This window comes from Saccopteryx leptura, chromosome 2 (genome assembly GCF_036850995.1).
Source record: "Saccopteryx leptura isolate mSacLep1 chromosome 2, mSacLep1_pri_phased_curated, whole genome shotgun sequence".
NCBI lineage: Eukaryota > Metazoa > Chordata > Mammalia > Chiroptera > Emballonuridae > Saccopteryx > Saccopteryx leptura.
In genome coordinates, this window is record NC_089504.1 from 20,249,249 (window position 1) to 20,301,103 (window position 51,855).

At 44.7% G+C, this 51,855-nt stretch overlaps 1 protein-coding gene and 1 pseudogene across 1 annotated transcript; one reads left to right on the plus strand and one right to left on the minus strand.

The window, feature by feature from the left end:
* LOC136391226 (large ribosomal subunit protein uL11-like) overlaps positions 1-2,005 on the minus strand; it is a 5,568-nt pseudogene extending 3,563 nt beyond the window's left edge.
* A 5,401-nt stretch (positions 2,006-7,406) lies between these two features.
* On the plus strand, positions 7,407-38,653 carry TEX48 (testis expressed 48). Its single transcript, XM_066362761.1, has 6 exons — positions 7,407-7,456; positions 7,508-7,540; positions 30,920-30,948; positions 34,362-34,472; positions 37,270-37,395; positions 38,577-38,653. Exons 1-6 carry the CDS (start codon positions 7,407-7,409, stop codon positions 38,651-38,653), a joined length of 426 nt encoding a protein of 141 aa, XP_066218858.1.
* Positions 38,654-51,855: the final 13,202 nt, after the last annotated feature.

Genomic DNA, 51,855 nt, shown 5'->3' on the forward strand with positions numbered 1-51,855 from the left:
TTCATCCTAGGCCACACAATGGGCCATTCTATTATACCTTACCTAAGATACTATTGTCTAGTCAAATATTACTTATTTATTATATTTAAACACTAGTTAAGTTCTACCTCTATTCTTCTCAGAGTGTATCACTATCTGCAGATCAAATAAGCAAGAAGAAAGGAATGTTTCTTTACTCTATTACATGAAAAGGCTAGGAGGAAAAATGTTGAATTAAGTGAAGGCCGAGAGGTGCTCTGTGCACAGCCACTGCCTCCTATCTAGTCACAAGTCACAATCTATTCTTTCTAACATGATTAAGAAGGAGTTCTCCTACAAACTTAACCCTTTATGAGGGATATCATAGCCAGCCTCTTATGTCTATGAGCCCAGTTCAAGGGGCTTACAGGCTTTTCTGTGGATCTTACACCCTCTGTCTCATTTCCAAAGAAATTACTATGAATCTACAGGGAAAGTACGGTACTATTATCCCTGTGCCACAAATAATAGCACACACCCAGAAAAAGGGGGGATATAAGGCCAGATTAATTCAAAAGATTAAAGGGGGAAGTATCGTGCCTTTCCTTGCGGTGACTTTGTCAACCCGCAGCTGTTGATCTTTACTGCGGTGACTCTATCTTCTTTTGCTGTGACTTTGTCAACCAGCAGTTGTGGATCTTCTTCTGCTGTGACCTAGTTAGCCAGCATTAGTGGATCGGCTCCCGACACTAATTTAAAATACAATACAATTCATTAATTTTTCACATTATGTTTTGTGTTTTGCGGGCAGGGGGAATATCACGAAGACTTCTTTACTCCTAGGTCATAAAAACCCTCCCTGACATTTATCAGCTGTATTGTTTAACCTTTGACACTCAGGTCTTTAATTTATCTTGGTCCACTTTCACATCCTGGGTTAAGTAAGGATCCGGTTATATTCTGATATATAATCAGCTACTTTTCCAAAGCCACTTGCAAGTCCGTGTGAGCTTTCCCATTGGTATGTGGTGCTGTATTTATCTTACATCAAGTTCCGATATATGCGTGGCCTGTCTCTGAGCTCTCTATTCACTATCGATTGGGCTATTTACCTGTCCTTCAGAACCACACAATTCTTCTCTTTCTATGACTTTGTAATATATTTTAATATCTAGGAGACGAGTCCCTCCTCTTTTTAAAAGTTGGCTCCACTATTTGCCAACCTTTATGCTTATGAATTTGAGAATTTCTCAATTTACTCAACATATCTATCTGCAATTCTAATTGCAACTGTACCAAATTTATAAATTAACTTGAAGAGAACTGACAATGCTATATCTACCTCCATTTATTCAAAACTTCCTCTCATGTCCTTTAATTGAATTTACATTTTTCTCCTGTAGAAGACTTATTTCTTGATAAACTAATTGCTAGGTAAATATTGTTTTTGTAGCTGTTGTGAATGGCATCATATTTTTTATTATATATTTTTATTGGTTGTCAAGTGATCTTTAATTGAAATATTTTCCTTTGTACTTCTTCACTAGCTGGGCATTTCACTGCACCACTACTGACGTCACCTATGATGACATGAGGGTGGTGGCCATCCACACTGCAGCCCACATACGGGGCAGTCCCCAGGATCTCTTTAATAGTCCCAGAGAGTTTTCTAGCTAAAGGTCAGTGTGGCAACTGTCAGGCAATATTGACAATCTCATCAAAAGTGATATTTCCACTATGCTAAATGGTTGGGTTTTGTTTGTTTGTTTGTTTGTTTTTTACTCCCTTCTCTTTCCTGGTGATTCTTTGAGGGATTTGATGATCAGGGCAGAGACAGAAGAAACTACCTCAATCTGGGCCTGTCTGTAAATGGCCAGTTTCACTATAATCCTCAGACCCTTCCAATCACCAATTGTTTTTGGCAATGTCATCATCAAACTTTTTGGAAACAGACTCAAGGGGCCAATTGTGGGAGCCAGGGCAGACATGGCACCAACTTCCCCAGGTATATGACTTTGATCTCACTGGGGTTGAATTTCAGCAGCATGCTGGAAGCAGCTGCTGTCAGAGGAACCCGGATTCAGGACAACAGAAGAAAGCTGCGCCTAAGCCTCCTCCGAGCTGAAAGCCCAAAGCTATTATACTTTATGGTTGGTATTTGCTGGTGAGGAGATGTGCTGTTGGTTTTCAGCAGTCATTCATCTTGTGTCTGCCAATCTTGCTGAATCCTCTCATTAGTTCCAAAACAGGAGCTGCTGATTCAGGTGGCTTTTTCTGTAGATGATCATAGCACTTGTGAATCGTGATAGCTTTATCTCTTTCCTCCCATCTTTACACCTCTGTATTATTTTGCTAGGGCAGCCATGACAAAGTGCCATAGGCTGGGTGGCTTTAACAGCAAAAGTGTATTTTCTTACAATTTTAGAGGCCAAAACTCCAAGATCAAGGTGTCAGTAAGGTTGATTCTGAGGTTCTCTGCTTGCCTGTGGATGACTCTTTTCCCTGTGTGTTCCCATGGTCTTTCCTCTGTGCATGTCTATGTCTTAATCTCCTCTTCTTGTAAGAACACCAGTCATGTTGTATTCGGAACCGCCCTAATAACCCCATTTAAACTTAATTGTCATTGTAATGACAGTCTCCAAATACAGTTGAAGGTTCTAGGGGCTAGGACTTGAAAATATATATTTGGGGAATACAGCCTCTCCTTGTTTGTTCTGGGCTTCAACTGCAGCAATAAGCAAAGTTTCCCCCATACTTTTCTGGCTCACCATTGTGTCAGGAAGGCACTGTTGGCCTGAGTCAAGGAGTGAAAAGGAGGAAAGAGCAGGAGTCAAACCTGCCCCTAGTGAGGCTCACTGTCCCCCTCCACCTGTGGCTCACACTCCCTCCACATGATGAGCAGGGTGCCCTCCCCAGAGTTTCTCCACCTGGATTTTATGCTAGTTCTTCGGCACCCCCATGCCTCCCTCTTCTTTCATAGTGTCTCCAGAGCTCAAGCTTAGGTGGCAGGAGTGGGGTAAGGGGGCAGGGAGGAGTGGAGTAAACCATTCAGCCAAAAATTCCCAGGTCAGATTGTGTTAGAAAGATCTCTTTGGCTACAGTGTGGAAATTGAATTAGAGTTGGGCAATATTGGAGATGGAGAAACTAGATAAGGGGCTATTGCAAATAAACGATTCCTAGAAAAAGGGAGTGGCAGTGGGAACAAAAAACTGATAGTGTTGACAGGACTTGGCAATTCTCTACATGTGGAAAAGAAGGCAAGGAAGACATCGAGGATGAATCTTAGATTGCTGGCTTTGGTGACTGGGTGGTTGGCAGTGGGATACAGGACACTGGAACAAGAGGTTTGGGGTTGCGGGAAGAACTCATGGAGAATGGCGTGCCCACAAGATGTGCCCACCATCCAAACTGAGATGTTCAACAGACAGATGGAAAATAGAGCTTGTATTCAGAGTGGAAATGTGGACTGGATGACTTTGGAAGTCATCTGCACATGAATAGATGAGCACAGGTGAGCTTCTCAGGATGGTGTGAGAAGGGAGAACAGAGGGCCTAGGACATATTCTCCAGGACCACAATATTTAAGGGCTGGTCTGAAAAAGAAGAAAGTGTAAAGGAGCCTGAGAAGGAGCTGCCAGTGGAATAGGAGGGAGCCCTGCCATGTCACAGGAACCCAGGGGAAAATGACCAGGTGAGAAATTAACACAGGTGAGGACTTAAAGGTGTTCCTGGATTTAGAGACATGGAGGGTATTGATGGCTTTTGCTCCCAGTAGGGGAGGCTGTCATTCTCACCACAGTGATGGCAATAAAATGTCATTAGCAATGATAATACCTTAGAACTACATTGGCATTTCACACTTTTGCAGTTTATATTTCACACCTTTCTTTTGTTTTATGGAAACTGCGGCCCAATATCATTTTTGAAGAAACTAGGGAAGGTTTTCTAGAAAATAAAAGACTTGGGGAAGAGGGTTGAAGGGGTAGAGGCTGACAATGCTGGGAGTGTTTGAATTCACAAAAGGCTGTCCAGAGTCTGCCACGGGGAAGCAGGACCTGACTTAGACCTTCGCAAAATCAGAGCTGTCCAACAATAGAATGTGCTGCCTACAAAGCTAGGGACACTCTCCCTGATCTGTTCCAGCTTCTTGAGTTCTTTCAAGTTCATTGTCTCATTTCATCCTCACAGCAGTTCTATGCAGAGAGAGATCTTCCCTGTGTTTACAGATGGGGAACCTGAGGTTCAAAAAGGTTAAGGGGTATGAAGAACATACAGCTAGAATGTGGAAGGAATGGCACCTAAGCCAGGTTTGGCCACGCCTCCCAACCCACAGCTCTGTCTGGCCACGCCTCCCATCACAGAGGCTCTGTCTGGCCACGCCTCCTCACAGGGGTTCTGTCTGGCCACGCCCCCTCACAGGGGTTCTGTCTGGCCATGCCTCACATCACAGGGGTCTGTCCAGGCTGAGAAGCTGCCTAACAGGGAAGCCCAGGCAAGAATTATTGCCTGTGGTAAGGAGGAGGGCTGGTAGGGGCTGATGACCCCTAACAGATGAAGTTGAATCCAGTTAAGCAATCAGTGACTATGATTTTCTTCAGCATGCAGGGATAACTCACTCTTTACACATAAGAAAACAAATGCGGAGGCTAAGAGACTGCTGTTGAAAAATGAAGGCATACTTTTGTTAATGCTAACTCACGAATGGCTAGGCTTCTAGAGGCCTCAGCAACAACATTCCAACCTACAGGGTGGCTACAGCCATGGTGATGACCAGTTTATTGGGAAAAGTATTTTCCTGGACTGGTGGGACCCTCTCAGGAAATCTTTGTCCCTATGCCCTGCTACAGGGACAGCCTTGATGACTAAGCCCGTGCATGGAATAAGCAATGGCTCAGCCTCACACTCCAAGTCACAATTCTAATTCACATTCACCACTTCAGCTTTTCTTATGGGGGTGCCACCAAATCAGGGAATAAGGACACAAAGGGCCACCTGGAACAAGTTTTGAGGAGCAACACCATGTAACTATCATAGAAGAAAGAGTAGCCACCAACTGACTCAACTCAAGCAGAACTCATCCCTTATAACTAAGAAAGTCACAATGATTCTTAGCCATTTCGGGGGGCAGCATAGAGCCTCCAGATGGGAAGAAGAGAACTTCCTGCTTCAGGTCCGGGAGAGCTCCTGCAATAAATTTGAAAGAAATTATAAACAACCCAATTATTCATCAATAAGAAAATGAGTAAATAAATTATGGTATAGCCCATACATTGCAATACTATACAGCAGTGAAAAATGGGTGAGAGCCTGACCAGGTGGTGGTGCAGTGGATAGAGCATCGAACTGTTATGTGAAGGACCCATGTTCAAGATCCCAAGGTCACCAGCTTGAGTGCAGGCTCATCTGGCTTGAGCAAAAAGCTCACCAGCTTGGACCCCAAGGTCACTGGCTCGAGCAAGGGGTTACTCAGTCTGCTAAAGGCCTGCGGTCAAGGCACGTTTGAGAAAGCAATCAATGAACAACTAAGGTGTTGCAATGCGCCACGAAAAACTAATGATTGATGCTTCTCAGCTCTCTCCATTCCTGTCTGTCTGTCCCTATCTATCCCTCTCTCTGACCCTGTAAAAAAAAAAAAAAAAATGGGTGAGCAAGGGTAATCACGTGTAAAATATGTTGGGTGGGGAAAAAAAAGCAAATTGCAGAATAATGCATGCAGTATGACATGATTTAACATAGTTGAAAAGCCTGTGAAGCAGTGGTATACATTGCTGAAGATACATACATACTGGTGTAGTAGAGTATAAGAGAAATTACTGGGACTGAGAAAGACCTCATTCCAGAGACTGGGTCCTTCTTGGACGAGGAGGCGGGAGGGAAGACGGAGACGCAACAGGGACCAGTTTCCACAGGACTGGAAATATTTTATTTCTTAGGGTATGTTGGGGACACCCAATCTCACATTATTATTTACTTAGGCTTTTTCTTTCTTTTAAAATATATTTCCTAGTAACTTTTTGGGACCACGTTTATACACAAAGCCGGTAACACGAATGATAGCTATCATATTTGTTGATGAATCTCTCTCCCCGGCTGAGGTGTGTGGATGTACACTCACGAGGCCAGAACCACCCAGCTAAGTGGCTCCCCAGTCTCTGGCCCGCCAGGTTTAGGGGTCGTTTGTTGTTATACAGAAACAGAAAAAAATTATGAGGAACCACTGAGTATGCTTGGGCAAAGCAGAGACACTATGAAAGTGGTATTTTACCAGGCTATCTTGTGGCCTCTGAAGACCAACTTGCAAGATTTATTTTTGATGTGCAAAGCCCGAGGTGGTTAGCACAAACCCGGAAGAGCCTGCAGCCCCAGACTTCGTGGGTGGGGCAGGCAACGTATTAGTAATTTCAGTGCAGCCTCAGCAGACCATTCTTGGTCAACTCTGCGCTTTTCCCAATCAGATCTACTTGCTCCAGGGGACACCTCCTGAGGACAGAAAGAAGACCTTCTGGCGGAAGAGCTGGAGAGTCAGCACGGGGAAGGGATAGCTGACTCACGATGCTTCAGAGGAGATGAGGAGAACAACCCCAGCCTGGCTGGGAGGGGCTGTGCAGCTAGGAGGGACAGAGTGACCGAGACTGGAGCCAGAGACCCCCACCCTCCAGCTCTCTTTGCAGCTTGGTAAGAATCCTCCCAGGTGTGATGTCCCATTCACCACGTTAGATTTCGGTGCCCAGGGAGCACAGGGAGGAGGGCAGGGGAGTGATGGGGAACGAGGTGCTCTCGCACTAAATAACCATAAAGAGAAAAGAGAATGCACTTGGCAAAGCAGAGGAAACTGTCTTTTTTTCCCTGGGCTGCAGTTTTCAAAGCTGATTCAAAAAGAAAGCACTGCTGTCATATGGAAAATGGGATTTTTCCTAAAACAAGTTCTTGAAGTTGTCCACAAATTGAGCGCTCACTAAGAGGAAGAGGGATGAGGCTGGTGACAGAAATAGATCGAGTCACCTGAATGGAAAAATGTGTGTATCTTCATTACAACGTGCTTTTAGGAGTTCAATTTGTGACCAAAGCAAGGGAGTCTTTGTGTTTGATTAGGGGTAGTTGCCTCAAAGCTAAATTTCTCTTCCTCATTTCTTGGGGATAGAGTAGAAGGAAATAATCAATTATATTGGGGCACAAGTTACACTATAAAAAAAAATTTCCTCCCCGCCCCCAACAAAAAGAATTTGAAAGAGTTGCTGTTTGGGGTGTTTCTGTAATATTAAATAAATAGGATTTTACCCAGAAGACAGAGGCCTCAGCTTTATTCCTTAGAAGCTTTCTAGGGATCTCCTTTGTTTGTAAATGGAAAAGCTGAAGTCCAGGAAGGGGAAGACACAAAGCCAAGGTCACACAGAAATGGTTCGCAGTGCGTCAAACTGGACCTGGACAGGAACCCACCTGGAAGAGGATGACATCCGTGAAGGACGTGAACCTCTCCAGTTCAAAGGAAGAGCAACTGTGAGTGGGAAGAGCTGTGCCTCTGACAGCTGTGCTCCCTGAATCCTCTAGGGCAGTGGTCCTCAACCCCCGGGCCGCGGACCGGTACCGGTCTGTAGAGAAAGAATAAATAACTCACATTATTTCCGTTTTATTTATATTTAAGTCTGAACAATGTTTCATTTTTTAAAAATGACCAGATTCCCTCTGTTACATCCGTCTAAGACTCACTCTTGACGCTTGTCTCGGTCACGTGATACATTTATCCGTCCCACCCTAAAGGCCAGTCTGTGAAAATATTTTCTGACATTAAACCGGTCCGTGGCCCAAAAAAGGTTGGGGACCACTGCTCTAGGGGATGGCCTGCTCAGGCCACACAAGTTGCTGATAAGGGAGTGAGACTGAAAGACAGGTGCTCACTGGCCCAACAGAGCACATGCACGGGAGCAGCGTCCGGGTGTCTGGGAGCCGAGTTTTCTCAGGTATGGGCCCAGCATGGACTGCCCCAGACACTGAGCCTGAGGACAAAGCTTATTAGAAATATGGCAGGAAATTATTTAAAAAAAAGAAAGGGTTCTGCACTGAGTGAAAAGGCTCCAGACCAGAGAGACCTGGGTGTGAACCCCAGCAGTGCCCCTTCCAGTGTGAATGAGTGAGAAGGCTCCAGACCAGAGAGACCTGGGTGTGAACCCCAGCAGTGCCCCTTCCAGTGTGAATGAGTGAGAAGGCTCCAGACCAGAGAGACCTGGGTGTGAACCCCAGCAGTGCCCCTTCCAGTGTGAATCTCAGGCAAATCTCAGCCTCCATTGCCTCCTCTCAAATGGAGATCATCAGTGCACATCTGCAATGAGCTCCAGGTATATAAGAAGGGCTTAATAAATATTATTAACCCCTGAATCCTGAGCTTAAAAAAGAGAAAGGGAGAAGACACCCATGCACAAACGTCCACATCACCTGCCCCAGCTGACAGGACTTGCTGCTGTTTTATCCATCCCTTTAGCTGCCATAATACCCAACTCACTGCCTGGCTCTCCAATGGGCCAGATAAAATCCCAGTGGGTTTTGGATACCCTGTACCTTCCCTTCTGCCTCATTTAAATCTTCCCTGGCTGTGCCAATGACAGCATAAAAGACAGTGGGCAAGAGGGTGTGTTCTAGAGCCAGGCAGAGCTGGGTTCAAATGCTGCCCTGCTTCTCATTTTCTGAGTACACTTGGGCAAAATGCCCCACTCTCTGAATCTCAGTCTGCTCATTTGTAAAACAGCAATGATAATAAATACCGTATTTCCCATGTATAAGATGCAACCATGTATAAGACACACCTTAATTTGGGGGCTCAAAATTTAGAAATAAAATGTATTACATAAAGTTATTGAACTCGTTTTATTCATCATAAAAGTCATAGAATTCCTTATCACTGTCAAAACTCCCATCCATTAGCTTGTCCTCATTTGTGTCTAATGACGAATCATTGTCTTCATATATTGCCTCGTCCTCGGTTCCATATATGGCATTTGAAATGCTACACTTCTTAAATGACTTGAAAACCACTGTATAAGACGCACTCAGTTTCTAGACTCCTGATTTTTCAAAAAAGGGTGTATTTTATACATGAGGGATTTTGGTACCTATCTTGTAGGGTTGTGGCAAAGTTTAAAAGAGCAGTGACTCTGTTCACAGTGGCCAAGACATGGAAACAACCAAAAAGCCCTTCAATAGAAGACTGGATAAAGAAGATGTGGCACATATACACTATGGAATACTACTCAGCCATAAGAAATGATGACATCAGATCATTTACAGCAAAATGGTGGGATCTTGATAACATTATAAGGAGTGAAATAAGTAAATCAGAAAAAAACAAGAACTACATGATTCCATACATTGGTGGAACATAAAAATGAGACTAAGAGACATGGACAAGTGTGTGGTGGTTACCAGGGGTGGGGGGAGGGAGGACAGGGGGAGAGTTAGGGGGAGGGGGAGGGGCACAGAGAACTAGATAGAGGGTGGCAAAGGACAATCTGACTTTGGGCGAGGGGTATGCAACATAATTTAATGACAAGGTAACCTAGACATGTTTTCTTTGAATATATGTACCCTGATTTATTAATGTCATCCCATTACCATTAATAAAAATTTATTTAAAAAAAAAAAAAAGAGCAGTGACTGCCCTGACCAGTTGGCTCAGTGGTAAATTGTCAGCCCAGGTTGTGGATGTCCCAGGTTTCATTCCCAGTCAGGGCATATCATCTTTATATGGAGTCATGCTCCAGTTTCCTGACCACCTCTTGGTCGCAAGAGAAGTGACCATCTGCTTATCCACCCCTCCCCCTTTTCTCTTTCTCTCCCCCCTCCCTGCAGCCATGGCTTGATTGGCTCGAGCAAGTTGGTCCCAGTCTTTCTCAGGTGCTAAAAATAGCTTGGTTGCCAAGCAACAGAACAGCAGCCCCAGATGGGCAGAGCATTGCCCATAGGGGGCTTGCCAGGTGGATCCCAGTCGAGGCACATGTGGGAATCTGTCTCTCTGCTTCCCCTGCTCTCTCACTTAATTAGAAAAACAAAAATTTTTAAAATAAAAATAAAAGAGCAGTGACTAAAGCTCAGCCAGGCAGTGTTTGTGGCGGTCACTGCTGTTAATATCATATCCTATGAAATCAGGATAGGCTGCATCCCCAAAATAAGTGGCTCAATGTGATGAGTCTTAGAAAATCTTCCTCCATGGTGTAGGAGGTGCTCCTAAGGAAGTCGCTTAACCCCCTGGACTTCCATTTCTTGTTAGGGACAATAAATACCATGCTTTCCCACATATAAGTCTTTAGTAGAATCCAACTACGGTATTGGTGAGAAAGGTGGTCAGGAAACTGGAGCATGGCTCCATATAAAGATGATTATTATTTAAACATAACTGGACATCTGGAATGCTTCTAAAATGCTTTCAAACTATAATTATCTAGAACGCAAGCAGAAAAGAGATGAAAACTAGCCATGGGGCAGGTAAATAAAGTCAAAGGATCTTGAAATGTCTCATGGCACAAAATTCACTCTAAGTCAAACATAACAATTTCAACCTAACTATTCTTTGTTGCGATTATTATTTTACTTGGGGTTGAGATTTTTACAAAGTTTATTTCCTGAGAACATTTGTCTTTTTTTCTCTTCTCTAATGTTACCGAACCATATAAATACTCCAGTTAAGAGTTTTAATGGAAACAACCATCCATGTGATTTGTCAGGAGCCCAAATGAAATTCTGTGAAACAACAAACATGAGGCCACTTGAAAGCCATACAGGTGTTCCCACAAACGCAGTGAGGATTCCTCAGAGCCACTTAAAAGCATCCATTTCAGAAGTGTATTGACTTCCTAAGTCTGCTCAAGTGGTTAAGCACAAGAAACTGCATCACACAGGTTCGAGTCCCAGTGCTGCAGTTTCAAATGTATGTGAACCAGAGTCACTTGATCCATAAGTGGGGAAAATAATACCCGTCTAGGAGAAGTATTGTGAGGGGCCTACCCGAGTGCCTGGAACCTCTGAGGCCTTGTGGTACTTTTCTGTTTGTCACTGGTTTTCCATGTCATAACCTCTCTTGCTCTCTCAACAACCTGAGAAGATCTACAGATTAGAATTCATTAGTGCCATTTTACTGTTGAGAAAACTGAGTCTGAGAGAAGTGAAGGGACTCACCTCCAGGCACAATGGGCATGACCAGAGGTGAAGACAGGTCCCTTACAAGCCCTGACAAAAGGGCTGGTTTTGTGGGCCCAGAAGGAGAGAAGCCAAGGGTGCCAGTCCTCACACAAAGTCCCCTAACCCAGGGCAAAATTCAAGACCTCAGTGTCTCATGGGAAAGCAAATGTAGCTAACTCAGTTCCCGCTGCCAGACTCGCCCACCTCCGAGCTCCCCCCTACACACACATACTCACACACACCGGAGCTAGGGCCGGTGTCAGAGCTGCCCAGCTGACCGCAATCGGATCTGCTGACACCTGTTCCGGATAGGCAGGCCCGACTGCGGCAGGAAAGCCAGCATGTTCTGCGCCACAGTTTCCAGGATCTGACGTGCACGCCGCTGCTCACCTGCTGAGAGAAATCTCCATGACCACGTCAGCGGGTTTAGTGCAGAGTCATCATCTTCCAGCCCCGGATTAGTCAGACAGGCCCCCTCCTGTTTCCCTTGTGACATGGGAATGGGGGGACCCCAGAAATGAGGGAAACCATTGTCTGTCATCATTTGACGTCCACAAGGCCCTGTACCTCTAGGCCACCAGGATCTCAGACTTCTAGACCCTGAGAATTGAGCCCTCAAAGGCCATCTAACCCAGGGATGAGAAACCCTGTTCTATAAAAGTCGAAGTAATACACATGTTTGGTTTGGTGGGTCATGTCCAGTCTCTGTTGCATCTTCTTTGTTTTTTGAAAAGTTCTTTAAGATTGTAAAAACTGTTCTTAGCCGAGGGGCCATACACAAACAGGCCTGTGGCAGAATTTGGCCCAAAGGCCCCAGCCTGGGAATCTGATTTATCCAACCCTCTCGTTGCACAGATGGACAAGCTGAGGTCCAAAGAGTGTCAGTACATTTGTCCAAGGTCACTCAGCAATCAGGACTGTCACTCATTTGCAGGTTTGAGTCTGGGCCATTCTGCCCCCAGAATTAAAAATACTTTATTCTATCTTTTTCAAAACTCTGTTAATCCCTGGTTCTTAACCAAATATTTAATTAATTGCATCTTTCAATATTCAGTGTGAAAATATTGCTGTCTATGAATGCAATAGAAGAAAAAAAAATGTTATCCAAAATCCAAACAAGCTATGGTTGGCTCTGCCCGCCAGAGACAGGTACAGTCATTTTTATTAGGGGGAAGACAGACCTCTCTTGCCTGGAGAGCTAGTGGGGAGAGAGAAAGGAAGAGACTTACATTTCAAAGCTTGTCCCTGGTTCTCTCACACTAGTGAAAAGGCAGGGGGTATTGAAGAGGACTGCCATGGCTTTGCAGAGTCTTTGAGAGTACAAAGGGGGACGCCCCAGCCCAAACGGTTCTACTTAGTAAGGGAAGGGAATTGGGGAGCTGAGCGAGTGGGGTGTCCTCACAATGGATATGAGGAGGTGGTTAGGAGAAACAGGATAGCAGAGAGACACGGCCACGTGGTACAGACAGGTGGTAAGATCAGGAACACCGGACATCAGCACTAAGGAGTTTGCAATAACAGGATCGAAGGCCCCTTTGGTGTTCTTCAGACCTCCCCCCCCTCCGAGTGTGCCACACACAAAAGCCTTGGGTGAGCATTTTTGTTGGGTTTTGTTTTGTTTCGTTTTGTTTTGTTTTTAGAGCAAATTGAAGAGGATCTGCTGGGAGGAGAGGGGTAGACAAGGCGAGCGCACACAGACACAACCCGAGGACTCAGTGAACCGGCTGAGCAGAGACACGCACCCACACACACACACACACACAGATTCACCTGCGTGAGGTCGTTTCCCTCTTCTTGCTGTGGGGACCCCAATCCTGTCAGGGTCACAAAGTAGCCCACCCTATTCAAGAACCTCAGTGTCCTAGGTTTCCCCACAGCGAGGAAGGACCACGTGACATAGTTCCAGACAGCAAGTCAGACAGTGGCAGAAGTCCTGGAGAAATTCTGGAAAAGTGTTTCTGGCTTGATAAAAAGGCACAAACATGGCCAGCACTGTCAGGTTCCCTTGTTCGTCTCTCCCTGACATACCCACTTACACCTAGACTTCAGGAGGCGTCTTGCCACTCCTGCCCAATGAAACATTCCAGAAGGATAGAAACACTCTGTTATCTGCACTGATGCAATGCAACAGCCAGTAGCCCCTTGAAATGCTGCTAGGGGTGGCTAAGGAACTGAGTTCTTTTTCATTTCTGTTTAATTATGATACATCCATATTTAAGTAGCCACATGGAGTAATGGCTACCTTATTGGGCAGCTGTGGTGAGAGAAACAGAATCTCTAGCCCTCCTGTTGAGACACCTACCTCCAAACTCAAGAGAGAAACTCAGGGAAGGGGGGCAGGTGTTTGTGGGAAATAGTTCTAGGCTGGAAGTATGCACAAAGTCATATACCCCCATCAACTCTTTCCCCCAGTTAGCTATATACTGTTAAAGGATAATTTCTATTTTTTTAAAAAAGGATATAATCATGACCTTTGTAAAATATAAAAGAAACATGTGTCAAGGAGTTTACTTAGCTCATTAATTTATGAGAGAACCAACAGAATATCACAATTGGTTCCAAGAATCTCACACACACACACACACACACACACACACACACACACACACAATGCTGAAATGAATTTACAAACAGCTGCCCAACAGATTTTTTTTCCACAGGGGGTGTGGTAAACCAACTATATTTCCACTGGGAAAAAAAATATTTCTCTATCTCTGGACAAGAACAATTTGCATTGCTCTGCTATCTATGGCTTCAAGTTCTGAAATAGCTCAAAGGCGGCCAAAGGCACAGAGTTCTCACAGAAACACCTTGTTTTCCATTGAAGATGCCCAGTCATCTTTCCAGTGTATTTCAAACTCCTTCACCCTCTTTTCTACAACATCGAGGTCGAACCTCTATCACCTCACCTACCTGATCCACAGGTGTCCGTGGGATCACCCCCTTGAAACGGATTCCCTCATTCTATTTCCAAGTCAGGCAGCCTGTTCCAGGGCTGGAGACAACTGGTGTCAGCACTGAGAGGGCATGGAATAGAGACCTCACAGCGAGGTTCTCGAACTCAGAGACCTCACAGCGAGGACTTTATTTTACAAGAGCAGAGGAAACCTAGGCTCCAGGAGGGAAAGGGATTTTCCTCCAGACACTGAGTAGAGAGTGGAAATGACACCTTCCCTTAGACGGCCCACATTGGTTAAGGCAGAGAGGCTGAAACAGGAGGGACCAGGCGAGGCCGCTCCTTCCCCCTGGTCTCGGCAGAGTGACCACTGGAGCCCTCCCCGCTGACATATGTGCTTTTCCTCCTTGAGCCACATCATCAGCTAAACGGGGTTAGAAATACCTCCCTCGCTGTGCGGTGTGTTGTGAAGTTCAAATGGGGCGATTTATTGTAGATAAAACGCTGCCTAGTCGGTGCTCTATAGAAACCGTTTCCCTCCACCCTCCTGAGTGGCTCTGTGACCCCAGGGCAGGGACAGGGGCCATTCCACTATCACTCCCCCAAGGGGTTGCAACTCTTGCCACGATGAATCATATACTTCATTCTGGCCCAGATTCAATTAGATTGGACCAGCCTCAGCTCACCGCCGCATTTCCTGTGCCGAGTCAGCCCCATCGTAACAAATTTTGAGGAAAACATAAAAAAAAAAAGAAGAGGAGGGTGCAAAAAAATTAAGTCTAAAAGTTGCTCCCAGCAAGAGGGGCTCTGCGGCAGGGGGGCAGAGTGTGGGTGGCAGAGACAGCCAGGCAGCAGTGGGAATAGGGGACCAGAGTCACAGTGAGTTGTACCCTCAGCACAGGGAACCCGCAAACAGAGACACCGAGTCCGTTTCCCAGCAGGGTGAGTTGGTGTGACCTTCAAACAGCCCGCAGGGCAGGGCTCAGCGCGTCTTCCGGGTCCCGATATGACTGAGCATCCGTCACATAACCGTACTGTGAGCCACTTGGTCTCAGTTTTCTGTCACATTCTCAATTTCGGGGCATCCCTGATTTCTCTCTTCAGAGAGATTCAGAAGAGGCCCCAGGCTAGAAAGTGGTGGGGTTTTGTTTTGTTTTTTTCCAACACGCGCACTCACACCAACATGCAATGAATGGGGCCTGTCCCCTTCTCTGGGAGGGAAGTTTTCAAAAGCACACGCCCCAAAAGTTTCAGGGATCCAGCCCTCTGCCTTCCACCATCTCAACTGGAAACCGCCCTGGGGGCAGAATCCTGGCTCTTCCCGGACTGATCAAAACACAGACCTTGGATGAAAGCCCTTCACGTTTCTCTGACACTTCAGAGTTTCCAGATCACTTCCTTGTCCCCGTCATTGGAGAAAATTTGACCCTATTTTACCAGTTAAGAAAAATGACGTTCTGAAGGCCCAGCCGAGTTGACTGGGCAGCCATAGCTGAGCCATGTCTTTCTTCATAGGTACCAGTGCTGGCAGTGGGGAAACTGAGGTCAAGGAAGGAAAAACAGCTTGCCTCGGGTCATGCAGTAGGCACACAGCAGGACCGGGATTGGAACCTACGTCCTTCCCAGGTCAAAACTCTTTTCATTCTACCACCTTGCCTCTCTGCTTGGAGATCTCCCAGGATGGAAACTCCATCTGTAGCCCCTTGGACATTTCCTTTTGGGGAAAGGTGTCAATGACTGCATGGAGCTCTTTGTTGAGAAGACCATGGGTGTGTGTAGCTCGGCTGGAGAGAGAGCTCCAGAGTAGCCGTGTCTGCCGCGAGTGTTGTAGGTAGACTGGCCACTCCCGATTTTCTGTCCTTGTGCGGATTCTAATCTCACCCTCTTTCCCCCTATGTCGAGGAGCATTACTGTAGGCAGAACACAAAGGTGACAGAAACAGTCAAATCTAGAGCTCAGCCTACTCCCTGAGAATGAAATCAAGATACATGGGACTATAACTCATGAGATCTGCCCTCGTTAGGAGAATCTTGATCTTTTACAGAAAAACCGAAGTTCACAGCCCGAGTGTTGAGTCACCTGGTACTCGCTGCTACCGGCCATAAGTGTAGTAGTAAATAGAGGCACCGTGTGGGGAACAGCTCCCCCAAAGGCCAATACCCACGTTCTGAAGGGTCTGTTACTGTGATTTTTCATCTGGAGCTCGTATTGGACACCACTGCTCGCGGCAGTGTGCGATGTACCCGTGAGCTGCAGGAGAACGTGGACCGCCACTGTCACTCGGTGTCACCTGCTCCAGAGGTGAACAGCCGTCTCTCTGGGCTGCTCCCCAGTGCTCCCTCTGAGTGAATTGAACATATGCCTCTGTAGTAGACTGGACTACTATTCTCAATTCTTCTCTGCCCTGTGATAATTTTTAGGGCTACATATCCTTTTTGCCTATGACTTGACACTCCCTCTGAGTGAAAGAGGTGAGGTGTATGTATTCACACGGGACTTGGCCATCAGACTTGTTCTAGCCAATGGAAAACGCATATAGGTAACAGAGTATCAGTTCTAAACAAGGGCCTTGAGAAGCATCACATTTCTGCTGACGTCTCGTTTGCCACGATAAGGGCTTCTGCCAAGTAGTTTCTGCCCCTTCCGTTTAGGTCCTAATATGAAGACATGTGAAGCAGACCCGAACTGACCCTCAGCCTAGGGCCAAGCCCTACTTAGCCGAGTTAATCCCAGTAGAGCTTCCCGAGCTGACCTTCAAATCTGCAAGAAAAATGTACGTGACCATAAGCCACAAGCCATTGATAATTGGGGTTGAGGGAATTTGTTACGTGACATTATCAAGCAAAAAAATGTACTCATACAAAGAGACTGTTATTTAGGTTAGTCCATCCAAAACATAACCTCTAAAGCCAATCAGTATTTTATTACATGTAATAGCAAATGCATCATTTTTTATTTATATAGATTGTTCATTGACACTATGTACATTGATGTACATAGCGTCTATTTTGTACATCAATCCCTTAGGAACTTGGGCAAAATGACTGTGTTCCTGAGACTAATCGCTACTCGGGATATTCAGGGGTTGAAACCAAGGCTAACAACCAGAGATATAAAGAAAAATTCACATATCAGAAAAAAATGTTGCAAAATATTGCAGAAGTCCACTCACGGATGAGCTGCTATGGGCAATGAAAAGTTTGGGGAATTACGTTTTCTGATTATCCCCTCACACATCCTTGGGAGTATTTAAGGGAAGAAGTTCTCAAATACCAAGCGCTGGCCACGTTTGTAAAAGGGTGGAAAGAGTTCCAGCTCTGTTGCATGCAATAGCCGAACCCTTTGCTTGAATGTAGTCTTCCACGGACTAGTCTAAATTTACAGAATTGACTGAAAATGGAGGTGCTCTGCTTGAAGCTTCTGCAAAAGGCCAGAGCCCTTTCTGTTCAGCCTATCCCTGATCCTCTAGGGCTATATCTATGTGGATATCAGTTTCAGCAGTGGAGAAACTGAGGTCAGAGAGAGGAAGATAATTCTACAGACTCCAATGAGAAAGCTATGGGATTTTAGGGACTCTGAAGGCTCTTTAAACTCCAAAACCCTAGATGCCTTCCAAGCAAATAATCGGGGGGGGGGGGTAGTCATTTTCATCCCATTTGGAAGAACACAAACTCTAAATAAAGAAGTTGGTGAGAATATTTTTTTTAAGTGAGAGGAGGGGAGATAGTAAGACAGACTCCTGCATGCGTTCCAACCAGGTTCCACCCGGCAACCCCTGTCTGGGGCCGATGCTCAAATCCACTGAGCTATCCTCAGTGCCTGAGGCCAATACTCGGACTAATGGAGCCACTGGCTGCAAGAGGGGAAGTGAGAGAGAAGGGGGGAGGGTGGGGAAGAGAAGCAGATAATCACTTCTTATGTGTGCCCTGACAGGGGATCAAACCCAGGGCATCTGCACGTTGGGCTGATGCTCTATCCACAGAGCAAACTGGCCAGGGTGTCACTGAGAATCTTGATACGAGAGACATGCCCAATCCAGGCCATTGTCAGCAAGTGAAGCAAGGACTGTTGTTTCTCTCTAAAGAAGACTCTGACTACAAGATTTTGACTCAAAATATCAGCAAATGAATCTCAAAATCATCTCCCTTATTAGAAGCCATCATTCTGCCCAGAGGCATCATTGTTCCATGTGAATCAAAGTGACACGACCCAGGTCCCTGAGTTGCCCTTTTCCTAAGATCTCCTTGGCTTCTGATCGAAGGAGAGTTGAGGCACTCCCTGGAGCCCACCGGCTCACCGTTGTCAGTGCCTGGTGCTGACACCTTCATTCTCTCGCCCATCCTGAGTTCATAATGAAGTGAAACCATCCGCCATGTGCTGGGACAAAGACGGCATCTCTTTGATATTTCAGTGCAAGCCACTGAAGAAGGGGATAAAAGGATTGAGACAGGAGAAGATGAACCCTGGTTCTATTTAACAAACTTATGAAGGAGGTCGGGCTGAGTGTACTTAAGCGATAAGGAAATGAAACAGCTATTGCTCCATTTTCCCCCGGAGCTACATTATATAACATATTTTTCTCTTTTCTGAAAACAGATATAAAATATGTTTTGCATTAGTGCATCTAGAAACTGGCAAGTCCCCACTTAAAGGGACATGAGCTGTGTAGGAGGGAAGGTAATAATTCCATGCAATGTGCAGAGAACCGGGATGAGGATCCGGCTTGCTGGTGGCCCCCTGAGACTCACGTAGATAAATCTCTTTCCTCCTCCAGGCCTCAGTATTCCCCAGAATGCAGAGATGGGGGGAGGGTTAGAAAGAGGATCAGAAGGACTCATCTTAGGCTTCCAGAATTCAGTTCCTCAGAAACTGGTCTGGTTTGGTTTCCTTAACTTTGATCCTGAAAAATCAGCAGGATCCTCAGATGCCAAGAAATTGGATGGAATCTTGCTTGCGTTTAACCCAAGCAGCAAACATTTACTTTGTGTTAAAGAGTCAGGAAAATTGCAAGAATCACTTTTATTTCTACAACAGAAGGAAAATGATCAGGGAATTGTTCATCCTAACACCATCAAAACAAAATAAGGGTTGTTTTTTTTTTAATTTGAGGAAAACTTGGTTACACTTACTATCTCCCTCTTGCATCAACTATCGTGATATTTAGAATCATTAATGTTCACACTGATAATTTTAATTTTCACACTAACCATCATTTTATGACTTTAATATTTATACTAGCTATCATTGAATGACTTAGATATATATTTAAATATCAATTTGAGAATATTTGAAACAACTAATAATAAAGGATCTTCAATAAATATATATATATATGCATATATAGTATAACAGAAAACTAAATTATCAAATATATTAGCACTAGAGGAATTTTTATCTCCTTTAAATATATATATAATAGATATATATATATATATCTATATATATATATATATATATATATAAAATCAGGAGCTCCAAGAATCATGAAGGCTAAGGGGAAAATGCACTGTATAAAACTTCTTTTAGAGTAATTTCCACTTGTGGGTATTTATTTATTCAAAGAACACAAAAACACTGATTTGAAAAGATATATGCACCCCGGTGTTCACTGCAGCATCACTAGTAATAATCGCCAAGATATGAAAGCAACCTAGATGTTTATCAATAAATGAATGCATAAAAAGATGTGATATGATATATAAATGGAGTATATATATATATAAATGGAATATATATATATTCCATTGTATTCAGCATTGAAAACGAAATCTTGCCATTTGTGATATCCTGATTGTACCTTAAAGGTATTATACTTAGTGAAATAAACCAGGCAGAGAAAGACAAATACCATATGATTTCACTTATATGTGGAGTCTAAAAAATATGAGTAAACAAAACAGAAACAGATTCATTAGATATAGAGAACAAGCTGAGAGTTGCCGAAGGGAAGGGAGTGACGAGAGGGGAATAAAAAATAAACAAACACTTTCCTTTAGCCTCTCTCTTGCCGACAAGTACTATGGTACTTAGAAATTGCCCGAGAGAAGCTCCTGGTTCTGGACCAGGTTGTTTTTCCTCCTGACTTGGGAAGGGTAGGAGGACTAGAACCTAGGTCCCATTCTTCCCGGCTCAGTTCTCAGGCCACAGCACGACTGTTTTCATGTTATGAATTAGTTCTTTCTGAAAAGGCATCTCATCTCCAAAATAGACTCTTCCCAACCACTAGGTAAAGCTTGTGAAGCCTTTCACAATGACTCACTCAGAAGCAAAGATTCCCCAACACAGAAGCAAGTCATAATATAAACACCCCACACCCTGGGTCTGCACCAAAGCTCCAGTCCCCTGCTGTGCAGTCCCCAAGCCAAGATGGCCCCAGAGTGGCTAACCCCAGAAAGCAGTAGACACTGTCCTCTAGTGTCTCCCTTCCCCTTGTTGGACAACACAGCAAATAGAACTTTCTCCCCTTGCCTTTATTTTTTTCCTCTTTCCATCCATGCCTCCGCGTATTCAGTCACTCAGTCATAGTAAATTAGATCCACGAAGCCCTGATTCTCATCCTGTCCTATACCCATTCCTTTGCCATATAAGAGTGAACTACCCTCCCACTCTGTCTCTGGGTCCAGCTGCAGGACTTGCTCTGGCCAATGGGATGTTAGCAGACAAGGCACAAGCAGAGCTAAGATCTGATCACTGTGGCCTCTTCCATTGGTTTGAGCTATTCTGCTGGGATGCGAGAGGCACGCAAAACAGTCAAGTCAACACAGTTGTCCCAGCCATGACCACCCCAGATCACCCAGTAGCCAGCCAGCTCCCCAAACATGTGACCAGGTCCAGCCAATGTCAGCAGAGCGGCGCCCAGCTGACCAGCCCAGACACATGAGTAATAAATAGGCATTATCACAAGCCACTGAGGTTTTGTGGTTATTTGTTACTCAGCATTACTGTGGCAATAAATAACAGAAGGGCCAGCAACAAACATTTCGGTGTCTTCTATGTCTTATGCTGGGTTCTGAACTACAAAGGAAAACCAGTCCTGGTCCTTCCCTCACGGGATTCCAATCTGCTGGAAGAAACTCAGAAAGCACCTCTTTACCAAAGAGAATCTTGCCCTTTGCCCCAAACAGAATTCCCAAGACCTAACTTCTGTCCTCTTGATAACAAAAACACTGATCTCAAGGGAGAGTGTGGCAGCAGAGTATCAGTGAAGAAAACATCCAAGGGCATGGGACAAAGCTTTTCAAAAACAGTAACAGCTGTTAAATACACATGGTTTTATTCCCTCATATAAAAAGCCCGGAGACGGGCATTCCAGGACTGGTATAGTATTCTGCTAAGTCAGGCACCCCAGATCCTGCTACGTGGATGCTCTGCCATCCTCAACACATGGCTTCCAGTTCATAATCCAAGATAGCTGCTCAAGCTCCAGCCATCACCTGAACATTCCAGCCAGCAGCAAGGAAGAAGGACAACGAACATTTCCAAAAGTTGCACAGGACTCTACCACTTATTTGTCACTGGCCAGAACATAGTCTCATAGCTACCTCGACTGCAGAGAAGACAGGAAAATAAGTCTTTACTCCGCAGGTATATGCCCAGCCACCAATGGGAGGTTCTATTATTAAGGGGAACACAGAGGATAGAAATCGAAACACAATTAGTAGTTTCTGCTGCAAGTACCAACAGTGTTGGATCAAACAGACCTAAACCCATATCACACAGCTCAACGAAGGGGCTAAACTTGTAAACTGGGGAAATCCTTTCCTTCTTTGGGCCTATATATACAATGGGAACAAGGAGAGGGTTGGTCTTCATGGTCCCTTAATCTCCTTCTGGCTCTTTCCTCTCCAAAATCACAGAGTGAAGATCCTGAAGAGGTTGGCTTTCCACCAAAGGCTGGCACTGATGCGCCTGTTTATACACCCAGGGGACATCTCCCCTTCGGTCTGTGCTGAGATCTGTGTGTAGTATAAAGAGACATAACCAACAGTTTATAACTGCTATTCAGAGGCAAACATGTAAAGCACAGGGTGGGGCCTCACGCTTGCCCCTTATCATTCTGTCAAGTTGCCCCTCCATCTGGGTTGGGTAATGTGATGGGGCTTTGTGAGCACAGAGGCTTTCAAAGGGAGCACAGAGAGGCACGTGGCTGCATGAAGGCAGCCAGGTGTGACATCGGGGAAGGCACAGATATCCTTCCGAAACATGCCGCACAGTGCAGTTCAATCAGCAACTTCATATATGCTGGTCCTTCTTGTCCTGGACAGGGCAGGAATTGTGGGTCCCCTTTCAGAAGTGAGCAAACGAGACCCAGAGAAGGGAAGTGATTTGCCCTGGGTGGGAAAGGCAGAAGTCAGAATCTATCTAAGGGCAAATAATCTTTTGGGTCATGGACCTACCTGGTGGCTTGGTGATAAGGGGAAAGCATCCTGGGAAGGAAAAGGGGAAACCCACTTTTGGGCTTGGGATGACATGCTACCCTACAGAAGGAAGGCTGTTCCTTCCTTCTCTCCCCACTCTCCCAGAGCGGAGGGAGGAGGAACAGGCTCCAGCACCAGGAGGGACTGCCCATCAGGAGTTCCTGAGAAATGACCTGCTCTGAGACAGTGTCCTGTGGGCCCCTCTCTTTTGAGAGGGAGCAAGCATTGCCTCTTTAGAACTCAAACCCTTTCAGTCGTTACCCAAGAAGGCCCCGAATGAAGCTCTCTGGCTCTGTCCCACAGCAAATAATGTCACTGTGAAGTTTCACACTAATAAAGAGATGATTCAGGAATTACTCAGAGAAACCAGAGCGTTTCAGAGATGTTCTCCTGGACCACGCATGCACAGTGATATGAGCTTTGTCTTCTGGCTGCAGCCTTTGCATTTAGTGTCAGGTCTGACTAATAAGTGACACCCTAAATGACTGGTGACAGTATGTATACTTCCTCCTTCCCCATCCCTGCAACACTCAGAAGTCAGCCAATGTGACAAAATTTCAATACCAAAACCTTCCCCGAGAACAGTGAAACTTTTATTCTCTCCGGTTTCCCACAAGTCTCAAAGTGATACTGGAAATATTTTTTCTTTGTCTCCAGTGTAATCGAAAAATATGTTTCTATTTAGATATAATCCAAAAGTCAGCTTATTTTAAGAATGTGAGATTACAGAGGAGGATTCTTTTTTTCCAAAAGGTTCTTAAGCATCGATTACGTGAAAGCCACAAAGAGTTTTACTTGTGACAGTCACCTGGGGGCTCTGAAAGGAGTCCAGTGGTTAGAATTCCTGGAAATTGAGACGTTGAAATCCTTTGAAAGAATAAACCAAAATTCCAGCTCAAAAAGGTATGAGTTTATATACAAAATGATGCCCTTCTTCAAGCTTCTTGGAAGGGAGACAAATTCATTCCATAATATGTTGTACATCGAATGAGTTTTTCCTAACCTCCATTTTTTCACCTGTCATTGTGACTCTGCCTATTTTCTCTACTTTTATTTCCTTAATATTTTTCTTTAAGTCACCCCATTCTTTTACACTAAAATGTACATATCACTACTGTAAGTGGGAAAAGTCAACAGAAAAATAAGTATAATAGCCCTGGACCAGTTGGCTCAGCAGTAGAGCATCAGATTAGTGTGTGGAAGTCCCAGTTTTGATTCATGGTCAGGGCACACAGAAGAAGTGACCATCTGCCTCTCCACTTCTCACCCTTTTCTCTCTCTTTCTTTTTCTTCCCTTCCTGCAGCCATGGCTCAAATGGTTCAAGCAAGTTGGTCCCAGGCACTGAGGATGGTTCCGTGGCCTCACCACAGGTGCTAAAATAGTTTGGTTACCAAGCAATGGAGCAGCAGCCCCAGATGGGCAGAGCATCGCCCAGTAGGGGGCTTTCTGGGTAGATTCTGGTCAGGCGCATGCAGTAGTCTGCCTCTCTGCCTCGCTGCCTCTCACCCTCTCACTTAATAAAAAATAAAAATAAATAAGTATAATAAAAAAATAAATAATGTGCTTAAGTTCTGGTTTCAGGCTGTCACCTGCCAAAGACTTAGCCTGCAGGCCATTTTCTCTTTGTGATAAAGGGAGATTGGCAACTGTTAATAAATATTACAGAGTGGGTTGAGACTTATTCAGAGCTTCTCCTTTTAAGTAATTGAAAGGACTAAAAAGGGAGCCACTCTTTCATGTTGAGATTCAATGCTCTACAATGTCATGTCATCTTTGACCTTAAATCATCTCACTTCCCACTGGAGGACTATGCTCCCAGCTTTGGGGAAATATTGTATTCATGCCTATACCTAGCAAATATCCCAGGGTCTCTAATGGATTAGCGCTCTTGTTCAAACAGAAATGGATTGAAAGGAAGTGTAGTGAGCACTCTCAGTCTTTACTCTGATGTGACAGTACTTCATATATATAAAGAAACCTCATGTCCTATGTCTCCCTTAACAAACTATCGCCCAACTCAGTGGCAACCATCACACTATCATTCCTTTGTCTGTGAGTTGCATGAGGGTTGGCTATCTCAGCTGGGCTTAGCCGGAGTGCTTGTCTGGAGTGACTCTGATCTACATCTCTCATCATCCTTTCTGGGACAAATGGGCCAAAGGGGGTGCACTCTTTTATGGCAGCGGTAGAAGAACAGGAGCATAAATGGCAACATGCAAACCATATATCTGATAATTGTCTAGTACTACAATATATCAAGAACTCTTCAGACTCAACTGAAGAAAAATAACCCAATCATAAAATGGGTAAAGGATTTTAATAGACATTTCTCCAAACAAGGTATACAAATGGCCATTAAATACATGAAAAGATACTCAACATCATTCATCATTAAGAAAGCACAAATCAAAACCACGAGATACTTCACACACACTAGGGTGACTAAAATTTTTTAAATAGACAATAACAAGTGTTGTCAAAGATGTGAAAGATTGAACTCCTCATATATTGCGGTAAGCATGTAAAATAGTGCAGCCATTTTGAAAACAGTGTAACAATTTCACAAAGTGTTAAACATAGAGTTGCCACAAGACTCCACAATTTCACTTCCAAGTATATATACCCAAGAGAAATGAAAACATTTGTCCATACAAAAACTTGCACACAGGCCTGACCTGTGCTGGCGCAGTGGATAAAGCGTTGACCTGGAACTCTGAGGTCGCCAGTTTGAAACCCTGGGCTTGCCTGGTCAGGGCACATATAGGAGTTGATGCTTCCTGCTCCTCCCCCCTCCTCTCTCTCTCTCTCTCTCTCTCTCTCTCTCTCTCTCTCTCTCTCTTTCTCTTCTCTAAAATGAATAAATAAATAAAAATAATTTAAAAAAAAAACTTGCACACAAATACTCATAGCAGCATTATTCATGGAGCCAAAAAATGGAAACAAAATAAATGTCCATCAACAGATAAATAAACAAAATGTGGTATATCCACACAGTGGAATATTATTTGTCAGTAAAAAAAAATTAAAGAAGGCCCTGGCCGGTTGGCTCAGCGGTAGAGCGTCGGCCTGGTGTGCAGGAGTCCCAGGTTCGATTCCCGGCCAGGGCACACAAGAGAGGCACCCATTTGCTTCTCCACCCCTCTCCCTCTCCTTCCTCTCTGTCTCTCTCTTCCCCTCCCGCAGCGAGGCTCCATTGGAGCAAAGATGGCCCGGGCGCTGGGGATGGCTCTGTGGCCTCTGCCTCAGGCGCTAGAATGGCTCTGGATGCAACAGAGTGACGCCCCAGAGGGGCAAAGCATCACCCCCTGATGGGCATGCCGAGTGGATCCCGGTCGGGCGCATGCGGGAGTCTGTCTGACTGCCCCCCTGTTTCCAGCTTCGGAAAAATGAAAAAAAAAATTAACTGAAATATGCCACAACATGGATAAACCTTGAAAAGATTATGGTAAGTGAGAAAAACTAGACACAAAAAGCTCTATATTGTAAGATTCATTTTATATGACATGTCCAGATTAGGCAGATTCATAGACTGAGAGTAGATTAGTGGTTGCCAGGAGTTAGAAGGAAGGGTGAATGGACAGTGACTGCTAACAGGTATAAAATGTTTTCACGGGATGATAAAAATATTCAGAATTAGATCATGGTGACAGTTGTACAACTGAAAATATACTAAAAACTACTGAATTGTAACTTTAAAGTATACATTTATGGCATATTAATTATATTTTAATAAAGCTGCCATTCTAAAAGAAACTGAATTTTAAAAACAGTCCAATTAGTGCCTGGCTGTGGTGGCACAGTGGATAGACCGTTGACCTGGAACATTGAGGTCGCCAGTTTGAAACCCTGGGCTTGCCCGGTCAAGACACATACAAGCAACAAGCAAGCAATAAACAACTTAAAGTGAAGCAAATATAAGTGGATACTTCTCATTTCCCCCTGCCCCTCTCCTCTCTCTGTAAAAATCAGTAAATAAACAATCTTTTTCAAAAAAAAATCCAATTAGAAAATGGGAAAAGACATGACGAGATATTTCACCAAAAAGGATGTACAAAATAATAACAATAAGTACATGAAAAAATGTTCAGCACCATTAGCCATTAGGGACAAGCACATTAAAATCACGTTGAGGTACTAGAACACACCTATTAGAATGGATAAAATAGAAAAATAGTGAAAACAACACTGGAGAGGATGCAGAGGGACAGGATCATTCATTCACGGCTGGTGGGGATCTTGAATGGCACACTCTGAAAAATAATTTGCCACTTTCTTTTAAAACTAAAAATGAATCGACCACACAATCTAGAAACCCAAACTAGAAACCATTTTAAATATCTTTGAAGGGGTAAAAGGTTAAACTCATTGTGGTAATCCATGACATAGGTTACAAGTCAGTAAAGACAAAGCAAAGCATGAACTATTGAAACACTCTATATATAACTTCCATGAACTTCAAGGAAATTATGCTGAGTGAAAAAAAAAACCCTCATAACGATACATACCTACTGCATGTTTCCGCTTATGTAACATTCATGAAATGACATCATTATAGAAATGGAGAACAGATGAGTGGTTTCCAGGAGTTAGAACTGGTGGGGAGAGAGGGTGGGTGTGGCTATAAAGTTAACTATAAGCCTTGTGGTATAGTTAAGTGTCTTGAATGTGGTGTTAGTTACATGAAACCACACATGCGATAAAACTGCATGGAACCACACACACACACAAGTGAGTACCTGTATAACTGGTGAATTTGGAATAAACTCTGTAGATTGTACCAGTGTTTATATCCTGGTTTTTATATTGTTAGTGTTGCAAGATGTTAGCATAGGGGAGTCTGGGTGAAGAGTTCCTGAGACTTCTCTGCATGTTTTTCTGTTACTTCCAGTGAATGTGTAATTATTTCGAAATAAAGTCTTTTTAAAACCTAAATGTATCCTTACCCAAAATTTTCTTCTCTTTCTGAATACTTTAATTTCACATCCACAGATCTGAAAGCTAGATATATAGGCCTCAGCCCGGACTCTTCCTTATCCTTAATTCTCAACATCAAAGAAGGAGGAGGAGGGGGGGGAAGAAGGAGGAAGAGGAGGAAGAAGAGGAGGAGGAGGGGGGGGAAGGAGGAGGAGGAGGAGGAGGAGGAGAAGGAGGAGGACTAGGAGGAGGAGGAGGAGGAGGAGGAGGGGAAACATTTATTGGATGCTTCTTCTCCCAGGCACTACACTTAGAGCATTCCATGGCTGGTTTAGTTTATTCCTCACATCAACTCTACTATTATTCCCATTTTAAAGGTAAGGTAACTGAGGCATTGAATAGTTAATGGATATGGCCAAGGTCACCCAGAAAGTTAGGAAGACAGGCTTCCCACCGAAGCAGCCTGATTTCAGAGGCCATATCCCGCAGACCCACCAGTTTCAAAATCTACCCTTTCATTTTAAGTCAGGGCCTTAGTTCAAGATTTCCATATTCTCTACCTGGACCAAGAATTAGCACAGGAACCTGCTGAATGGTAGCCCCCCACCGCAGACCCAAAGGGAAAGGAGCAGCGCTTGAACGGTAACCACTCCAAAGAAAGACAAGTTCCCCGTGAGAGAAAAAGAAAATGAAGTATTTTGGTCAACTTGAATATATGTGTTTAGTGCTACGGATGAAATAACCAAGCATCTATTTTATTTATAAGGATTCAATACATGATATGTGTTTACAATGGCATATTATATAAAACATATGGATTTGGCGATTTTGCTACCCTCACTCTCCCACTTTCTGAAGTAATTTCATTCAAATGCTTCACACACATCTCTAACACCAGCATCTTCACAGTTTTTGTCTAACCTACATTTCCAGATTATGCTATCCTCATATCTAAGTTATTTGAAAAATAGTCCTTTGAACCCATATATGACGCTGTCACCAGAAAGCTAAAGGACACACTCATATAGCATCAAGAAAATTTAGGGTGTTTTTTTTTAATTTATTCTGCAGATCAGTGGTTCTCAACACTGGCTGGGAATTAAAATTATACTGTATTAAAAATGACTAAGAGATTAGATCTTAATTGTTCTCAATACACACCCAAAGTGATCATTATGTGACATGATAAAGGTGTTAGCCAACGCTGGCATACTAATCATATTTTGCAATACATAAATGTACAAAACCAACATGTACATGCCAAAACTATACAATGTTATATGTAAATTATATCTCAATTTTTTTTTAATGAAAATCACCTGGGAGCTTGAAAAACTACCAACACCCAAAATCAGTGATTTTACCGGCCTGGGGTGGGCATTGGGTGTGGCAATTTTGGAAGTTCCTCAGGTGATTCTAAATGCAGCTTGAACTGAGAACCACTGCTGACGTGTATAATTAGAGCCTCCCACCATGTAATTCAGTAGTTCTTGGTCTTGATTGCATACACCAGGTCCCCGTTACTCACTGGGGATCCCTAATAGATGCCTGAAACCACTGATAGTACACAACCCTATGCAGCCTACATTTTTTTCCCTACAGATACCTAGCTATGATAAAGTTTAATTTATAAATTGGGTCCATTAAGAAATTAACAACGTCGAATCATAACATACAATGAAAACAATATACTATAATAAGTGATGGGAATGTGGTCTCTCTCTCTCTGCCTCTCTCGATATCTTATTCTGCTGTACTCACCCTACTGATGATGATAATGATGATGTTGCAAACCTATTCTGAGTCTCTGTAACCGCTCCTTATTTGCAGTAAGTCGCAGGGCGCCCCTCCTTTGGCGGGGGGGGGGGGGGGGCTCCTGCTGAAGTCTCCGTATAGCTTCAATGCTGTCTAGCGCAGCACGCCTTGGTCAACCAGAGTATGTTTTCTGTCCCTGTCCTCTGCCCACAAATGTCATACCTTTTCCACCTGAATTAATTAAGTACTTACAACCACCGTGGCCACACTGTTGCAGGTAGAGGTGCGGCAGCAAAACTAGCACACATTCCTTTTTCCTTCTTCACAGTTTCATGAATAGAAGAGTTATTTTTACTGTAGATCTTAGCAACATTAGCATACAATGTTTTTCTTTCTATTAAGAACGTTCACCTTTCCACATCAAGGAAACACCTGACGGCTTCCCTTTGGCATATCTGAATTGCCAGCATCACTCCTCTTGGTTTTAGCATCATCCTGAAGTAACATAGGAGTGGCTTTACCACAAGACCTGTGACACTGCTATCTGATAACCCAAAGGGCTGCTACGTGACTCAAGGGAGGAGAGTGTCTACAGCGCAGAGACCCAGGACAAAAGGATGATGTGCGTCCCAGGGCACGCCAGATTTCATCATGCTACTCAGCGCAGCATCGGATTCAAACGTATGGATTGTTTTTCCGGCAATTTTCCACTTAATCTTTTCAGACCGTGGTTGACCGTGGGTAACTGAAACCCGGGAAAGCGAAACCGCGGATCAGGAGGGACTGCTGTATAAGAATCTGGAACGCTTTGTAAAAATACTAATGCCCGGACTCCACCCTGCCCTTTCCAAGACTCTTAATTTATTTGAAGTTAGGCCGCCAGGGAGTTCTTAGGTTTTAAAACACCTCTGATGAATCTCACTTGCAGCCTGAGTCGAGAACCTTCCACTTTACCACTTAGGAATATTGCTTAACAAGGACGTTTGAAAGACTGTTTCATCAACCTTCAACTACATAGGATGCTTGGGTCCCATCTTCCTCCCTCATCACCCCCACCCCCACCCCCGGGACTCCATTACTTCCAAAATTGCTAAACCTTTGCTTTCTTCTGTTTCTTTTGTATCTACAAACCTCCAAAGACAGCCCTGATTGAGAACATTGTAACCTAATTTGGCTTCCCCAAATAGTACCTGGTTGTCCTAAATAAACGGAAAGAATGTCCCAGGTGGTGAGAGTTTTTTGTGAGGATGCAAACAAAAAGTGGTTCCCCTTTTTCTTGAAGATAGATTAGGAAGAGAATGCCACTTTATTCTCGCACATATTAACAACTCTTTCTTGAACGTTTACTTCAGCTAGGCACTACGGCAAATGTTAACCTGATCTCACTTAATCCTAAATAAATATATATATGACATATATATATATATTTATATATATATACATACATATATACATGTCATATATATATTTATATATATATATGACATGTAATTGTCATAACTATTCCCATTTGAAAGAAACCCAGTTGCAGATTGTCTTTGCCCCAGGTTACCACCCAGTTGGAGTAAGGAGGCAGAATTCGGATCTGGGTCTTCCATGCCCCATGCTATACTGCCCCCTTCTGGCCCAGTCCTCCTCAAAATGCTTTCAGAAGAGGCACCAGAGAATACTCTTCTCCCATTTTCCTATGGTGGAAAGCATGGCAACACGGACAGAGGGAAGGACCACTGGGTAGGGGTCCCAGCCTTTGCAGCCCAGTCAGAGCCCCTGACCCCAACATTCCCTGGTTCCTGAGCTCTGTGACCTCACAGACAGCTCCTCCCTGCTCTGCCAGATGCAGGTGAGTGAGGCTCAAAGGTTAGACCTGAGACCTAGAGGGGGTATTTGTTCTGTACTTAAAGGGACACATCTCCATCACTCTTGGACATCTTTTCACTTTGCTCCAGGAAGCAGACATTAACTCTAACTGAACTTGACCCTGCTCTTTCTCTGTCTGGGTCCCAGGCTCCCCACCTGTGCTGAAAGACCCCACAGGGCTCCTCTAGCTCCAGAAGAAGCCTTCTGTTTGACTTTGTTGATCTTTCTTGTTCTGGGCCAAGTGCAGGGGAGTCACTGGAGACCTGAAGTTCGGACCCCACAGGGGACACCAGGACCCTTTTCTTTGGCTCCTGCTTCCATCTAGAGGCGGGCACTGGAAGTGCAAGAGACACCACGCCCTACCCCGCCCCAGCCAGCAAGAATCAACTCAACTCTCAACCTCTCAGGATCCGTCTTCTGGTACAGGGGGTTTAGGGGAATACTGTGCGACGTTGATTGCTCTATTCTAGAGAAATGTCCCATGAAGAAAGTTTAGTTAGGCAGTTAAGGAAAGGAATGAAAGTGTGAGTGGGAGGTAGACATACGGTTAGCTGGAGAGAGAGAGATGCAAAGAAAGTCGTTTTCAGGTTTGAGTAGGAGTGAGATTTTATCTTTCTTTCTTTCTTTTTGAGTCCAGAGTATATCAATCAAAAAAAGCTCACTCTTGCGTGTTTGGTCTTTTTGCCTTCTCTTTTCTCTAGAGCCTCTCTTAAATTGCTTATATTTGACATTGGAAGTTTGTCGTAATGGTCATTGTAATCCTAAATCATATAGTGGAAATCTTACCGTTTATTAAGATAAGTGCATGAGTACATATGGTGAGAGAGAGAGAGAGAGAGAGAGAGAGAGAGAGAGAGAAAGTGTGTGTGTGTGTGTGAAGCAGGAGTTTTTTCAGAAAGGCAGCAACTTCAATGTAACTAAGAGCATGACGAACGGCAAAGAATACACTACAGTTGATCAAAACTTTGTACTTATGCATGGTGTCTTGAATTCCTTGGTCAAGGAGAGCCTAAAAGAGGCTCATTCCCATTTAGGAAATGGTTGCCACGGTATTGGTTAACGCCCCTCATAATAGCCAATTCACTGTGTGAGTTATCTCACTCATGGGCACTTGCTTCTCATCTTCTCTGTGGTTATATACACCCTGGTTCAAGCCACCATCATCTCTTGCTTAAATTATGGCAAGAGCTTCCTAACTGATTTCCATGTTTCTTTTACCCTTGACCTCTTAATAATTAATGCAAAGTCTTTACTTAAACATAGCTATGCAATATTGCACAGTTTATATATCGTGGCTAGATATAGCCAGCCTAAAAGAGGTTATACAATCAATAAGCTGGAAATTGCTGATTCCAGACTATAAGCTGACCAAAGTGAGCTCCTTTCATTAATTTAACAAGACAGAAACTGTGCTCGTGAAGGTTCCAAGGGATTCAAGGCAAAAATTTAGCAATCTTTTTGTTTATAAAAATTGATCACCTGTTTAACAAACCTCCAACCATTAGTTCTCCGGGCTGACTGGTGAGGGGGTTGTTCCATTCCTTCCTTATGAGACGCTTTTTTCCATATTCAACATACATGAGCCAATCCGAAACAAAGTAAAACCCCAGGAGGCAACAGTTTATGTAAGTAGATGAAGAAACTGAAACTATTAATGAAAAGCATATTTGCTAAATGGTGCATCTCCAAAGATTTAATGGTCTTATATAAATTTCTATTTGTTTATAAAGTCTAAGGAAATAAAATAAATTCACTACAGAGAGCTCAATGAAGTATGTCAACATTCAAATCATGTCGAAAAACTACCTTGGCGACAGATTCAAAAGACTATTTATTGGAGGGGGTTGGGGGAGGGGGAGGGACATAAAGCAGGACAAATATAAGGTGTTGGAGGATGATTTGACTTTGGGTGATGGATATACAACATAATCGACTGTCCAAATGATGTGGAGATGTTTGCCCAAAATCTATGTACTCTAGTTGATCAATGTCATCCTGTTAAATTTAATCATCTAAACAAAAAAATTAAAAAAAAAAAAAGACTATTGGAGATTGGGGATAAATGGACCCAGGGTATAATCCTTTTGGTTTAAGGATCCCACATAATGAGGACATCTGTATGTGTTTAGTCAGCTGGCTATATCTAGCCACAATATATAAACTGTGCAATATTGCATAGCTACGCTTAAGTAAAGACTTTGCATTAATTATTAAGAGGTCAAGGGTAAAAGAAACAGGGAAATCAGTTAGGAAGCTCTTGCCATAATTTAAGCAAGAGATGATGGTGGCTTGGACCAGGGTGTATATAACCACAGAAAAAATGAGAAGCAAGTGCTCATGAGTGAGATAACTCACACAGTGAATTGGCTATTATGAGGGGAGTTAACCAATACCATGGCAACCATTTCCTAACTGAGAAAGGGGGTTTGGCCACAGAAAGGGGCATGAGAACAGGAAGTCCAAAGACAAAGAAAGGACTTTGAGACAGAAAAAGGAGTTTGGACTCAAACAAGGCTTTATAATTCTGAACCATTAGAACTAAAAAGGTCCTTTCTAACTAACTAACTAACTAACCAACCTCTACCCTAACTTCCTCTATTAGTGAAGAGTCTGAGACAGAAATAGCATGGACTGACCTAAAGCCATATAGCAAGTGAGTGGCAGAACCAGGACCTAAACCTAACAGACTGCTTCCATCCATGTTCTCATGGACCCAGACCAGCTGGTATCATTTGGAGCCAATGAGCCACAGGAAGGGAAATGACATGACCATTGACTGGCAGTTATGGTGTGCCTAGCATCACAAGGAGTCACTTTTCATACCTTTAACCCTTTACTTCTGCAAAGCAGGGACCAGATAAAAGTGAGGCTCCAGAAGGCTAAGGAATTGACCCAATAACAGGCACCTAGAAATGGGGAGAACACAGATCTGCTTGAAAGCTGAGTGTGCTTCTGTGCGTTTCTGCCTGAGCCGGGATTTTCCCGGGGGGGGTGGGGGGCAGAAATCCTATCTGGACTGTGAGCATAGGTCAGGGACTGGCATTTTCCGGCTGTGGTCTTATATTTACCTAGGGGACAGTCCTGCCCAGGACACTGGACTCCAAGATCAGCTGATTCAACAAGGCAGACAAAACTGGCACAGTAGAGACTTCGATTCCTTTCATGGGTAAGAAAATTATGTAAGAATCGGGAAAAAGATTTTAAGAGAGGACAACACAGGCAACATCTGAACCTGCTGGCCCTGGGGAACGACAGAAGGTTGAGGAGAGGGGAAGGCTCTTATACCTTGGGAGAGGCTGACCCAGTATGACCCTCCTCACAGTGCATTTCCAAAGGGCATCTGGAATTCAGACCTCAGATCCCGTGGCCCTCATATTTTTTTTCCTCCTACCGCAGCCTGCAGAAACCTGGCCTCAAAGCTCTTCTGTGTGTGCTGCAGAGGCTGTGAGGAGGTCCACGCCACTGACGACTCCACAACCTCCAGTCAAAGCCAAGAGCTGCAGCCTGGTAGGTACCACACAAGGTGCCTGGCCATTCTATGCCTCATGTTGCTCTTCCCCTTCCTGCTGAGATACCCTCAGATTTCTTTCCGCTTTTGAGGGATAATTCTTACCTAAAAGTAGGTAGGAACTGGGTGTCCATGGACCCAAGCCAATAAAGAAATAGGGCTAAAAATCTTGATACTTAAACTGTGATCTGTAGACCAGCAATATCAGTATAGCCCAGGAATTTGTTAGAATTGTACTTTCAGACTCCGCTCCAGACATCCTGAGCCTGCATTTTAACATGACCTCCAGGTAAACCTGAAGGAACTTTATAGTTTTAGAAGTGCTTTTTTTTTTTTTTTTTCTGAAGCTGGAAACGGGGAGAGACAGTCAGACAGACTCCCGCATGCGCCCAACCGGGATCCACCCGGCACACCCACCAGGGGGCGACGCTCTGCCCACCAGGGGGCAATGCTCTGCCCCTCCAGGGCGTCGCTCTGTTGAGACCAGAGCCACTCGAGTGCCTGGGGCAGAGGCCAAGGAGCCATCCCCAGTGCCCAGGCCATCTTTGCTCCAATGGAGCCTTGCTGCGGAGGGGAAGAGAGAGACAGAGAGGAAGGAGAGGGGGAGGGGTGGAGAAGCAGATGGGCGCTTCTCCTGTGTGCCCTGGCCGGGAATCGAACCCGGGACCTCTGCACGCCAGGCCGACGCTCTACCACTGAGCCAACCGGCCAGGGCCTAGAAGTGCTTTCTTAAAGATTCTACATTAAGATCCCTGCCCTTGGGGCCCTGCCCCAGAATGGGGCAAGTCACTTAACCTCTCACTCTGAGCTTCAGTGTCCTTGCCTGTAAAAGAAGCATGTTCATCATGGATTATTACTTCCCAGGATCACTGGGAGGACCAAATGACATAATACATTTAAGCACCTAGCACAGGGTCGGCACAAAGTAGTCACTCAACAAATGTCAACAGGTAGAAACTCTATATGGGTATCGGCCAGGATAGGATAGGTTCTGCTGTTAAAACAAATACATCTCAAAATTGCAATGGTTTACAAAGTAAAAGTGTATTTCTTGTTTATGTATAAAGTCTTTAGCCGGGGCCCCCGGAACACATAGCTTCCAAGGCTGCATGTGCAAGGGAAGAGAGTGAGGAGGAAGTTTGTGATTACCACCTTCTTGATGACCCAGTACTAAGTTAATAGTGGAGAAGATTGGGGGTCAAAGTCAACAATTTCAGACTGAAAAAAAAAAGGAAGAAGCAGCTATATTGTCAAGCTCAGGCAAAGCTAGGATGGACAGGCACGTGGTGGGGAGTGTGAGGGCAGGGCTAGCCAGGCATCTGGCATGCTCCCACTAAGAGGTGGGACAGTTCAATGGCAGAAAAAAGATTCTCACAGCATGGTTTCCCAGAAATCCATACTGGAAATCTTTAAGATACTTCCCATGGAAGTAGTTTCACCATAAAAACCAAGAAGCTTTAAAATCCTTTAATAAGGATAATTACTGAGCCCCCTATTACATGCAAAGTACTATCTAGACACTGGGAACCCAGCTGTGGTCCAGTGAATCCTCTACTGTTTCAAAGCTTACACACTAATAAAGTGATATTATTTAATCCCTACAATAACTCTAAGAAGTGGACATGATTATCCAAAATGGACGTCTCATTTTGCAGATCTGAAAACAGGCAGGCCCTGGCCAGTTGGCTCAGTGATAGAGTGTCAGCCAAGCATATAGATGTCCTGGGTCTGATTCCTGGTCAGGGCACACAGGAGAATCGTCCATCTGCTTCTCTACCTCTCCCCCTCTTGCTTCTCTCTCTCTCTCTCTCTCTCTCTCTCTCTCTCCCCCTCCCTCCCTCCCTCTTCCCTTCCTGCAGCCATGTCTCGGTTGGAGCCAATTGGCCTCAGGCGCTGAGGATGGCTCCATGGCTGCCACCTCAGGTGCTAAGAAGAACCCGGATGCTGAGCAACGAAGCAATGCCCCAGATGGGCAAAGCATCGCCCCCTAGTGGGCTTGCTGGGTGGCTCTCAGTTGAGGTGCACGCGGGAGTCTGTCTCTCTGCCTCCCCTTCTCTCACTGAATAAAAAAAAAATACGCAGGGGGGTGAAGCAATGTGCTCATTATGCAGCTAATAAATGACAGAACTATTTATTCCATCACAGAACACAGCTCAGTCTGTTGCCAAAATTCTGTTATACTTTTAGGAATCTATAAGTATGTAAAAACAAATCCTTATATACAACAATGTTCATCATAACAGTATTCACAGTAGTGAAATTTGAAAAGTCTATAAACACCCAACAATAGAACATTGGTTAAATAAACCTTGAATTGTCCATAACATAGAATATTATGCAACCATTACTTCTTAAAATTTAGTGACATAAGGAAAATGTTTGTGATATAATGTCTATAGTAAAATGCATTGATAATGTATAAGATGTGATGGACCATGTAAAAACATGCATGGGAAAAGACAAAACGTGAATATATTTGAAAGGAGAGGTGTTTGAGGCATTGTTTTCCTCCTTTGCAGTCTTCAGTATTTCCTAGCTTTTCTGTGATGGATATACATTACATTTATAAACCAGAAAAAAAATAAGTTCCACATTTTAAAAAGAATACATATTTTGAATCCAGCACCTGCATACGATGGGGACACTGAGAAAACGAGAGGAGATATATTCAGGTACTCCCCATCCCATCAAAACCACGGTGGCCCGTGCACACTGCTTCAGAGTTGACAAAATGCCTTCCCCTCTGTCCTGTCCTCTGAGCCTCCCCACCTGACCACGCGGAATTGTCATTGCCAGGTCCGCAGAATGGTGAGCTAGACCGACAAACTCCCAAGTACGCTAACGGAGCCTCCTGCTTGCCGTCGGGGCAACCCCTGATCCAGCCGGAGAAAGACTCTTCCACCAGCAGCAGTGACTTTGAGGGTGAGTCCCAAGTTAGGTTCTCACACTGACCAGGAACCCCTGGGGGAGGCTGCCTTGTCCTGATGAGCAAACCCCATTGATATCTGAGCTAAATTCAATGGGGTGACAGGAGAGACGGGATTGCTCCCATCAGGAAGCTGGAGTCAGATTCTAGAACATGCTGCAGAGGGCCCGAGGGTGTAGGACCTGCCTGAGCGAGCTTCCTTGCTAGGAATTACATGAGGAACGGCTGTTGGAGGAAAGAACACACATCCATGCCTCCCTTCCAAGTCCAGCAGCACTGTCACATATATGCACTCTGTGTGATTATTTGCTCCGTGTCTGCTTTGGGGCACTAGACAGTATGTTTCAGGAAGACAGGGCCCATACTAGTTTTGTTCCCCCAAACGCAGCCAGGTGCATGGAAAGTAAACACTGCCAGAAAATTCTTATGGATGGAACATAGACCATGAGGTCAATCAGGTCAAGCGTCTCTGGGTCATGGGAGGACAGAAACGCAGTCCTGGACCGTGGGCGCCGTCTAGGAAGAAGAAACAGCCACATAGCAGGGCAACAGCACGGAGCCTGGTGACCTCACATAGCTCACAACTACCCTATGAGGCCCGCTAAGGACCACCCAGCCCCGTCATTCCAGAATTCTCGTAAGAGCTAAACCCTCCTTGCAGACAAAATCTCATCACACCAAGTCCAGTTTCTGTAGAAGATCAGGGGGGTCCTGCCCCACTAGCTAGCTCCCCCTTCCTTCTCCCTCCACACCTCCCCAAAGGGATCCATGGAACCCAGTTTGAAAACCCGTGTCTCACTGTATAGGGAAAGCTGAGGCCCACACGGGGGGGAGGAACTTTCCAGAAGTCCACCGGGAAGTGGCATCATCGTCAGAACCAGATGGGCCTAATTCTCCCACTTTCCAGGACACTGCGCCATCACTGAATGCCCCCACACAGAAGCAGCTGTAGAAGTCTGGGACCCTAACACTGACAGGACCCCCCAGGGGAGTGGGCCTTGTCCCTATCACAAGTGACTCTGAGTCCCTGGCTGCAGTCTCTGTGGCTCCAGAATCAGACAAGGGGTCAGAGAGGGAGGTAACCAGGGCCGTCCAGCCAGGCCCAAGGCAAAGGCTTCACCCAGAGTAATGTTTTCCTTTCTTCTTTCGTGTACGCATACAGACGTTCCCCAAACAGGTTTTTACAAGAGAAACCTAGACCGCTACTCCCAGAATCACTGGCCATTCCAGCCCTGCCTCATTGGGAGACCCTGAAGGTTCTAGCTGGGGACCCCACGCCGGTCCCCGAGGCTGCACAGCTGCCGGAGTGACCAGGAGGAGGAGGGAGGCAAACAGGGGCCATGAAGACTGATTCGGAAACTTCCCCTGAGGAGGAGAAGACGTCTGAGCCATCCCTGTGCGCCAGCAAGAGTCACTGCAGCAACTAACAAAGCCACTGCGGGAGGAGCTGCCTCCCATTAAAGTCCTTGCTCCCATCACAGGAAGGCGCCCCTCCTCTTCCCCTCCCCCTTACCGGGAGACGCGCTCGCGCATTGGCTTACCGATTTTTAAACACGCTAACCTAACATCTAACCCAAAACAAATGCGCGGACTTTCCGGATAGCGTTTCTTTCATTTAGAGATCATGTCAAACTTACAGGAAAGTTGCAAGAATGATACAAAGAACTCCCGTTCGCCTTTTAACCCGGATTTACCCGTTGTTTACCTCTCCTCCACTTGCCTCAGCATTTCTCTCCTCTCTCTCCTGGTAATTTTTTTCTAAACAATTTGAGAGTGGGTTGTACAGAGCATGTCCCTTTACCCCTAAATTCTTCAGTGTGTATTTCCTAAGAACACAGAGCTCCTCCTACATAACTACAGCACAAAGGCAAGAAAGTCAACATTGATACAATATTATTCAAATTTCATCAGTTGCCTCAAAGAAGTCTTACAGCTGCTTTTCCTCCCCCTCCAGGACGTAACCCAAGACCACCAACTGCATGAAGTAATCCTGTCTCTCATCTCTTGTTCAATCTGCACCTTTATAGTGTTGAGTCTTCCTACCTACAAATAGTGTTTCACTTTCTTCAAATCTACCTCTTCATCTTTTATGACTATTTTTAAATGCTCTTTGTATATATTTTGCAAACTTATTAAATTTATTCCTAAGTACTTTATCTTTTCTGTTGCCATTGTAAATGGGGTTTTTCCTCTGTTATTATTCCTGTACCGAGTTATGGGTGTGTATCCTAACACTATGGAGTTATTTTATGTCTCGCTTCCCTTCTGAATTATGTTATTGTTTGAGCAACTTTTGTCACTGATTCCCTTATGGCTTACCAGGAATATTACTCTATCATCTACAAGCAGAAACACCATAGCATCTTTCTTTTCTAATTAATATATTTCTGATTTATCTTGTCTAATTACAATGGCTAATACCACCACTACAATGTTAAATCCTGGAGATAGTGGATATCCGTGCTTTTTCTTTATTTTAAAAGAAATGCCTCTAGAGCGTCGGCCTGGCGTGAGGGGGACCCGGGTTTGATTCCCAGCAGGGGCACATAGGAGAAGCGCCCATTTGCTTCTCCACCCCCCCCCCTTCCTCTCTGTCTCTCTCTTCCCCTCCCGCAGCCAAGGCTCCATAGGAGCAAAGATGGCCCGGTGCTGGGGATGGCTCCTTGGCCTCTGCCCCAGGCGCTAGAGTGGCTCTGGTCGTGGCAGAGCGACGCCCCGGAGGGGCAGAGCATCGCCCCCTGGTGGGCAGAGCGTTGCCCCTGGTGGGCGTGCCGGGTGGATCCCGGTCGGGCGCATGCGGGAGTCTGTCTGACTGTCTCTCCCCGTTTCCAGCTTCAGAAAAAATACAAAAAAAAAAAAATGCCTCTAGTGTTTGCCCTTTAAGGAAGAAGCTCATTTTTAAGATGAAGAGATTGAGATATAGAGATATCATATTAAGAAAATATCCTTTATACAGATGGCCAACAGGCATATGAAAAAAATGCTCAACATCACTAAACAGAGAAATGCAAATTAAAACTACAATGAGATATCACCTCACACCAGTCAGAATGGCGCTTATCAACAAAACAACACAGAATAAGTGCTGGCGAGGATGTGGAGAAAAGGGAACCCTCCTACACTGCTGGTGGGAATGCAGACTGGTGCAGCCTCTATGGAAAACAGTATGAAGATTCCTCAAAAAATTGAAAATCGAACTGCCTTTTGACCCAGCTATCCCACTTTTAGGAATATACCCCAAGAACACCATAGAACGGTTCCAGAAGGAGAAATGCACCCCCATGTTTATAGCAGCATTGTTCACAATAGCAAAGATCTGGAAACAGTCCAAGTGTCGGTCAGAGGACGAGTGGATTAAAAAGCTTTGGTACATATATACGATGGAATACTACTCAGCCATAAGAAATGATGACATCGGATCATTTACAATAACATGGATGGACCTTGATAACATTATACAGAGTGAAATAAGTAAATCAGAAAAAACTAAGAACTATATGAACCCATGTATAGATGGGACATAAAAATGAGACTCAGAGACATGGACAAGAATGTGATGGTAACAGGGAGTGGGGTGGAGGGGTGGGGAGGGGGCGAGGAAGGAGAGGGAGGGGTAGGGGGAGGGGAGGGGCACAAAGAAAACCAGATAGAAAGTGACAGAAGACAATTTGACTTTGGGTGAGGGGTATGCAGCATAATCAAAGGTCAAAATAATCTGGAGATGTTTTCTCGGAATATATGTACCCTGATTTATCAATGTCACTGCATTAAAATTAATAAAAATAAGATTAAAAAAAAAAGAAAATATCCTTCAATTTCCCTTTCTTCCTTTTTTTCAGCATCTACGGGGAAAAAAAATCTCTCCTCATATTTAATCAACTTTCCATTCCACGAATAAATTCATTGATACAATACTATCTTGATATTAATTCATTATTTTTATAATATAAAGTTTGATTAAGTTCAATAATAGTTTGCTTAATAGTGTTGTGATATCACTGTAATTTTATTTTTTGCATTGTCCATATCAGACTTAGTTATCGATACTATGTATTTACTTCATAAAATTTATAAAAAGAACTTGGAAGCTTTCTTTTGTTGTATATGCTCTAGAACAATTTATGTAGCATTGGAAGTATCTGGTCTTTGAAAGTTTTTACAATTCCCCTGTGAAACCATCTGGGCCTGTTGCCTTTTGGGGGAAAGTGTAGTTTCGTGGTGAATTTCTCTATTTCTACAATAGGAATTGACAGAGTTTCCCATCTCTAATGCAGTCATTTTGAAAAACTGTAATTCCCTAGGAAATTACCCACTTCATCTATTTTTTGAAATGTATTTGGAGAAAAGTATATAAAGTACTCTCGAGATTTTTAAAATTTCTTTTGTCTCGATGATTTTCCCTTATCCTTTCTCATTTTATCTCTTAGGGTTTTCTCCCTTTTTCCTGATAAAGTACATAGTATTTCCAGTTTGTTAATTTTTTGTCAAGGATTTTATTTAGATTCAGGTTTTTTTATACTCTAAGTAATTCCAGTTTTTAATCCTTGCTACTTCTTTTTCTCGTATATTCTTTTGCTTGCTTCACTCTTCTTGTTCTAGCTTTTTGAATTGGGAATTTATTTCATTTATTTTCTTGGTACAAGTATTTCAGGACTGTGGTAGAAAGAGTAACAGCCCCCCAAAGACATCTTTGTCCTATTTCTCAGAACCTGTGATGACGTTAGCTGACCTTACAAAAGGGGATACGGGATGCAGATACAATTAAGGTTGCTGGTCAGCTGACCAAGATGGGGAGCGTGAGCCATTCAATCATATGGGGAGGGTCTCTGCAGCGGCTCTGGGGCCGATTTCTGTCACCACAGCACAGAGGTCAGGACAGAAGGAGGGAAAGTGGTGGCAGCAGGTAATCCATCAGCAATGCCTCCTTCATGGAGAAAGAACTAACCTGGTACAGTCCGTCAGTAAAGTAATTTGACACCTTTAAAATGCCCCAGCTTCTCTCTGCCTAGTATCAGCTGCGTCACCTGGACCAAATTCCCTAACAAACATTCTGTGCCTGGGTTCCCAGTTCCCAGGCTCTGTGACCTCACAGACAGCCTCTCTCTGCTCTGCCCACTGCAGGTGAGTGAGTCTCAAAGGGCTGAGACCCGGAGGGTCTGTACTTAAGGGACATGTCTCCTGGACACCTTTCCCCTTTGCTCCAGGAAGCCGACTTTCCCTCTAACTTAACCTTGAGCCCACTGTTTCTCTCTCTGGGTCCCAGTCTCCCCTCCTGTCCTAAGTGACCCCTAAGATCTTCTCCAGCTCTTAGGCCTTCCTGTTTGACTTTATTCTTTCTTGTCCTGGCCTAAGTGCTGTGGAGTCACTGGAGACCTGAAGTTCAGAGCCCACAGGGGACCATCCAGGGCCCTTATCTTTGGCTCCTGCTTCCATCTAGAGGCGGGCACTGGAAGTGCAAGAGACACCACGCCCTACCCCGCCCTAGCCTGCACCTCTCCTCTGGCACAGTCATTTGCATTAAGCACTTTAAAGGTGTGCCAGGCACCATGCTAAGCACTTCACATCTTAATGTCACCCAACCTTGACAAAAACATTCTGGGGCAGGTTCCCATTTTACAGTTAGGAAGACTAAGGTTCGAGGAGGTTAAATTGCTCTAAATTACATAGCAAGGTCCAGAAAGAATTATATCCTGCCTCCGTCTAGGAAAAAAAAAAAAAGTATGTTCTTAATTGCTCCGCTGTTCCGCCAAGCTTCAGGAGGAGAGTTGGTGGAAAACCAGCTACCACCAACTCTCAGAGGAGACGGTGGTTCTGAACATCTCTCTTTCTCTGGAATCGCCTATAGGTGAGGCTGTAGACAGCACAGACTCTGACAGCAGACAAAATTATGTGAAAAACCCTACTGCTCTGGCTGCGAGACCTGGGAAGGTCACCTCTCTGAGGCTCACTGCCGTCATCTGGGAAATGGGACAGAACCCGGCCTTGTAGAGTGAAGCTGGAGTTAAGTGAGCCGATAGCTGACAAAGGACCTGTCCGAGATGCCCCACGAATATCTGCATCCTTGATGCCTTGGCTGTTTCTCTTCCCTGGTTTATCTGCTAAGATTGAAGACCCCGGGGTAAGGGGGTAAGTCCAGAATCAGGATGTTTCTCTCCATTCCTATGCGCAGGGAGTAAAACACCTGTCAGTAGAAGGGAGAATGGGATAATATGGGGTATATCATTACCCAGCAGTCGGGGAAGGCTCATGCATTTACACACACGACATTGAGAGGGTGTCTGCTCTCTGTGAAGCCCTGTGCTCAGTGCTGCGGTCCAAAGGTGAACTGCACCCATCTCCTGAAAGTGAAATCTCGCCCATGTGCACTGCCAGGTCCCTCACAACCAATACATGCTGAACAAACTGTCTTATTCCCAGACGTGACAAAGGCTGTGGAGAAGCATGAGGTGGGAAAGGGAAGAGGAAGTTCTGGGGGAAGGAAGGGGGTTTAAATAGGATGAATTAAATAGGATGAACAGGCTAGAAGGCCTTTAAGCAAGGCTTGAAGGAGGCGAGGGAATGAGTCTCTTGGACCTCAGGAAGAGAGCACTCCAGGTGGGAGGCAGCCCACGCACAGTCAGCTGGAATGGAGGGGGCCGGACAGCAGGGGGGAGTGGGCGGAGGTAGGGTTAGACTGTGAATCTGGCCACAGGAAAGGGGAATGAGAGCGGGGCCCGGAAGAGAAAAAGGAGATTGGGAATAAGGTACAACCTTGGAAACGGATCATCAGAGATGGAAGGATCCTTGGAGAGGTGATGCAGCCCAAGCACCACCTGTCACAGATGGGAGTGGGGGCCAGAGACAGGCATGGACTAACCGAAAGCCACACAGCAAGTTAGTGCAGAGCCAGGATTTGAACCAGCAGGGCTGAGCTGCAGCATTCTGCTCCCATGGGAGCAGGGCCAGCTGGATGAGATGGGAGCCAACAAGCGACATGAAGGCAAGGGAACAGAACAAGAATGAGCTCCCAGCCAGCACCTACGTGCCCCGGCCCTCACAGTGGTCACCTTACGTACAGTGAACCTTTTGTTCCCCTATGCTGGGTACCACTATTCTCATTTTCCGGACAGGAAAGTGAGGTTCAGAGAGATTACAGATTCAGCAAGAGCAGACACCCAGAAAGCAGAAGATAACTTTGACTCTGAAACATAGGGTGATCTGTGGGCACCGCTGCACGCACGCGCGTGCCAGGCTCTGCTGACACGGAGCTGGCAGAGAAGGACTGGCATTCTTTAGTCAGTCTTACACTCATTTAGGATACAGCTCTGCCCGGAGAACTGTGCCGGACTCCAGGTCTGCTGATTCAGCAAGACGCTTCCGCGGGGAGCCCATCAGAGTGGAGGTGCCAAGCCCTCTCCTAAGAGAACTGTGGACAGAAGAGGAAGGATGGCCAGAGGTAGGCCCACGCAGGTGAGCCTGGGGCTGCTGGCTGCAGGCAGCCGCAGGTGTGGGAGAGGGGAGGGGAGGGGAGGGATCTTGGGAGAGGCTGGCCCAGGCTGACCCACCGCTTAAATAACAATGGGTTTCTGAGATTGGGCAGCTCTGCAGTGCCCTTTCTTCTCCCCACAGCCCACCTAAACATGGCGTCAAAGATCTTCTGCTGTTGCTGCGAGGCCGGCGAGGAGCCTTCTACCACCGTTGGTTCTTACAATCCAAGAACATCCCAACAGCACCATCCACGGACCTTCGGTAGGTTTCGGACGCGGCTGTCTGGTAGTCAACAAGGACACCCGAGCCTCTCCCCAGACGCCTTCTGCTGTGACACCCTCGGATTTCTTTCAGCCTTTTGGCTGGAAGGGGAGCAATTACCCACACCTATAACAATTCTACAAACTATATGTACTAGATATTAAAGATCATTGGCTTCAGGGCAACATACCTGCTCGAATTCTGTCTCAGCCACTTACTGAGCTGGGCATGTCACTGGGCCCCTCTCCCTCTGCTTCGGTATCCTCCTCTGCACAATGAAGGTAACTAGAACTCACTACCTACTTGTCGGGTTGTCAGGAGGATAAAATGAGGCAATATATATGTGTCTAGAATATGGCCCCACACGAAGAAGGCTCTCAACTGATGGAAACTGTATATGTATCCTAGTCAGGACCAGCTAGGCTATGCTGACACAAGTAACCTCTAAGATCGCAACTGTTGAACCCAGCGTGGGGTTATTCTTAGCTCTCATAAGCGGAATTTTATTAAGCCAAGGTATGAGCGATCCCCAAATGGGATATGACCAAGACTGTTCATTCTTGTGTAATCCAAAGCATTGTCCTTCACTCTTTCAGATGTAAATGAAAATGCTCACAAAAATAGTAGGCAAAAGAGACACCTACAACACTCCTTCAACAACAGGGCGGTGAAAGCAGGCACTCTCGCGAGACCCTGAAAGTTCTGCTAGTCAGCATGCAGCCCCGCGCGCATGTCTCCGAGTTTGCACAGCTGCTGGAGTGACTGCCGGAAGAAGAGGGCGGCGAGCAGGGGCCATGAAGACTGATTCAGAAACTCCCCCAAAGAGGAGAAGATGTCTGAGCCATCCCTGTGCCCCCAGCAAGTCACTTCAGCTTCTAAAAAAGCTACTGCAGAGGAGCTGCCTCAAATTAAAGTCCTTGATTGCATCAAAACACTGGGTCCCTCTTTCCCCCTCTCCCAGCCCTAGCTCTGAGATTTCTTTGGACGGGGAGCAATTAGAACCTAGCATCTTGAAAAGAAAGGTGGTATTATTCTAAAACATTTCAATCACTCCTAGCCAACCTAACAAGGAAGTGTATAGGAGAGGCCAGTTAGAACACATGCACACTAAATGTCTGGACATTGAGGGCACACCAGCTCACCTGCTGCATGACTCCATTCGGCGCTCAGGGCCAGTGAACAAGTGGGGCAGGCTGTGCAAAAACTCTGCCACCAGCAGCCCTGGAGTGATGAGGCGCACACTGTGTCCGTGAGCAATGCCCAGTGCAGACACAGCGCTGCGAGCCAGGGCACAGAGCATGCACACGTGAGTAGTACACAGGAGACCCTGAGTGCCTTCAGCGTTCGCCAGGGAGCCAGGCACAGAACCAGATCCCTTCGTCGTGATACAACAACTTTAGGAGTAGAAAGGTGAGAAGCATTTTGCAACCAACTTGGGGATTTAAGAAAGCTTTCTGGAAGAGATGGTGCTTGAGTTTTCTGAAGGTTAAAAGGGAGCTGAGCAAGCAAAGAGGAGGGGGAATGAATCTCCAGGAGGAGGAAACAAAGTAAGTGAAGTTGGGAAACAGAGGCACAGCCTGGTGGGGGGATGAGAACAGGGAACTTCAATGTCTGTAAGTGAAAACCTGAGCCAGGTGTGGTAGGGGGTAGGGGACAGAGCAGTGAGAGTCTAGTAATATCCAGGGCAAAGGAATTGGTCTGCAGCCTAATGGGACTGGGAGCCACCAGTGAGTTTTTTGGTTTGTTTTTTAAACATTTTTATTTATTTATTTATTCATTCATTTAGAGAGGAGAGAGAGAGAGACAAGGAGGAAGCATCAACTCCCATATGTGCCTTGACCAGACAAGTGCAGGGTTTCGAACCGGCAACCTCAGCGTTCCAGGTCAATGCTTTATCCACTGCGCTACCACAGGTCAGGCCACAGGTGAGTTTTAAGCAACGAAATAACAGTGTCAGATTTCTGATTTTTGCAGTATGAACCTGGTGAGTTAAGAAGACAACTTATCAAATTAGCACTCCTTATTTCCGCCCCCACCTCAGAAAAGAGTGGAATAGAAAAAGATGATGTCTTATGTCAGTGTTGCAGACTAAAATTGGTACCTACAAAGGACAGGCAGCATGGCTACAATTTGCAGATAGGTGAGTGGTGGTGACACAATGGATAGAGTACTGACTTGGAACACCGAGGTTGCTGGTTTGAAACCCTGGGCTTGCCCGGTGAAGTTGCATACGACAAGCAAGCAATGAACAACAAAAGTGAAGTGACTACGAGTTGATACTTCTCATTCCTTCCCCCTCTTTCTCTCCTCTTTGTAAAATCAACAAATATTTTTTAAAAGGAGAATAACAATGATAATAGCAATAATATAAAGTCTGATGTGTTGCCTACTCTTTTAAGTGTTTTATAAATACCAACTCACTTAACATAATGACCCAACAAAGTTAGTACTATTTCTACCCTGATTTTACAAATTAGGAGTCTGAGTCAGAGAGCTTAGTAAGTCTCTATAAAGGTTACAATAGCAAATGGCAGAGCTGAGATTTGAACCCAGGAAGCCTTACTTCAGAGTCCACACTCTTAAACCAATCAGTCATGCTGCCCGTCACAATGGTGGTGGAATGGCATTCAGTTGCTCTTCGGGATTCAAATGGATCATTCATTGCCGGCTCTTCACAAATGGAGCTGAGCCCTTTAACTCTTTGTCCTTTGGCAGCTGGTGCAATGTTAAGCTTTGTCTGTAGGGGGTGCTAAAGACAATGAAAGAGGAAGGGCTTGCCTTCCTCCTCCTAATGTGCTCGGCTCAGCAGGCTCATGTGTAACACCAGTGGTGTAGCCAACATAACTGGCGCCCCCCTGCCCCCTCCAGAAACACATATAGTAATATAATATATAGAATTTACTCATAATAAGAATACAAATAATAATAGAATGTAGTACCTACCTTAAAATATCTATAATATATTACCAATAGTAAATACCTAACTGTGCTTCTACTACACTTTTCTGTTTGTCTTGGAGACCATTTGGCACCCCTCTGCGAGTGGTGCCCGGGGCATGATAGACCCCCTTGCCCCTCCTCGCTACGCCACTGTGTAACACACAGCTTCTCCAGTATCAAACGTCTGCAGCACATGCAGCATCTCAAGCATCCGGCTCCTGCAGTGCAGGAAGCTTCTCCAGCATCAGGTTTCTACGGTGTAGACAACTTTCCAGCACCCAGGTCCTGCACTACATGATCATTAGTAGCACTTAGCAACCAGCAGCTTCTCCTGCTACCCACCAGCAAATGGGGGAGTGTCTCCGTCTCTCCATGATAGCTTTCCCCATCACCCTAGAGGGCAGACGTCTAGAACACCATTTCAACACAACGTCTCAAGGACTTCTCTGCATCCAGTGAGTCACAGCCATGTCCTATCCAACAAGGTTCAGCTCTCAGCTGGGGTTGGGGTGTTCTTCCTTCAGGGCCTCTATCTCAGTCCTGGGATTGGCTGCTACTTATATCTGCTATCCCCGTAGTCTTTAGAGCTCTCTTTACTTCTAATAACCAATCCATTATTCCAACCCATTATAGTTAATTCTTTATATTAAACATTCCACATTCAATTATATGGTTTCAGTCTTCTGATTGGGTCCTGACTGATATGGACATCCAAGAAGCCACCTAGGCAATCAAAACAGTGATACAGGTGGTGTGCACTAGGACCGCAGCCCTGGGAAGGAGCCCATGTTACAGCCCATTCCTCAGGTAAGGCTGGCCGAAGCTGAGAACCACACAGGGCAAGATTCTGGGAAATGGGGCTCTTGGTTTCTTGTGCACTGCAGAGAACTGGGAGCGGGAAGTAGTGAGGCCACGTTGACAACACAGAGCAGATCATTTCACCTTGGGCGATTTTAAGCTGGGGGCGCCTATGGGACATCCAGGTGGCCACATCCAGGAGGTTGAACATATGTAGCAGGAATAGGTGAAAGTACCTTGGCTGGAAGAAAACAATCAGGCTTGCTAATTGTGTGTAGGTTATCACTTCAGTAGGCTGAAGGACCTCTTCCCCACGGGGAAAGAATCCCCAACAGCATCAGCTGGGTAGAGATGTCCACCTTCCTGGTGCTTCACTGTCCGGGGTCCTCGTCTACTTCCTGTCCTCACACTGCATGCCCATCCTTTGACCCCGATTCTTCCGATCTATCCTCGGCACTCCTCACCACCTCCCATACCAAGGTCCTGTACCCCTTCCCCAGAAAATTCCATGTCCCTTGTTATGTCTCAGGACAATTTCCTGCACAGATGTTGCAGGTGCTTTGCACGTAAGAGATGCTCCTTAAATGTCACTTCCTGTTTTCATCATTTGGAAGCCTCTTCACAGATGGGATGGAAAGAGACTCATATCCTATGAACCTGTCAAAGGGCTCTCAGCTTCAGAGTGACATCTTTTATGAAGGATTTTCAAATAATAATAATAATAATAATAATAATGGAAGCCACACTGAACTTGACCTCTGACTATGGCAGACTATGTGTCAGATCAACCCTCTTATGAGAGTAGTTTTAAAAACACTAGTTTGGGGAAAAGGAGTTTCTTAAATCTGTTCAAGAGCTACCAATGCAGTAAGGGCTCAAGAGGACAAGATACTGAAGAGAAAGGAAGTGTAGAGAGATGAAATGGACGCTGAGATCTTCTGACCCTATCCAACCAGGCACCTGCCAATCCTATGCAGGTCTAAGAGGCTGAAAAACTGAGCAGAGCTTTCAGCAGACTCATAGCCTGGAGTAACAAAAGTTGAAGGGTGAGGGCCCATCTTGAAGAAGGAGTCCTCGTTTTAAAAAATTTTATAATAGGCCTGACCTGTGGTGGCGCAGTGGATAAAACATCAACCTGGAAATGCTGAGGTCGCCAGTTCAAAACCCTGGGCTTGCCTGGTCAAGGCACATATGAGAGTTGATGCTTCTGGCTCCTCTCTCCTTCACTCTCTCCCTCTCTCTCCTTCATCCCTCTCTAAAATGAACAAATCTTTAAAAAAAAAAAAAAAAAAAGAGTTTTATAATAGGTTTTCAGTTAAAATTCCTGAAGGGTTACAACCAGCAAGTCAGGTTGACCCAAAATAAACCAGTTCTCACAGCTCTAGAGTCAGCTCTATCCCAACCCCATTTTTCTCCAGAGTCTTGTATATCTCTTTATTTAAAAAAACAAAAAAAAGAAAAGTCTAGCACTCAATCAAAAATTATCAGGAATACCAAAAGTTAAATCAACCAACCAAAAAAGTAAAAGAAACAGATTTACAGAACTGCTGGAGTCAGCAGACATGGGCTTTAAAATATTGAAGAAAATAAATGATGACTAATTCACCTGAGAACCATAAACTACTTTTAAAAGTCAATTAGCCTAACCTGTGGTGGCACAGTGGATAAAGTGTTGACCTGGAACGCTGAGGTCTCCGGTTCAAATACCTGGGCTTGCCCCATCAAGGCACATATGGGAAGCAACTACTACTATAAATTGATGCCTCCTGCTTCTCTCCCCTTTCTCTCTCTTCCCTTTCTCTAAAAATCAATAATTTTTTAAAAAACTATGTATAGGATTAAATACTATGATAGCCAAAATTAAGAACTCAATTGAAAAGATTAAAAATCAAACACAAATAAGGGCAAGAGTAATGGGATAGACTATAAATTAGCAGAAAATACTCAGACTAAATCACGAGGAACCAAAAGAATGGAAATATAGTTTTAAAAAGAGAGTGAAAAAGTTTTAACACACATATCATCAGAGTCTCAGGGGATGAGAGAGAAGGAGGTAGAAGCTTTGATGAAAGCTATACTTCTATGGTGTCACAGTTCGGAGATGTGCAATGAACCCCATGCAGGATAAATACAAAGAAATCTATACCTAGACACATCAAAACAGAATTGCTAAAAATCCAAAACAAGGAGAAAATTTTAAGAACAGAAATGGGACTTAAGAGCCGACTTCATAACAGAAACAATGACAGTCAATGACATCTTCCAAAAGTTGAAAGGAAATAACTGTTAGGACCCTAGAATTCTCGACTTACCAAAAACTATCTTTCAAAAATAAAAACAAAATGGAGACTCTTCAGCCAACAATAACTGTCACCCAGAACACCTGTACTAAAAGGAAAATGCTAACGGTATTTCTAAATAGACTAAATACTACACCATACTAAAGAAAAGCTCCAAAAGTAGTTCTAAGAGGAGACTGAGTCTAGATAAATATGTGAAAACGCAAGAAGGAACAAAGAATAATGAAAGAGTAACGAGTAATACACAGTAAACATATGGATAAATCGGAATGAACACTGACAATATCACACAACGTCTGTGGTAGTTTATAATAGGGAGAGAAGTGAAATCTGTTACAATAGCACCAACAGGCAGAAAGGTGAGAGTGAATTCTCAAGTCTTTGGATTGTCCAGAAAGTGGTGCAAGGACTCACTTAGAACAGACTTATGTAAGTCAAGGATGCATGCTGTCGTCTAGGGCAACCATTACAAGAAAAAAACACATACCTCATATGCTAATAGAGAAGCAATAAAAAAATTTTTTTTAAAACCCTCATGCTAAAGAAGGCAAAAAAGGACAAAAATGAAGAACACAGAAAAGGAGGAGCAATAGAAAATAAATAGTAAAATGATACCTATAAGCGCAAATCAATCTGATGTATCAGTAAGTACATTAGATCAGTGTTTTTCAACTGCTGGTCCACAGACCA

Excerpts from the sequence above, each read along its gene's own strand:
- TEX48 (XM_066362761.1), top strand. The coding sequence starts at position 7,407 with ATGACATCCGTGAAGGACGTGAACCTCTCCAGTTCAAAGGAAGAGCAA. Across the intron at positions 7,457-7,507 it reads AGTTCAAAGGAAGAGCAACT|GGCAGTGGTCCTCAACCCCC; the intron begins GTGAGTGGGAAG and ends TGAATCCTCTAG. Across the intron at positions 34,473-37,269 it reads AAGCCAAGAGCTGCAGCCTG|GTCCGCAGAATGGTGAGCTA; the intron begins GTAGGTACCACA and ends TGTCATTGCCAG.